This window comes from Lampetra fluviatilis, chromosome 6 (assembly GCF_964198595.1).
Source record: "Lampetra fluviatilis chromosome 6, kcLamFluv1.1, whole genome shotgun sequence".
In the NCBI taxonomy this organism is placed as follows: Eukaryota; Metazoa; Chordata; class Hyperoartia; order Petromyzontiformes; family Petromyzontidae; genus Lampetra; species Lampetra fluviatilis.
Window position 1 is genome coordinate 1,763,263 of NC_136280.1, and position 65,629 is coordinate 1,828,891.

A 65,629-nucleotide genomic window follows, 5' to 3' on the forward strand; every position below is an offset into this window, starting at 1 on the left:
CGTCGGACATCGTTGCCGAGCGACGTTAAATCGCCATGGAACAGCAAGAAAGGCAAACTCGCTACTCGGCTATTCTTGACGCGTGCGATGTATTTAATCACAACATTATCTGCGTACACGTAACCGAGATGCGCTTGCGTTCACCGTAGTTACAAAAGGTGTACCTAGCCTGGCACAAGCGCCGTGGTGACGTCGCCGCCACTTAGTTGTTGTTGTTGTTGTTGGTGGTGGTAACAATGCGAAGACGGAGGAGGGCAGAGGGCATGGGACGGCTTGCTGAACGGGTCGCATAGACAGAGGGACGAGGTAATGCGCGCGCGTGCGTGTGCGTGCGCGTGCGTGTGTGTAAGTAATATCCACAGTAATAAAGCAGCGCTGTACACGTACAGCCCTTTTGTCAATGCACTGCTGGACGAGGGCTCACTTCACACCACCTTAACGAATTGTTTCAATGCGTGTACAATCATCTTGAGATGGGGGTCATAGTTTACGAATTACAATCTCAGACGTCTGCAACTAACACCGTCATTTTTCAACGAGGGGCTTCGATTTGTGTTTTTAATTAATTCAATAAATGCCGACCGCTATTTCAGCCGGAGCTGCCTGGGGCTGACCTCCGGAGCGTGGCCACGTGTCCGATGGGGCCCCGCGCGTGCCAGCTTATCGACTGTTGTTGCTCAGGGATGGCGCGTGCCACAGCAAACACCAGTCTGATAAGCTAACGCGCACGACACACTGACACCAACTCCACTCTATAGTCAACTCGAAGCACATTATCAGTATTGATCATCGTATTCATCATCATCATTTGTCATCAGGTCATGATGCCGATCGTGACGATGACGATCATCATCATCAGCAGCATGATGATCATCAGCAGATGTATCGTAGTTGTCTTCATCATCATCATCCGCGACTGGACCTTCGTTCTGTCTCCGCCCGACTGCACTCCTGTGTGGGTCACGCGCACAAGACATTGGCACACATTTAGAGTTCTCTTATATAGCCTCGAGGGTGGTTGCGTGAGTGGGTGGAGCGGTGGCCCAGCGGTTAGCGCACTGCGCTATGAACCGGGACCTCCGGCCTGAAATCCCAATATCCCAACTGGTCCCGTCCCGGGCCAACCAAAACCGGTCCCGCCTTCGGCAAGCCGCACTGACCAGAGCGGTGAAGTATGGTCAAATCAACATCGCGGTCAAACAATGCGCTGCCGAAGTGTGATTAAAGTCAGAGGCACGCTCCTTTAAAATGAACGTCAGTTTCATCGACATTTCACCACCGATGCCACCGATTTAGCACGTTTTTCGTATTATTGTTTATTGTAGGGTAACATCTAAACATTCAGTTTTTTTTAACCCACGACCCCTCCCTCCCTTTTTTTTTACTGGGCATCTGTGAAAAACAGAGCTTCATAGCTCATCAGATTCCTCCTGCACTCTGAGAAATGTTCCGATCGTGAAACGTCGGACTCTCCGATCGATCGCACGAGCGATCAAACGCACGGCGATTCGACGAATGGTCGCGACTGCGAGGCGCCCTTCGCCGCAATCGAACAATCGATCCATCGATCCATTTGCCGTGCCCCGTGACGCCGCCTCGCGTCGCCGTTACCACCCCGTTACCGAATCGACGGGAACGCCAAGCGGTGATCGAGGCCCGGACACGAGCTTGGATCGACCGGCATAAAAGGCGGCGTGAGCCCCCTCCCCCCTCTCCCCTTCATCACCTCCCGGTACCTTCAGAAACCCGCGCTGACCGGCGTGGTGAAGTATGGTCAAAATCATCCCAACGGATGATGGAGGCCCTCATCCAGCAGTGGATTGACCAACGGCCTCCCACCGTGAGCCCTTAGGGAGCAAAGGTCACCGCCTCCTTGCTATTGTTCTCTCGTCTCACGTGCACACGTCGACGGCTAATTTGCATAAATTTGCGTATAATTTCATCCAATGAAACAGCGTTGCTTGTCACGCAAGCTGCTCACGATGCATTTGACGTGAGCGTTAACAATCAATAATAATAATAATCGATTATCGAGATGCCCGGTTACACAGCCCGGTTCTAACGAACTCGTCCCACGTGCATCGATCGGCGTGACGGACACACGTGGCGTGCTGCTCACTGTATTCCGCTAGTCCGGTGCTCTTACACACGGACTCGTCTTCTTCCGGGGGCTGAGCTCCGGAAAATATCCCCCCCCCCGAAACCCAAGCCGGTAAGGGGAGCCCTAAGAATATTCCATTCTGCGCTGACACACAAATGAACAGACAGCCCCCCCCCACTCCAAACCTGTATAGCCCTAGAGACCATACTTCACCACGCTGGTCAATGCTGGTTGTTGGTGGAGGAGAGTGCCCAGGAACGATTCTGATGTCACGCAATCGGCTCGATGTTCACAATCGGAATCTGTATTGATACTGGAGCAGGAATCCGATGAGCTGTAAAGCTCTTTCCCACAGATGTCCACTCGGGGCACCGGGTAAGAACGCGAGACCGTTCGCCGTGACCTGCGATCTAACTCAGGTTACCGGTTTCGGAGCGCAGCGCGCCCACCGCAGAGCCCCCATGCCGCACCACGCGATATTCGCCTCCGTCCCCTACACAGGAGGTGAACTTCGCCTGCAGGGCCTGGCGCCGACCTTGACCCCGGAGTCAAGGTCGGCCTAGAGCCAGTGGTTAAAATTCCACATTCTCATGGCGGGGGCGAACATCACCATCGGACAACCGCTCTGGACTTCCGACAAAGTGGTACTCTCGTTTTATCGACCCGTTTCTACCCCCCCCCCAAACCCTCACCGCCGCCCCACCCACACCGACACACGTGGACTCGTCACCATCGAGAATGTAAGTTGGACGCTCCCACCACGTGACCACCCGGACTGGTTCCTTCGTAAAACAATCATTCAAACACACACACACATTAAATGTGCGTGCGTGTGTATGTGTGTGTGTGTACCTGTATGGTTATGTGTAGTCTATGTTTGTGTACCTGTATGGTTATGTGTAGTCTGTGTGTGTGTGTACCTGTATGGTTATGTGTAGTCTGTGTGTGTGTACCTGTATGGTTATGTGTAGTCTGTGTGTGTGTGTACCTGTATGGTTATGTGTAGTCTGTGTGTGTGTACCTGTATGGTTATGTGTAGTCTGTGTGTGTGTACCTGTATGGTTATGTGTGGTCTGTGTGTGTGTGTACCTGTATGGTTATGTGTGGTCTGTGTGTTGCAACCCTGCGGCCCAAGTTCAATTCCCGGCCACGGCCAACATCAGTGGCGCGCTCCTGGGTGGATTCATCCTGAAGCTCGTCCATGTGGCACGCGGCGTGGTCTGGCGTGGCGGTGTTGGCCACACAATTGAGCCTCAACAGGTGCTCGCTAACTAACAAGCGGGCTCCAAACAGCCTTTGAAGGGCTATCGATTGTGGGTGGTGTGGGTGGTGAGTGGGGTGAGTGGTTGCGCGAGTTGCAGATTGCTGTGAAATACCGAAACGATGTGAAGTCTTTGCATCACGAGTGGAACCACGGCCGTGGACTCGCATCGCCGCACACTCGCGCGCCCCCACACACACACACCTGTGTCTGTGGGCACACCTGTGCGTGTGTGTGGGCGAAGATCCAGCTGCATCGCCTTTTTAAACCCAAGACCCCCATCATCATCCTCCCACCTTGCTCCCTCCCACCCTATCCCCATCGGCCCTCTCTCACCTCGTCTCTTTTTTTCCCCTTCGCGCCCGGGACCAACCGGATTTAACCGGCCCAGGAATGTCACGACAACCCAGGTTACGATTGGATCTATAGACCGACTCGGTCTCTCCCCCCCCTCTCTCTCTCTCTCTCTGTCGTCCGCCCGTGACTCCGTCTCGCTTCACCTGCACGCACCTGGACTCGCACAACCGCTCTGGCACGCACTGTACGCTTGTACCGGTTCTGGTGCCTCCCCTAGGTCGACTCGGCCTCGAAGCAGTACCTGCTGCCTTCATAGGCGCTCGCCAACAGCCCTTGCCCCCGACAGTTACATGCTATACAGTGGAGCTTTGGCTTTGTATGTTATGTGTATGAGGAAACGATTGTGTTTGTGCATGTGTGCACCTAGCCTGGCACAAATGCCTCGGTGGGATCACCGCCAAGTAGTGGCTAAGGTCCGCCAATAATCGTTGTTGTTATTGTTGAATTGCAGCTGATGTGCCTGCAATTAGGAGAGAGGCATTAACCACGGGAATCATCCAGGGCACAAGGCAGGAGGAGGCAATGACATGCACTATTTTTTTTTATTTTTTTTGACCAGGTCTAAGACCCCCACTGAGCTACGTAGCTCGGTTTCAGACGCAACTTGGCTATCGCAAATGATAGCTCAACGAAGTGGCTTATCACGTGGGAATTTATAACAGCCAAATACTCGAAACGCACGATCCTAAATGTGGAGGTGGAAAACCGGAGGACCCGGAGAAAAATCCACGCGACCACAGGGAGAGAGAGATACGGAAACTCCAAATATACAGCAGCCGGCGTCATGGTAGGGATCGGACTCACGACCTCCTGTATACCAGGCGAGGTAGTTAACATCTCCTAGCCACCGCGGCATCTCTTGTGTCTACAATGAACATGGCTACAATGTAGCTAGTGATTACTAACATGGGTGAAACTGGTACACGGTACGGCTGTTTTATTGTCTCCTGCTGCTACTGCTGTGCGAAATAGTGGCTAGGAGATGTTAACTACCTCGCCTGGTATACGGGAGGTAGTGGCTTCATTCCTGACCCTGATGCCTGCTGCTGTATATTTGGAGTATGCGTGCCTCTCTCCCCGTGGTCGCGTGGATTTTTTTCTCCGGATCCTCCGGGTTTTCCTTCCACGTTTAGAATCAACGTGCGTTTCGAATATTTGGCTGCGATAAAGTTGCACATGATAATAAGCCACCTTGGTTGAGCTATCGATTGTGGCCAGGTAACTTCTGAAAAAGAGCTACATAAACTAATTAAAAATAAAGTGTATAGTTTAGTAATGGCACAGGGTAAGGTGGTGTCACGTGATGTGTAGGGCATTGTGGCATGACCGATCCTGGGGTCACAATTGCGACTACTGCTGTCTAGAAATCAGAATTTTCTCTTTTATTCTTTTTCTTGGAGGTGTAGATTTATGTTTCTGGCCACGATTGTCAGTGGCATGGCACTTCCCAGTAAGCATTGGCCCTGCGTGCAATGATAAATTGTTATACATGGTATTTAAACAGCTCTATTTAACCCATTACAGTACAACAAAGGTTGAGAATGCAAGCTTTTTACTTTTAACATCTGCACTGCACATCGAATTTAGTAACTACATCCAAATGCCATTGCACACTTCCCATGCATATTGATTTTCGCGATCATTTGCCAACGTTTACCCAACGTTACACACCTCCTATTAGCACGGTTGGCTCTACGTACGGTGCGAAAGAGGTTCAACGTTACACTTTTATGACTGGTGTGGCATCTACTAAATTCGACTTTACGAGTGTCCAGCGCGTATTTATGTTTGCTCGCGATGTTAATGCTTTTTTTTCGAGGGAGCGCGTGGAGCAGGAGGTTCGAGTTTATGTTTTGACTCGGCTCATAATCTCGGGTGGTGGGTGAGTTGGGAACTGGGGGAGGCATGGGGTGGCTGTTCCTATCTGATACCAACATCGAATTTAAACAAAGGCGACCACGTCTTTCCCAGCCGTGTTTGTTTGGTGGCTCCGCGCCGCCAGACTTAACCGGTGCCCGCCAAACAGAGCCGAGCAGCACCCCCGGTAGGCCCCATCGCAGCAGCCACGAGTCCACGCCGCTGACCACACCGAGTCGAGACTTTTAGCGCCGCTTGTTTTTGCTGCGACGCGTCTGGGATTCTTACCTCCTGGCCAGTCGTGTAACTCGCGGGGGTGGGGGGGGGGCAGGCGGGGGGGTGCCTTGCTCCCACCCCCCAACCACCCACCCGCCCCCCTACCACCCACCCGCCCCCCCATCACCCACCCACCCCTGGTGGCCAAAGCTACGAGTTGGGCCCCCCTTAACAACCACCACGAGGAACGTTTTCAACAACAGTGTCAAAAAAGTTAATTTATTTTCAACGCGATTAAATTTATTATTCATGAAAAAAAAACTTTCATTCACGGTTCCGAGTTCCTTGTTTTAATGTAACAAGAGCGAAAACGTTTGGCCACCGTGCGAGACGAAATCAAAATATCGGGGGCCCCAACCTGACCCATGGCCGCAGCCACCCGCCCTGAGCTGATGATGCCGTTACCAGGCCACAGGCTGCAGGCGGTGATATTTGCTGTGCCTCTCCTGAGCTCGTACCCCGCCCACCCTCACTCCTGCAACCTTGAATGAGTACGGTGCAGCGCTCTGTGAACATCGACGCTGGGGAGGCGAAGGCGGTCGGGGTGCGGGCGGTTGGTTCTGACCACGAACGCTTCCATACTCGCGTCCTTCCAGTCACAGCGGCCGCTGGCTGTCAGCACGAAGTGAGAATGAACTCAACTAAAACTAAACTTTTGATTTAAAGCTTTCGTTACTGCAGGGATTCATCTTCTTGGTTATTTCGGTAAAGTCACGTAGAAGGGAAATGATAAAATAATAAAAATATTAAACAATCAAATTCTCACGACGTTTCGACTGCAACACAAGCAATCATCATCAGGTGTGAAATCCACAGCAAGATAATTTGTAAAAATAAAATAAAATAAATTTCCTGCTGTGGATTTCACACCTGATGATGATTGCTTGTGTTGCAGTCGAAACGTCGTGAGAATTTTATTGTTTAATATTTTTATTACTTTATTATTTCCCTTCTACGTGACTTTACCGAAAGAACCAAGAATATAAAACTAAACTATTTCTTTAAAAGCTACACTGAACTATTTTTTTTTTATTTTAGAGCTATATAATTTTTTTTTTTCGGAAGCGACCTGGCTGTCACACATTATTATTATCAACGAAGTGGCTTATGACCGTGTGGAAATGTACAGCAGCCCCAAATACTGTGAACGCGTGATGTTGATTCAGGGAAAAGCCGGAGGACCCGGAGATAAATCGACGCGACCACGGCGGACACGCCAACTCCAAATATACAGCAGGCGTCGTCAGGGTTGGGCTCGAACCCACGACCTCCTGTGTACCAGGCGAGGTAGTCAACATCTGGGACTGTCGTGGACCTCAACTGTGGGAAAGTTGACAAACATTTACGAGTAAGGCTATGGACACGGCACTGGGGATCTTTGTCTTTGGTGCACCGAACCTGGTACGGCCGTTGTTCGTGTGTTCCTGGACCCTGTTCACCGAATTTGTAATGGGCCTCCCTCCCCTAGGTCGGCTCATCCTTGACCTAGGGACGTCGCGATGTGTCAAAGAGGTGGGCTGAGCACGTGACCACCGTGTGCTCGAGTCGCGTGTTGTTTGGCGAATTTTGCCTCTTCTTGTCAGATGTTTGGCCAAATATTTCCCCAAATCGCCATCACCCAACAGTGGGACAAGTCGCCAATTCTCGAATTGTTGTTGTTTGCAATCACCGGGTCAATCTTTTTTTAAAATACTGTTTCAAGTTTTTGGAATGCAAAATTACCTTTATAGACAATTCCCTGCCTTAGTTACACCATAGCCACACCTGAGTCTTACATGAGTTCTTATCTGAATCTCAGTCTCACCTGAAACTTACCTGAGTCTGAGCCCTACCTGAGTTCTTATCTGAATCTCAGTCTCACCTGAGACCTGAGTCTGAGTCCTACCTGAGTTTTCTCTGAATCTCAATCTTCTCAGTTTCACCGGTGCTGAACCCGAGTCTTTCTCACCTGAGACCAAGTCTCACCTGAGCCTCACCTGAGCCTCACCTGAGCCTCACCTGAATCTCACCTGAGCCTCACCTGAGGAGTCTCGCCTTAGCACGACACTGTACGCGCGGGTGAACCTCGTGGGGGGGGGGGGGGGGTAGGCGGTCGGCGGCGGCGGGGGGGCTACAAAAATGTGGAATAAAAATAATAAAATAACACAAACGTTAAACAAAAGTAGCTGAGACATGAGGGCAGGAACGCGGTGTTCCTCTCAAACGGCGCATGTCAAAGCACGGGGGTCGGTTCGGGATAAGGGTCGATCGAGGGGGAGGGGATCCCACCTACCTGGACCCTTGCTTTCTATCCCCTCTCACCCCCTACCCTCGTAGCTTGGCGGTTGGGGTGGTGGAGGGGGGTCATCTCTGAGTGTGGTGCTTTTCTTCAAAGTAATACAAATGCATAACAGACACAAGCAGATCGTATCGCGACGTGTTCAAACCACCTCCAAGATCTCCAGCAGCAGCGCCGCACTGCAGGTCACAACAATACACTCACTCACCCACCCACTCACCCACTCACTCACCCACTCGCTCACCCGCTCATTTATTCACTCATTTACTCACCCACTAACTCACCCACTCACTCACTCACCCGCTCACTCACCTATTCACCTACCTACACAAACAAGCACTTACCTACCCACTCACTCACCCACCTATTCACTCACCCACTCACACACTCGCCCACACACTCACTCGCCCACTCACACACTCGCCCACACACTCACTCGCCCACTCACTCACCCACCCGCCCACTCGCTCACCCGCCCACTCGCTCACCCGCCCACTCGCTCACCGTTCACCCGCTCACCCGCTCACTCACCTATTCACTCACCTCCGCAAACAATCACTTCCCTACCCAATCACTCACCCACCTATTCACTCGCCCACTCACACACTCGCCCACTCACTCACCCACCCACCCACTCCCCTATTCACCCTCTCACGCACTCACCCACTCAGTGGGGGGTCACCAGCCGTGAAGAGCCCCTCCCGCTCAGACCGGCATGGGACGGCTGTCACGTCCGTCAGTGTCGCTGAGCCAGTGGTGGAAATTCCACATTCCTATGGTGGGGGGGGGGGAATTTCCTCTTCCATAGAACAGCCATTGTGTGTCTGTGTATATCTATACAGTACTCTGTATGGGGAGCAGTACACGACAGCCACTATGTGCGCGCAGGGGGGAGCGGTGGCGCAGTGGTTAACGCACTGCGCTGTGAACTTTGCGACCCGAGGTTTGGTTGGAGCGGTGGCGCAGTGGTTAGCGCACTGCGCTGTGAACTTTGTGACCCGAGGTTGGGTTGGAGCGGTGGCGCAGTGATTAGCGTACTGCGCTGTGAACTTTGTGACCCGAGGTTGGGTTGGAGCGGTGGCGCAGTGGTTAGCGTACTGCGCTGTGGACTTGGCGACCCCAATTCGGCTTGGAGCGGTGACGCAGTGGTTAGCACACTGCGCTGTGAACTTGGTGACCCGAGGTCGGCTTGGAGCGGTGGCTCACGGCCAATATGTGTGACGATAAAAATGAACGAGCCATGGCCCTCCCCTGGGTCTACGCAGCCTCGAGGGAATACGTGCCTGTCTGGTGCGATGTGTAAACAAGAGCACTGGGGAGACTAAGGCGGCCGGGCGTGGTTCCTGTCACACCACCCGTTTGTGGCGCGCCGTGGGAACCTTAATAGGTGCTCTACGAACGGCACTTGGCCCAACAGTTTGTACGGCTATACGGGTGATCTTTGCCTCTGTACATGTTTACACAAAAAAAACAAAGACAAAGATCCCCCGTGTAGCCTTAACAGACTGTCGGGGCAAGTACTGTTAGCGAGCACCTATGAAGGCCGGAAAGGTACACGAGGGGGTGGGTGGCCAACACCACGCCCGACCGCCTTTGTCTCCCCAGTAGCGATGTTTACACACCGCACCAGGTCCTCATTTGAGACTGAGTCGAGCTAGGGGAGGCCCAGGACCGTTTCAAATAATCGCCACCGGTGTTGACCGTGAGCAGGAATCGAACCCGGGTCGCCAGGTTCGTAGCGCAGCGCGCTAACCGCTCCACTACCGCTCCCCACCATGTTTACACACACACACATACACACACACACATACACACACACACATACACACACACACATACACACACACATACACACACACACATACACACACACACATACACACACACACATACACACACACATACAAACACACATACACACACACACATACACACACACACATACACACACACACATACAAACACACATACACACACACATACACACATACACACACACATACACTCACACGCACACACGCACACAAACACACGCGTGTGTGAATGCAGAGTGCAAGCACGCATGCGTAGGATGAAGTAAGAAGTTTCGTTATCCAAGCGGGTTTCGTTCCGACTTCCCAATTCTCTGCCCCCGGGATTTCGTCCGCTTTCCACTCAGCAGTTCGATGCGTCTGTTAGTTGAGTTGTCAACTTCCTCCAATCGGATCGGAACTTCGCACCGTAAATCAGCGGCTTTCACTCATTCTAAAGAGGGAGGGTGGGGGGAGGGGGGCCACTTTGACCGAGAAGACATCGTCGGTGTGAGGGCCGCCACACATTTGAAACATCATTGGGGATTTGACAGCAGCGCGATGATGATGATGATGGGGGGGTGAATCTCACTCTTTGTGTTTTGTCGGGGGCTGCCACGTCAGGGGCCGCACTAAAGGCCACCAGAACACCGCTGTGAAATGTAAAGTGTCATCTCGAACTCGTCACTCGCAACTGATCTTCAGCCCTTCTGCTAATCCATGCAGGCCGCCGCACGAAGGGTATTGATTGTTCCCGGATGGTGGATGGTTAACGCGTTCCGCATTGCCACGTGGCCGCGAATCGAACCCGGGTGGCCGGGTTCATGGCGAAGCTCCTCCCCATCCACTACAAAAGGCAGTCATCTACCTCCCTGCGTCTCGCCCTCTCTATGCTCAAAAGAAGGGTTATCGCCCGAAACGTCGGCCTTGTGTCCGTGCAATTCTGTTGTAAGGCAGTGTTAATGACATGCGTGGTGAGATTGCACTTATCAGTTCAATCATTCCCTGATATCATACCATGTGAGAACAAAAAGTGTCGCTGGCTGTCTGGCTGGTTGGAGGGAGGTGAGGGAGGGAGGTGAGGGAGGGAGGGTGGTGAGGGAGGTGAGGGAGGGAAGCGAGGGAGGGAGGGAGGTGAGGGAGGTGAGGGAGGGAGGGAGGGAGGCGAGGGAGGTGAGGGAGGTGAGGGAGGGAGGGAGGTGAGGGAGGGAGGTGAGGGAGGGTGGTGAGGGAGGTGAGGGAAGGAGGTGAGGGAGGGAGGGAGGTGAGGGAGGTGAGGGAGGGAGGTGAGGGAGGGAGGTGAGGGAGAGAGGGAGGTGAGGGAGGTGAGGGAGGGAGGTGAGGGAGGGAGGTGAGGGAGAGAGGGAGGTGAGGGAAGGAGGGAGGGAGGTGAGGGAGGGAGGGAGGCGAGGGAGGTGAGGGAGGGAGGTGAGGGAGGGAGGGCGGTGAGGGAGGTGAGGGAGGGAGGGAAGGAGGCGAGGGAGGTGAGGGAGGGAGGTTACTTCCAAAAGACGTGCGGGCTAGTGGTACTATACTAAGAACAAGTTTTGCTGGCTGGCTTCCTGGCTGGCTTTCTGGCTGGCTGGCTGGAGGGAGTGAAGGGCGGTCACGTCCAAGTGGATCTGTGGACCGCTATACAGGGTGCTTCAAAAACATGTGAACACTTCCGAGAATTTGCAACAATGCCACAAGAAATTTGCCTCTGGGCTCTGGAGACCACCTGGAAAAGATTCCAGGCACGCGTTGACAATGATGGCGAACAAGTGGAGACCCTTTGACTTTTTGAAGCGATTAACATTATATTTGTTATCATGTTACAGTGTATTTTTTCGTTCTTTTCCCATTAAAAACGATAGTCCCATATTAGTGTTAACATTTTTTTGAAGCACCCTGTACTAATTCTTGGTTCTTTCGGTAAATTTCGATTTAAAGCTTTCGTGACTGCAGGGATTCATCTTCTTGGTTCTTTCGGTAAAGTCACGTATTCTTCGCCTGAGGACGGCTGCTTGCGTTGTGGCCGAAACGTCGTGAGAATTGTTTTATTATGTTTTATTTTTATTATTTTATTACTTCCCTTCTACGTGACTTTACCGAAAGAACCAAGAAGATCTTTCGGTAAAGTCACGTAGAAGGGAAATAATAATAAAATAATAAAAATATAAAAGAATAAAAATGTTCACGACGTTTCGACTGCAACGCAAGCAATCATCATCAGGTGTGAAATGTTCTTGCTGTGGATTTCACACCTGGTGATGATTGCTTGTTTTGCAGTTGAAACGTCGTGAGAATTTTTATTGTTTTATATATTTTTATTATTTTATTATTTCCCTTCTACGTGACTTTACCGAAAGAACCAAGAATATGAATCCCTGCAGTCACGAAAGCTTTAAATCACCCTGGACTTGCAATTTCATCGCTTTCTCACTTGTCCCGCACGCGTGATGTCTGCCTTCGAGCTCCACAGAGCGTGACAACTCCACACCTTCACCAACCCGGGCTCCATCAGCGTGGTGAAGTATGGTCAATTACCCCCACCCCCCCCACCTCCGGCTGCTCCCCCACGACCTGCATCGGCGTGGTGAGAACCTCACACAGCGGCAACTGCGTAGTGGCTTTAAGATGTTTTCTTGTTCATGTTTTTGTTTGTTGCGGTTGCACTCGATTCAAGAGCCGAACGGCTCACAGGGCTATACCTAATCAATTAAACTGAGCTGGGCCTGTGTGTGTGTTGACACAAAGCGCACGTGGATCGCTTTGCGTGGTGGAATTCGAGACGGCCGGGACAAGTGAATTAGCTTCGTGCGATGACCTCTTAATGCGATTACGATATCGGTTACTCGTTTCTTGTTACGCACAAGAAAAGTGAGATCGATAGCGGTGGATAAAAATAAAATACTAATCATGATTTACAGCCCTTTTATCAACTCACTGCTGGACGAAGCCCTCTCTCACTTTGCGTGTCGATTACGGGGTATTATTTGACCATACTTCCCCACGATGGTTGCTGGTGGAAGAGTGAGGGGGGTTGTTGGGGGGGGGTGCACAGGATCGATTCAGATGTGACTCCCCCGCTCACTTTATCTCTGGCCGAGAATCGAATCCACGCTCGTCACGTATGTGTGTCTGCCTGTATGTTGAACTTCCTTCGCACCGTACGCAGCCGTCGGAGGGTACGGGGAACGGACGGCAACCACGACAGGTTACTGACCGTGAATGGTGCATACTGATGTGGTGAGCGTGTTCTGCCTGATACTCCATCTCCCCTTCCTCAACCTCCTGCTTATCTTTTTCTTATCTCTCCCGTCGTCTCCCCCTCCCCCCATGTCTGCGTCTCGTTCTTCCACATCCCCCTCCTCCCCCCAGCCCTGCGCCCCACCGCCCCCACCTCCAGGGTCTATCTCTGCTCCATCTCCTCCCCGCCCCCGACTCCCTCCCTCTCTCTCTGGCCTCCCCTGGCCTCGCCGATAGCCCCCCACACGCCCACCCCGACCACCACCACCACCACCAACAACAACCACCACCAAAAATAAAAAGACAAAGATCCCCCGAATAGCCTGAACAGACTGTTGGGGCAAGTGCTGTTAGCGAGTCCCACCTCTGAAGGCCGGCAACTGCACCCGAGGGGTATGGGTGACCAGCACACACGCCCGTCCGCCTTTGTCTCCTCCAGCGGCGATGTTTACACACCGCACCAGGTACTGGCCAAGTCGACCTCGTAGGGAGGATCAGGGCCGGTTCAGATAATCGTCACTGGTGTTGGTCCGTGAGCGGGAATCGAACGCAGACGATCGCCACCGCCAATACCAATACCAACACAGTCGCCATTCGCCACGAAGTGACGGTGGTGTCACCACGGTGCCTGTGCCAGGCCAGGTGCACTTTGAGGTCACGTGAAGTGTCGAAGGCTCGCTGCTGACAGGAGGAGATCTCGGGACAGACCCAGCAGGTGCCATGGTTCGGCTGACTGAGATGACCGGTAGATGCATCAGCTGTACCCCTTACTGTGCCAACTCGCTGCATTTTATCTGCCCGGAGCTCCGCTCGTTTTTGTGAGCGTCGCTGACCGCCGCCATCACAATCACCATCTCCCCCCCCCCCTCCACCGCATTACCACCGCCCTGTCCAACATCGCTCTGGTTTTTTGACCCACGTGGAATTCCAAGGACGGCGGATGCGCGCAAGGCAGACCCGGGGTGAACAAAACTCGTTGTAGTCAATCCACTGCTGGATGAGGGCCACCCCCACACCGCGCGGATTCGTAGAAGTCGCTTGACTATACTTCACCGCGCCACGGTCGGTGCCGGTTCGGGGATAGGTTTCTAGATGTGCTGCACCTGCGTGCGTGCGTGTTTTTTTGTTTTTGCGTGATCACTTTTGTTCGCACGTGGCTGTCACCCATGCAAGGAATGCACAGGCTCGAACCTGCTTAGCTTCAGAGACGTGGCGAGATGGGCCACAGTGGACGTCCTCTCGGGTCCTCATTGACTCATCTGGAGCGCGTGCGTCGTGGTAACTCCCTCGTGTGGAATGCAGGAGGTTCGTGGGTTCGATCCCCGACTCTCTGACGCCTGCTGAATATTTGGAGTTTGCATGTTTCTCTCCCCGTGGTCGCGTGGAGTTTTCTCCGGATTTTCATTCCACGTTTAGAAAACTCATTTCTTTGACGCTGCTTTTTGAGTGTTAGTTTGTTGTATTTCCCCCGCACCGCCGATTCGCATGGTTGGTTACGTACGGTGCGAAAGAAGTTCAACAACTCATTTGTGGACAGGACGCTTCTGAAAAAAAGCTATGTAGCTGAGTGGGCCTTCCCTGGTAAAATAATCTAGTTTTTTGTTTGTTGTAATACTATACAAGTAATAGCCCCCTTATTACATAGCGCATACAATCACATAATTTAATCTGCTATGATTTAGTTTTACACTGATTTTGTGCATTTGCAAACATCATGTTTACGTGCATTGCCCGAAACGTTCCCTGTTCTATATATATTCGTTCATGGCCAGAGTCTTACACACACGGTGCAATGTCCATCTCCCTCCCCGTCACAGGTGAGCCGCAACCTCCAACCTGCAGGACCTCGAGACAATCTTGACTCTTCTGATCCAGTGGTGGAAATTCCACATTCCTATGGCGGGGACAACCGCAGTTTACTCGGCCGGCTACGACAACAATGCCCTTTATCCAGCAAAAGCCTCAGTGAGTCTCAGAACTCATTTTTTTTACGAGAGGGATAGCAACTCAAAAGCTCCGCACAGATTGACTCAAGAATCCCACTCCTGGGCACCTCGCATCCCACCGAAGTTTTGTAGTTTCGCTCAACCTCCACGTGATCCACCCCCCGCCCCCCCCCCCATTGCCTCCGAAGTTCTGCATCGCAGACCAGTCGCGATCAGTTGCGACCGGTCGGGTATTGGACTCCAACGCAGACCTGAAATCCGCGGCGATGTGGGATGATGGCGGGGGTGTGGGGGGGGTGTGGGCGACTTCCACGGATTTCCATTGCACTGTACCCGCAGTAACCGGAGCGTGCAGGGGAATGCGCTCTGGCCGTCAGAGACCACAAGCTTCCCATGACCGCTTCTCAGAAAGTACTTTACGTCTCTCGCTTCCATTTTTTATTATATTTGTCTCCCCCCCTCTCTCTCTCTCTTTTTAACCGCTCCTTGTTTGGCATTTCTTGCTGACCTCCCACCGCCCACGTGTACTCACTCACCTGTCTGCTCTGTCCAACCGCGGGGCGCCACGGTGCCGAGATGTTAACTACCTCGCCTGGTGTGCAGGAAGTCGTGGGTTCGATCTCGATCCTGACGCCTGCTGCTGTATATTCGGAGTTTGCGTGTCTCTCTCTCTCTCTCCGTGGATTTTTCTCCGGGTCCTCCGGTTTTTCCCTCCATATTGAGAAACGACATTGCGCGTTTAGAGTGTTTGGCTGCTGTGAATTTCCAACACGGTGAAGCCACTTTCGTTGAGCTGTCATTTGTGGCCAGGTCGCTTCTGAATTTTTTTTTATACTTCAGTGGGGCTGTTACCTGGTAAAAGAAAAAATAGTTGAGCTTTTCGGATTGTCGGCCATGAACCTTGCGGCTTTCTCCATCATCTTCGTCGTCTTTGCTGCTGTCATTGTATCGGTCATCATTGCTGCTGAAGTCATCATCGCCATCATCATCATCATCAACCACCGCTAACACTCTTAATTATTACCAGCACGTACCCCTTTGCCGTCACCCTTCATCATCCATGATCATCCACCCCGCCACTCGCATCCATAATGTATACATCAACCCACAGCTGCACGACGCATCATCGTCATCCACCTCCTTCACCATTATTTGTTTTGATCAGCATCAGCATCATCATCAGCAGCAGCAGCATCACATCTATCACGACCCGTCACAATCACCATCATCATCAACCACCATCATAATTTCCATCATCAACCACCGCCATAATAACCATCATCATCATTATCCTCCTATCCACCACAACCAGCACCACCACCACTCATCAATCATCTCGTCACAAATATATCCACCCATGTCCATCATCATCATCATCATCATCCCCACCCATCGCCACCATCGCTCCCTCATCCACTTCCTCGTTTGGACCCTCGCGTGCAAACACAAAACGCACGCGATTGCAAAGAGGAGGAACGCGATCGCTGGGGACGTTGACAAAGTCACGAACCCCGACTCAGGTGGAAAGCACCACCCCAGTCGCCTTTGTCACCCCAGTGGCGACACTTACACGTCCCGCCAGGTACTCATTTCAGGCTTTAGTCGACCTAGGGGAAGCCCAGGACCGGCTCAGATGTCGTCACTGGTGTTGGCCGCGAGCGGGAATCCAACATCGGGTGGCCGGGTTCGTAGCGCAGTGCGCTCACCGCTACGCCACCGCTGCCCACATCATCACCAACATCACCACGAACATCGCCACCAACATCACCACGATCATCGCCTCCACTGTCCTCGCGTTGTGCCATCGGCGGCAGCGCAGTCCCTGGGTGGTGGTGGTGGCGATGTTTGTGTTCTCCTAGCCACGCCGGGGTTTGTCGTCACTGGCTGATTTGGTTACAATCTGCGATTGTAAAATGCGTAGTTGTGATTTTGAGATTTGTTTTCGTCTGGGTTTTGTAGCGATGATGGTACGAGCAAACGGAAAACAACACAAAATGAAAATGCGACGAGCCAGCATTTCATTGTGACTGGAGGTCAAACGTGAATGGCATTTTGCTCCCACCTTTATTTATCCAACCACGGGGTTGGCTTTCTTTTTCAGTCGAGATACGTCCATTCAAGCCGGCGAGAACCAGTCGGAGATAACGAGACAGGCATTTATCGCACGTTCGTAGCGACAATGGAAACGCGGCCTAATGGCGACTCAGAACTTGAATCATCCCCGCCGTGAATTATTCTACTTTGATGAAACTCACCGGTCCATGAATTCTCTCCCTTTCTCTCTGCCCCGCTCTCAACGCCATCTCAACCCAGGTAGGTCTCTGCTACTCACCTCTGTAATCTCTCACAGAGGCCTTGCGTTCTCTCTTCCACTCCCTATCGTTAGTCGAACCAAACCCATTAAGCAGTCAACCATCAACTCCACCACGAGCGCAGCTGACGTCTGCACGCGACGTGAGGGTGTCCGACGAGGATTGTTGCTGTGAATTATTTAGATGAATGTAAATATACCAGCTATTAAAGCTAATCCTGGAAGGAAAAATCGAAGGGAAAAAAACGACCAGGACGGCCAAAAACGACATGGCTCAGTAACATCAAAACATGGCTACAATTAACAACAGCACAAACTCTACACGCCGTGCTAGACCGGGACCAATATCATCGTGAAGTCGCACACGCCGTTAGGCAGCACTAAAGAAGAAGAAATATACAGAAACTCCTCTACTTACGAACATTTGAATTTTCAGAGATACGAACAAACCTGGTCCTTATGTCCAGTTGCCTGTTCGGACCCGAGAGTCGTAAGTTCAACCGCCGCGCAATAGATGGCGGTGGTGACATATACATCTGCAGAACGTGAAAAACCAGTGGCATCTACATCTACAGGAGATTATACAACTTGTAACGCCATGCCCGTGTTGAGTGTACATACCATATATCATGTTTGGAATCGACAGGAGTAAAGTTGGACTTACGAACAAATCAACTTACGAACAGACCTCTAGAACCTAGGTCGTTCGTAAGTAGAAGAGTCTCTGTAGGTGCAGTTTTTTGTTGTTTTATTTCATTCAAGAAGTGCCCCTTGCTCGTTACGTAAGCGTAACTAAAACAACACAATTGCGAAAGTTAAACGCGCACCATTCTGGGCCAGGTGACAGAACCCGTCACTGGAGGGGGGCATTGATGGCTCAGAGGCAGCCACGGGAGGGAACGCGCTCGAGACTGCAGGCGCTGCGTGGAGATGGAGCGCGTGAAATCAGCTCGTGTGCCGGTGCTGGCTGGACGATGTTTGTTATATGTGGAACTTCTTTCGCACCGTGCGTAGCCAACCGCGCTAGTCGGAGGTGCTGGGGGAGGAAAACAAACTGAACGGTAGAAAGCTGTTTAAAAAATTGTTTTTTTTTTATCAATGAGAGATCAGTTCACGTGCAGCAGTGAGATGGATCGTTCCATCGCGGTGTGGGGTGGTCTCTATCCAGCAGTGGATAGAACATGGCTGATGATGATTCATAATATTTCTTCAGATTTTTCGTACGGCTGCTGCCGTAGATGGAGAGCAACAGCTACAATGTCACACGCACGTTGCCAAGCCCAGGCAGGTACGCAGCGGAGTCGTTCATCATCGCGGTGATGTCTCATTCGTAGCTGTGGATCGGGCATTGCGTCGTTTACACGTCGTATGGTGTCTGTTCTGGATGAGCGCACACGACTAGTGTAGAGTTTTTACGTCTCTACGAGCGAGTCAGATATCCGCATCTGCTGCCATGGCTCGTGCAGTGGATGCGATTCAGTGTGGACCACGTGCTTCTTGGAAGATCATGATGTTGATGGATTGTCATGAAGATTGGTTTAACACGTAATGCTTTCGCGACGAGTATTATTCATAATAAAGGTTTTTGGGTGAGATCGCGTTATTTATAAATGTGTCGCTACCCTCCACCACCCGACACGGCCAATCAGTAAAAAAATGTGTCACGTTAACAAAACGCCAATTAGTTACTTAGCGCAGCCTGGAAGCGTATTATTAAGTAATACAAAAAAAAATATTATAATTCCTTATAGAGGAATCACATACTGATTAACTGATTGCTTATCGATTATATAATTACAATACCCCCCATCTCTGCCTCTGCTCTCGAAACCTGATGGGGTTCAATGGTGACGTCATCCTGCTGCACTATTTAAGACCGGAAGCAGGTGGATGGCTTCACTGTTCTGGCAAATCGCCCGAAGATGCTGGATGCAATTACCAGCGAAACGTCGGACTACTCAAATTCTAAATGTTGTGGATTCACTCTTCAAACACACCGGTGGGCTGAAGAAGTAACTAATTGGCGTTTTGTTAACGTGACACATTTATTACTGATTGGCCGATTGGCCGTGTCGGGTGGTGAAGGGTTGCGACGCATTTATACTTACGCGATCTAACCCAAAAACCTTTATTACGTGATGAAAATAATTTATCGATTACAAATTATTGATAATGAAGGTGACGATTATATTTGATGATGATGATCCAGTTTTTGGCTTGCTCAATAAAAATGACATACAGCTTCTTCGCTCGGAAAGCTGGAATTTGTCAACAGTCTCAGAGCTCAAATAGCTTCAAGTTCCCTTCGCACTTCACGATTTGGCGTCGCTCAGACCACAACGTTGCACAATGGGGGTTGTGAGATCTGTGGGTTGGTTAGCGAAGGGGTGTTACATCTGATACGATGATGTCGAAACGCGAGCCCCCACCCCCCCAAGTGCGGGGCCCGGGGCGGTCACCCCCGATTCGCCGTGCACCCTACGGACGGCTCTGAACACACCCCTCACCCTTTATCTTCCTCCCCCCTTCCATCTTAAACACCCCCCCCCCCCTCCCGTGTGACCCCCCACGAGTTTAAATATAAGTAAGTCCGACCTTGTAAATTCCCAATAATAGATTCCAATGTCAACACAACTCATGATAAAATAGATTTTTATTTTTATTTCACGAGGCAAGGCCCCACTGAGTGAGCTACGTAGCTCTTATTCAGCAGCGAACTGGCCACAAATGATCGCTCAAACGAAGTTGGTTTATCGCGTGGAAATTTATAGCAGCCAAATACCCTAAAGGCGCGATGTTGACTCTCAATGTGGAGGGAAAAACCGGAGGACCCGGAGGAAAATCGACGCGACCACGGGGGGAGAGAGACGCACGCAAATTTCACAAACACGGGCAAATAACGATAACTATTGTTGTAAATGGACCATATTTTTGGAGAAAGAAAGTAATCAAGGAGATTTGCTAACAACAACAACAACAACAAAAACTACACGGTACAACCGTGAAAACCTACACAGTAGTAAAATAATAATAATCACTTTTTATAACAAAATAATTTTCAACCCAGGTGGAGGATTTGCTGAACTAACCGTTCCGTGGGGGGGGGGACCCCCTAAGTTCGGTGGCATAGAATTTGCAGCTGTTTCGTTACTGCCACCGCTCTCTGCGCTGAGTCACGTCACCAGCTGGAGCACCGCACGGACACGGCGGCCAGTGATGACGGTGACGATGAGTCACCGTGGCAGATTTGACAATGCCAACATCAACACGAGAAGCGACGGCTTGGGCAGAGTATTGGGACGAGGCTATATGGGTTGGATAGGAGACGCGAAGAAGAAGACCATAGTAGCAGCAGCAGCAGCACCAGTCCCGTAGTAGCGCTTTCAATATTTAGCCCAAGTCAACGTCGCCTCGCCTTCCTGGCCCAAACGAGTCTCGTCTGGCGGTGGCACTTCCACATTGCTATGGCGGGGTCAGTACACACACACACGTATGTACGCTGAACTCTTTTCGTGCCGTGCGTAGCCGACCGCGCTAATCGCAGGCGCAATTGGACCCGCCTGTATCGTCCCTTTGGTGGCAGCAAACGCTCTCGTAAATTTTGAATTCACGATCGCTGTCACCCGTCACGTGCGCTCCGCAGACTCCATGAGGTTCGAATTCATCTCAGACCTCTTGGCAGGCATCCAATCGGGTATCGACGTTTAGCCCCATTAAGGCGCGATGCTTATTGCGATGTCCATCGCTTCTTAGGCTCTCTCAGCACAGAGCGATTCTCTTGCTCTCTCGCCTGTACTTTGCGTTTTCCAGAAATCGCGGGAGTTTGCCCAACACTTTTGGTTACATATTGATCGGAAAATGTGCGCACTTATTGGGGATGATATCCACGCTGCTATTTAACAAACAAACAAACAAACCCGTGCCTCGAGTTTTTTGGCTGGCTATCGGCTGCGCCACCTCTCCACCCCAACGATGACCTCTGTTGTTGTGAGTTGCTGCTGCGGGCCCTTGTCGCAGAAACTAGCTGGGTAACTGGCTGCACGGGATTCCCCGTGTAACAAATAAACATTGCGCCGACTTCAAACGGTGCAAGGGGCTCGGGAGTAGATGGACAATGACGAGAGTTGTGCGGACAACGAAGACAGAAGACCGGCCGCGGTGCATTTTAAATCCTCCTCAGTAACAGGGAAGGGGAGTTCTCCCAGATCTGGAGCCCCCTCGTGAACGCCACCCCAGAGACCCTGAGTTTACTTGACTGAACTTGAAATTAGACTGACTCCCCCTCTCTGTCCCACCCTTCCTTCCCCGAAGAAAATGGACCTGATGCACCACGCACCACAGAACGCTACGATCCTACACGTCCTCGTTGGTTGCCTGTCCGAGCCGCGTAACCCGCTATGCACCACTCGCCTATCGCGGAAGTTGGACAACCCCCCCCCCCCCGTGGAATGGATCAATAAAAAATATTTACAAAATTTACAAAATATTCTTGAAATCCGAAAGAAATATTGACGTTGTTATTAAACCCACATCACAATACATATTATCTTCACATTTTATTATTACATTTACAAAGCTGATTACTGTACCATGTGTGTATGTATGTAGAACTTCTTTCGCACCGTACATTGCCAAGCGTACTTGTCGGAGGTGCGGGGACAGCACCCTGGGTACAGGGGGGTTGTGGGAAGAGCCACGAGAAATGACAGCCGTCTCTCATCACGAGTTCTCTCCTCGCCCCAATATTACGAATGATCCCAGGGTTACCTCTTCATTATATTCTACAGGATAGGCCTCCTATACTCATCTGTGAGCATCCGCCTGCAACGTCTGTCGCCTAGGCTCGTAGTTTGCCCATTTTTGGTGACCCAGGTAAGGTCACGTATAAAGAGAAAATAATAATTTAAATACTAGCATACGACGTTTCGATCGCAACACAAGCAATCATCATCAGGTATAAATGAAATAGAAACACAAATCTAGTATACTTAGAAATATAACGTAATACAACAGATAGTCGGATAACATAACAGTCAACATTACATTACATTTCTAAGTATACTAGATTTGTGTTTCTATTTCATTTATACTTGATGATGATTGCTTGTGTTGCAATCGAAACGTCGTATGCTAGTATTTAATTTATTATTTTCTCTTCATACGTGACTTTACCGATAGAACCAAAGAGTAATTCCTGCAGTCACGAAAGCTCCAAATTAAGTATGACCCAGGTAAGCCTTGTACATTCAAACCATCCCAGCATCTTCACGTTCTCATCCAGTTGCGCAAAACAGGACCCTGCGGGGTGGGCTGGTAGGAACGAATAACCAAAGAATATTAACATAATGTATTATTACACTTGTTAAGCCAGGAAAGCCCCACTGAGTCAAAAGGTTTTTGTAGGGTCCTGCCAAGTGTTTGCAGTAGGGGGCGATGTTGATACACGGACGGACGGACGGACGATATAATCTATTGGTGGTCTGGTCCACTTCGTTCCTACCAGTATAACCTCGACTTGTATGGATCGTTAGAGGCATCGAGAGGATCTACCGCAAACGGTCCCCCGCTATCACGTGCTACTTTCACTTTGCTTCGTACGTACGGTACGAATGTTGACCCTTTTTATTCGCGCCGCGCTAATCCGAGGTGCTCTCTGCCGTGAGCACGATTCCGCGTTGTGTCGCGTGTGTCGTGCGTGCGTGTGTGTCGTGGGTGCGTGTGTGAGTGTGTGTGCGTGCGTGTGTGCGTGTGTGCGTGCGTGTCATGCGTACGTGTGTGCGTGCGTGTGTGTCGTGCGTGCGTGTGTGAGTGCGTGCGTGTGTGTCGTGCGTGCGTGTGTGCATGTGTGTCGTGTGTGAGTGCGTGCGTGTGTGTCGTGTGTGCGTGTGTGTCGTGCGTACGTGTGTGTCGTGCGTGCGTGTGTGCGTGTGTGTCGTGCGCGCGTGTGTGCGTGCGTGTGTGCGTGCGTGTGTGTCGTGCGTGCGTGTGTGCGTGCGTGTGTGCGTGTGTGTCGTGCGCGCGTGTGTGCGTGCGTGTGTGCGTGCGTGTGTGTCGTGCGTGCGTGTGTGCGTGCGTGTGTGCGTGTGTGTCGTGTGTGCGTGTGTGAGTGCGTGTGTGCGTGCGTGTGTGAGTGCGTGCGTGCGTGTGTGTCGTGCGTGCGTGTGTGAGTGCGCGTGTGCGTGCGTGTGTGAGTGCGTGCGTGTGTGCGTGTGTGTCGTGCGTGCGTGTGTGAGTGCGTGCGTGTGTGCGTGTGTGCGTGCGTGTGTGAGTGCGTGCGTGTGTGCGTGTGTGTCGTGTGTGCGTGTGTGAGTGCGTGCGTATTCGCGTTGTCGCCCGGCGGCCACTGGTCGCAAAGGCAACGCACACAATCCGTATTCGCGAGATACCACGTGAAATGCGTGGGGGGGGGGAAACAATCGTCGCTGTTTCAACCTACCCAGGACCACGTGGAACGTCGAGACAACGTTGGTACAACGGTTCCAACCACATGCCAACGTTGTCATGTTTTCCCCAACCCCTTGCATATTTCAGTGGTATATAGTCTCTTTGGGTACCCTTTGTTTATGGAACACCGCAGTGTCTTTTGGGTACACTGTGGTTTTTGATTACCCCAACCCTTTCCTTTTTCCTATGTGACAACAACGCCCCCCTGAGGTGGAACAACGTTGGCTAAGGACGTTGGCTAACGACGTTGGCTAACGACGTGTTTAACGACGTTGGCTAACGACGTGTTTAACGACGTGGTTAACGACGTTGGTTAACGACGTTGGCTAACGACGTTGGTTAACGACGTGGTTAACGACGTGGCTAACGACGTTGGTTAACGACGTTGGCTAAGGACGTTGGCTAAGGACGTTGGCTAAGGACGTTGGCTAAGGACGTTGGCTAAGGACGTTGGTTAACGACGTGGTTAACGACGTTGGTTAACGACGTTGGTTAAGGACGTTGGTTAAGGACGTTGGCTAAGGACGTTGGCTAACGACGTGGTTAACGACGTTGGTTAAGGACGTCGGTTAAGGACGTTGGTTAAGGACGTTGGCTAAGGACGTTGGCTAACGACGTGGTTAACGACGTTGGTTAACGACGTTGGTTAAGGACGTTGGCTAAGGACGTTGGCTAACGACGTGGTTAACGACGTTGGTTAACGACGTTGGTTAAGGACGTTGGTTAAGGACGTTGGTTAACGACGTGGTTAACGACGTGGCTAACGACGTTGGTTAACGACGTTGGTTAACGACGTTGGCTAGCGACGTAGTTAACGACGTTGGTTAAAGACGTTGGCTAACGACGTTGGCTAACGACGTTGGTTAACGACGTGGTTAATGACGTTGGCTAACGACGTGGTTAACCACGTTGGTTAACGACGTTGGTTAACCACGTTGGTTAACGACGTTGGTTAACGACGTTGGCTAACATCCTCTCTGCTCGCATCTCCCGGGTCTTCACGGCACCCAGGCCTGGTCTCCGCTTCTCCCTTTGGCAATAACACCGATTATAACCCTAAAGTTGACCCTGTTCTTTCCAGTAAACATGAAAAGTGGTCCAATGTTGCTCCAATGTTGTTGCAACTTCGGTGGAACATTGCTGCAACATTGGTCCAACGTATCCAACCACCGCAACGTGTCCATGTAAACCGGCTTACTACAGGGACTCCTCTACTTACGAACGAGTTAATTCCCAGAGGTACTGTTCGTATGAGTTGATTTGTCACGAGAAAAACTTTACTCCTGTCGATTGCAAACGTGGTGCACGGCGTGCACACAAAACACGGAAAATGGCTTTAAAAGTTGTATATTCTCCTGTAGATGTAGATGCCACTGGTTCTTCACCTTCTGCAGATGTAGATGCCATTGGTTCTTCACGTTCTGCAGATGTAGATGCCATTGGTTCTTCACGTTCTGCAGGTGGAGATGCAGCTGGTTCTTCATATTCTGCAAAAAATAGATGTAGATGCTGCCGGTTCTTCATGTTCTGCAGATGTAGATTCCACTGGTTCTTCATGTTCTGCATATGTAGATGCCGCTGGTTATTCATGTTCTGCAGATGTAGATGTCACTGGTTCTTCACGTTCTGCAGATGTAGATGCCGCTGGTTATTCATGTTCTGTCGATGTAGATGCCACTGGTTCTTCACGTTCTGCAGGTGTTGATGCCGCTGGCTCTTCACGTTCTACCGATGTAGATGGCGATGGCTCTTCATGTTCTGCAGATGTAGATGTTCCTCACGTTTTACACATATAGATGTCGCTGGTTCTTTATGTTCTGCAGATGTAGATGCCACTGGTTCTTCACGTTCTACAGATGTAGATGCCACCACCGCCATCTATTGCGCGGCAGTTGAACTTACGACTCTCGGTCCTCACAGGCAACTGGACATTTGGACCAGGTTTGTTCATATCTCTAAAAATTCGTAAGTCGAATGTTCGTAAGTAGAAGAGTTTCTCGATACCTCAAACCATAACCCTAAACCGTAACTTTGTTTTTTAACATCACCACCATCATGGCCGCCACCACCACCTCAATAATCCTCAATCATGGTGTGTGCCATCATCATTGTCACTATCACCACTACCACCGTCATCATCATTATCACGACCATCGTCATTTTTATCAACGTCACTATCACCATGACCACCGTAATCATCATCATCACTACCATCATCATCAATCATCATCACCACTAATTGCAGCAGCAATCCTTCATATCATTCAGTAGAAGCGAGCTTGTCAAACAAACAACACCCAGGGGTGTCGATTTGATATGAAAACAAATGGAATTTTCGTGGCGCAGATCCCTCAAGGTGGCCACCCCTAAACCCGTTCCTCCTGCACCAAGGCAACCCGCGTCCCGTCAACGCGGCCGCCCTCCGCATTACCATTGGAGTCACTGCTGATGTTGGTGCTGATCACGTCGGTGCTGACGATGGCGATGTCGGCGAGGTCCCGCGACTGCGCCGTGTGTCCGCTCCTGCTGTCCTGCCCCGAATCCAACGGCTCGTGGTCTCGGAACGCGTTCTCGATGGCGGCGACGAGCGAGCGCCTGAACCGGGCTTTGAGATCCGAGCCGCTGAACACGTAGAGGATCGGGTTGATGCAGCTGTTGATGAACGCGAATCCCCAGATCACGGGGTCTGCCCATTCTGCCGCCGCCAACAAGCTGTCGTCGTCCTGAACGTAGGAGGCGGCCTCCAGCAGTCCGATGGCGTGGTACGGCGCCCAGCAGACGGAGAACGCCACGACCACGGCCACGATGATTCTGAGCGAGTTGCCGCGACGCGCCTTGTCTACGCGCCGCAGCCTCGCCCCGATGCGACAGTAGCAGAAGATCATGACGGCGTACGGAACGGCGAAGCTCGCCACGAAGGAAATCCCGATGGCGGTCAGCATGTGCCGTGTGTGCTCGTGGACATCGTCGCTGTAGCCGCTGTAGCAGTAGACGAGGCCTTCGTCCGACGCGTCCAGGTTGGAGAAGATGAGAGGCGGCAGGCTCAGCAGCAGGGCGAGGAGCCACACGGCTAGGCAGAGCCACCGGGCCACGCGCAGGCGACGCAGGGGCAGCGAGGACACGGGGTGCAGCAGAGCGGCGTAGCGGTCGAGGCTGATGAGCGTCAAGAAGTAGACGCTGGCGTTCTTGTTCACGGCAAGGGTGAACCACACGAGTTTGCACGCGGCCGCCCCAAGCACCCACTGCGCTTCCATGTAGACGGTGACAATGACCAGGGGGATCTGCAGCACCAAGATGAAGTCGGCGATGGACAGGTGCAGGAAGAAGAGGGTCACCACCGTGCGCTTCATCTTGAAGCCCAGGATCCAGATGACCAAGAAGTTGCCGACGCTGCCCAGGACGAAGACGATGGTCAAGATGGTTATGGCCGCGTACTTTAAGGTGGCAGTGCTGGTGGAGGTTTCCGGCGTCTTGTCCGTGCTTTTGGAGAGCCAGGTCACGATGGTTTGGGAGGTGTTCCAGGCGACGTAGTTCCAGACAGTGGTCGTGTTGAACTGCAGTGTCCGGGAGAAAGAGGGGCTCGGGAGATGGGTGGTTGTGGCCATCCTGATGGGATGAGCGATTGTGCGGTGCTCTGCAGGAAAACATTAACAACATCATCATGAATAATAGCAATCACCAGACAGATGTAGCACTTTGAGTCAGAGCATTCTCATCATTAGTATCTTCTTCATCTCAATGTACCCGTACAGCCCTTTTGTCAAACCACGGCTGAATGCGGGGACCTGTCCATGTGCTTGCTGGTCGTGGCAGCTCTTGCCACCATACTTCACCAAGCTGGCCAATGTGGGTTGGTGACTACGGTGAGCATAGATGTGGAAGCTTAGAAATGGAGCACTGTGTACAAACTATGGACTGGGCTACGTTGCATTGCCCTCCGTTGCCCGCCGGATGATATTTTTTTTTAACTGCGGTGCGCGTAACCTCGCGGGGTACGCGAGCTCTCGTCGCGGTGATACAGCGAGGAAAAAAAATCGTGTAATGGTGGAACAAAAATATATTTGTTATTGTGCTTTGTGCCTTTTAAAGTTCACATACTACGATCATTGGGTCTGCTCCGCCATTTTGTTCAAACACCAAGACGAGCTCTTAATGTGTACTTTTGCAACTTGAATGTATGTACTTTATCTTTATTTAACGGGCGCCACTATGGAATGATGTTATCTTGGCAAGATGCCTGGTATGCAGAAGGTCGTCGGTTTGATCCTGACGATGACGCCTGGTGTACATTTGGAGTTTGCATGTTCTCTTTTTCCCCGTGGTTGCGTGGATTTTTTTCTCTCCGGGCCCTCCAATTTCTCCCTCCACGTTTAGAATGAACATGGGTTCAGATTATTTGGCTGCTATAAATTTCCACATAAGGTAGCTACTGAAAAAGAGCGATATAGCTCAGTGGGGCTCACGTCGTAAAATCAAAACGTACAAATAAACTCAGGTTGCTGATAGGTTATATAGCACGATGTGCTAACCGCTGCACCACCGCTCCCACCTCCCATGGTATTCTCACGCGTATTCCCGTAAAATAGTGCACATATGATGGCAAACTAATAGCTACAGGGTGCTTAAAAATGTGTTAACACTTATATGGGACTATCATTTATAATGGGAAAAGAACGGATAATACACTGTAACATGATAACAAATGTAATGTTAATAGCTTCAAAAAGTCAAAAAGTCTCCAATTGTTCGCCATCATTGTCAACAGATGCCTGGAATTTTCTCCAGGTGGTCTCCAGAGCCCAGAGGCACATTACTTGCGGTATTGTTGCAAATTCTCAGAAGTGTTGACATTCTTTTTAAGCACACTGTATTATGAGTCAAGAATAAGATGCATCCTTGAATAGACCACAGTAGATTCCTACGGTCACGATACGTGCATTGCAGAGAAATGTTTGCGCACTGCGCCACCAATCAAGCCGCCTGTGTTGTATTCCGGGCCACGGCTGCAATACGTGGCATCTGAACCTGTCCTGGCCTCCAACACCCCCCCCCCCCTTAATTTTCACTAAGCCACACTGACCAGTGCGGTGAAGTATAGGTCAACCAATCTCTGTGACCGACAAGGCATGTCAAGACCACCATCTACAGCAGTGGATTGACAGAACATGTGTTAATGATTACTGATGTTGTTATTATGATGATGCTGCATGTGTATATGCTACTCGACTGAAACTTACCAGTCCGTGAATCCTCTCGCTTCTTCTCTCTCTGTCTCTGTCGGGCACTCACTCCGTCTCGACCCAGATCGCTCCCACTTCTTCTCTTCTCCGTCACGAGGTTCCCCCTTTCCTCTCTTCCACTTCCCGTGTTTCCGTCACCAAACCCCAACATCACAGTCACCCCCATCCACCCACCCCCGCCTCTGCCTCTGTTACCGCAACGGATGCCTGCAACCACTCGGCTGGTTTGACAAATCCTCAGATGATGTTACAATTGTAGTCGTGCGTATGATTATGACGGGATAAGCAATGTGTTCACAAGCTAATTGCCAATGTTGAGGTCTGCCAGTCACGACGAGAGAGACAGTGCAGTTAGAAATCAATTAGATAATAAAAGCACGCTTTTCAATGCACACCCTTTTATTTGCACTCAAAAGTAGAAAACTATTTTTTTTGGCCAGAATTAATCAAATTTGATGTGCTGAATAAAAGTGGGTGGCTTGCATAAAGAAAAGTCACGTAGTTATAAAATAAAATAAATCACGACGTTTCGATCGAAACGTCGTGATTTGTTTGATTTTATACCTATGTAACTTTACCCAAAAAAAACCAAGCAGTATAGATTTCTGCAGTCCCGAAAGCTTCAAATCAAGATTTATATCGAGAGGAAACACCTCCTTTTATTCAGCACATTACATTTGTACCAATTCTGGGGTGAAAATAAAAGTCTGTGTATGTACATTTTGATCCTAAGGCGGAGGACAGGGCAGCATGGAGGAGGTTGGCAAGGACAGTGGACCCCCCGTGAGTGGGACAGACGCGTGGAAGAAGAAGATCTCAATCCAGACAAGAACAATAGTTCACTATTGTCTGGATAATTATAATATATTTTAAATAGTGCAATAAAAAAAATTAAGTAAAAAACACGAAAAGGCCCAGGACTGGCAGGACATGGACCAGTTCTTTAAATGAAATCTTGAATTGGCACGCGAGACGATGAGTCTGTGTACAACATTTCAGCTCGTTAGGCACCGCAGATCCGAAGATATTAAGCGTCAATGCTTTGAAAGAATATAAACAGACCACAGGGGAAGTTAAATAAAAGTGTGTATATAATAATAACAACATTGCTCCTGTTTACGACATGAGAAATAAGGGCGATGTTTTTGAAGTTGCAAAGTAAAGTTAGATGCACCTAAAAATGTTTTAAAGGATCGCAGCGGGAAACGAGTTATTACCGTCAGATAAGTATCATATCATTAAGTTAATTACTCAACTGCACTACATATACTGACGATCGTTAAAGTAAATAGCCTTGCGCAGGGCACGCCGTGGATAGAAGGGATAGAGGCCGATGGTCGAGCGACGGAGTGGTGGAACAAAGAGAGAGAGGCTGAGCGATGAGCCCCAAGTTCTCCAACTCCACGTGTCAAGCTCTGTCTTCCTGTTCTTCATCCTTGTGTCACAGCAGTGATTATTCGGGCATTAATATATAGAGAGTCTCTTCGATAACGAGGAAGTTGCGTTCCTGAAGAACACCGCTTTATGGGAAAAATCGCGCTAACACATTCTTGCGGAGGGAGCTGGTAGGAACGTTGGGTTGCTCGGTCAATGGCCAGGGTCAACGGCGGCGTGGTGTATTCCGCAAATATGCCCGACTGTGAGGGCAGGCACAAGCCGGCGTGAGTAGGTTAAACGTTGAGTTTATAAGGGCACCACCAAGGCAAACAAACGAGACGGAACAATACAAAGGAGACAGACAATACGAACAAGTTGGACAATACACACGAGGGATAACAATATAAACGAGGAAGAACAATACAAAGGAGACAGAACAATACAAATGAGACAGAACAATACAAATGAGACAGACACTACAAATGAGGCGGAACAATACGAACAAGTTAGACAATACAGACGAGACAGAACAATATAAACGAGACAGAACAATACAAACGAGGCAGAACAATACGAACAAGTTAGACAATACAAACTATTCATTGAAAAATGTTGGACGGGTTAGATTGCCTAAATATAAATGTGTCGTGAACCCACCGCCACCCGTCACGTGAACTAAACGTGCCAATCAGCTATTACGTCAGCACCTCGGTGTGATGGCGATGGGAACGTGAGAGAGGTCATAATGGGCAGCTTCGCACGCACAAAAGCTGGAACTTGTCAACAAACTCTGATTCAAATCCGCCAACTTCCCTTTTGTGATTTCCACTCCGTGCCGCTCGGGAAACACAAGACTGTAGTTTCGCAATTAGTATCTTGAATGTGTTTTTTTGGGGGGGGGGCAGGGTGGATTTTGGTAAATAAATTACGCGGCTTTCAGAGCGATGCCAATTCCGCAACGAGTTGGAGATCCCGCGTTGGTGCACTGCGTGGAATGCTTAATAACAGTGGGAGAAGAAGAACATCTTCATATTATCATACACGGGCTCATAGTGATTCGTTTGTTATATCTCGGATCGCGTGAAGGCGTTTAGGTCATATCGAGATCTGCGGAGCCTCCACCGCCCGTGTTGGAGTGGGAATTGCCGATGGAATTATTTTTTTTCAGCAAAACCGGTTATATCGCGTTAACACGTCGTAGGCTTTCGCGACCAGTATCATCCGTAATACAGTTTTTTTTTGGGTTAGATCGCGTAAATATAAATGTGTTGTTAAACTCGCCACCACCCGACACAGCCAATAAGTAAGATTGCAAATGTTGTGGATTTGCGCTCCAACACGCCGGTGTGCTGCACTAGTAACGAATTGGCACGTTCTGTTTACGTGACAACCCTTACTCTGTCTTGGAAATACTATATCGCTAGTGGGTACACTATGAATGTTGGGTAACTTGTCATGATGTATGTATGTTGAACTTATTTAGCACCGTAGGATATTATGCATTATTCCATGGCTGTCGAGTACACTTATTTTTGAGCGGCCTGTGATGTTTTGGTACGCCCTATGCATCCAGGGTACCCTGCTTGTGAAACACCCTGTCTCCCGGGGTACGTTGTGATTTCTGGGTACCCTGTGTATCTAGCGAACTCTTGTTTATAAAATACGACGTGTTTTTAAATAACGATGGGTTTTTTTGTACACGATAGGTGTTTTGTGTACACTATGTTTTTTGGGTACATGGTGGTTTTTTGAATACACGATGGGGTTTTTAGGGTACACGATTGGATTTTTTTGGGTACACGATGGGTTTTTTGGGGTACACGATGGATTTATTTGGGTACACGATGGGTTTTTTGGGGTACACGATTGGATTTTTTTGGGTACACGATGGGTTTTTTGGGGTACACGATTGGATTTTTTTGGGTACACGATGGGTTTTTTGGGGTACACGATGGATTTATTTGGGTACACGATGGGTTTTTTGGGGTACACGATGGATTTATTTGGGTACACGATGGGTTTTTTGGGGTACACGATTGGATTTTTTTGGGTACACGATGGGTTTTTTGGGGTACACGATGGATTTATTTGGGTACACGATGGGTTTTTTGGGGTACACGATGGATTTATTTGGGTACACGATTGGATTTTTTTGGGTACACGATGGGTTTTTTGGGGTACACGATTGGATTTTTTTGGGTACACGATGGGTTTTTTGGGGTACACGATGGATTTATTTGGGTACACGATGGGTTTTTTGGGGTACACGATTGGATTTTTTTGGGTACACGATGGGTTTTTTAGGGTACACGATGGGTTTTTTTGGGGGTACACGATTGTTTTTTTGGGGTACACGATGTGGTTTTTTAGGGTACACGATTGTTTTTTTGGGGTACACGATGTGGTTTTTTGGGGTACACGATTGTTTTTTGGGTACACGATGGGTTTTTTTGGGGTACACGATTGTTTTTTTGGGGTACACGATGGTTTTTTTGGGGTACACGATGTGGTTTTTTGGGGTACACGATTGTTTTTTGGGTACACGATGTGGTTTTTTGGGGTACACGATTGTTTTTTTGGGGTACACGACGGGTTTTTTTGGGGTACACGATGGTTTTTTTGGGGTACACGATGGGGTTTTTGGGGGGTACATGATTGTTTTTTTGGGGGTAAACGATAGTTTTTTTGGGTACACGATTGTTTTTTTGGGGTAAACGTTGTTTTTTGGGGTACACGATGGGTTTTGTAGGGTAATGATGAGTTGTTTTTGGGGTACACGATGCCTCTCCCCGCGTTACCACTACGCCCCCGCGAGGTAGCCGCCTGCGTCGACTCGCCTCCTTGCCGCGCCTCCACGGGGGAGAGCTTCCCGGCACCCAGACCTCAACAATCCCCTTCTCCCTGCGCCGTCTTTGTCTCCCCTGCCTCCAGGGACACCGCAGAGGTGAGACCCTCCCCCTGCCGAGCCCCACAGACCCCGGTTGAACCCCTGAGCCGGGACCCCCGTGACGGTGACACCTTGAGAGGTCAAACGGAGGCCTGCGGCCTAGCTAGGCGGAGTCGTTGGCGCGCCTTTATAAGAGGCAATTTTCAACGGTACATTAATACACTTACCTACACCTGTAGTTATTGTTAACGACGTACGTGTTTTATATGTTTTAATCGTAGAATGGAGTTTATTTTTTAAACTAAAGTACGTTGAGGCGAATGTTCGGGCCTAGCTTTAAGGCTCGCTCTAGTGCCCTTTTAAACGCCGATATTAAACCACTGTTACGCCTGGTCACGTACGTCAAAGGGGGTTGTTTCGTGCCGGGAATGTTGTGCTTATCTATTGTGGGCGTTTATAAATGACCATCAAGTAGGAGTGTAAACATCAAGTGAGTACAGCTCTGAGGGGAATTCTCCCCCCTTATGTTGCGTTACACAACACGGGTTTTAAGCTTAATTAGACGCAACATCGTCTAAAAGGTCGTCGAATGTTCATGGCAGCGATTGGTTGTGGCGTTTTAAAATGCCAGTGAGCTTTTTAAAACGTGTAGATGTGCTTTATTGGCCTTTGCACCTGCTTCAACAATGAATTGCCTGTAAAAATGCTGACGTCTCGCGGGTTACATAAGGGATATAACTTAAATCACTTCCAGAGTGTAAAGGGTTCCTGAATCATAGTTATCTTCCATTCCCGAGGCACGTTTCAATCATCATTGTTAATTATATCTTGTTTGATGGGCAAGAGTTGTGGAGCCCAAACAGTGATTCTCTGGTAACCACTTAATGCATTTCCCGTCCATGAGCTGTTTTTTTTGCACAAACGTGTTATTGAAACAGCAGTCAAAGGTCGCTTTGCAATAAGATTTAGATTTTTAAAAGTCATTTTCCCATGTGTTAAACTTAAGGGAAACATTGGGTCATCAGCAGTGCTGACCATCAACATTGCAGATCATCAACATTGCAGCTTAGTGGTGATGATGTTAAGAACCTCCCATGCAAGTGTCTCTCTCCATCTTAAATGTTGTTTTTTAATACAACTGCTGTCTCCACAGATGAGAAGTTGGGAAAGAGACCCAGGTCCCTCTTGCAAATGAGACTCACCTAGTCTCTTGAGAGAGTGTGTGTGTGTGCAGACGTGTCCGCAAGTCAGGGGGGAGCGGTAGCATAAGGGTTAGCGCGAACCTGGCGACCCGAGTTCGATTCCCGCTCATGGCCAACACCAATGACGGATTATCTGAATCGGCCCTGGGCCTCCCCTGGGTCGGCTCAGCCTCAAGGGAGTACCTGCTGCGACGTGTAAACATCGCCACTAGGGAGACTAAGGCGGCCGTGCGTGGTGCTGGCAACCCACCCCCTCGTGTTCCGTGCCGGCCTTCATAGGTGCTACTCGCTAACAGCAACTTGCGCCCAACAATCTGTTATGGCTACACGGTCGGGGGAACTTCGTCTTTGTCCGCTAGTCAGCGTCCATTGGAAGGCTTGTTCATGTGCAGCACACCTCGTGCCGGTGGGGAGGGAGCCTTAATAGGTGCTCGCTAACAGTGTGTACGACCTACAGCGGGATGTTCATTATCTCGTCTTGTTTGCTTGCAACAGAAGCCATGTGGACACTCCGCCCAGTGCTGAACCTGGGCATCAGGTCGGGTCCCGCGAGCCTGAGTCCAGTGTGCGTCGCACGCCTCAGCGCTGCCGCAGCCCCTGAACAGGTGAGACCCCCCCCCCACGCACCCCCCCCCTCCACCTCTTGATTGTTGCTATTGGCACCTGTCGCCAAATTACCTGGAACCAGCCCCATCTCATTAGATCTCAGCAGCTAGGTTTGAGCCCGGACAGCGCTTGGAAGGGTCGACCGCCGTGCATAACAGGGTTGTTGCACGGTAGGCAAGAGCGGAGCAGTACGGTCAAAATCCATTCTTGTACTCTACTTATATGCTGCCGCATCTATGCTGCTGCACCACCACCCCACGTTCGCACCTCCGATTAGCACGCTTGACTACGCACGGTGCGAAAGAACTTCAACAAACATGTACGTCAGAGTTGAAGTGCGGTCAAATAACCCCCCACGGCCCGCGCTTCTTGATGAGGTCCTCATCCAGCGGTGGAGTAACAAAAGCGCTGTGCGATGTCAACAGTAACGGCGTGCGTGATGTAATGTATGTGATGTTATGTCCAATAACGGCGTGCGTGATGTAATGTATGCGATGTTGTGTCCTGCCCCGCTCACTAAATAAAAACCCTCTGTGTGTTTGTTCGATAGCAAAAGCCGAAGAAAACCAAGTTTGGCCCTCTGAAGGATGAAGACCGCATTTTTACGAACCTCTACGGCCGCCATGACTGGAGGTACTGTCACTGTGGCCTCGATGAAGCGCAGGATACAGCCTCAGCATCCACAACTCAACGCATCCGTCCAGAGCACGGTCTCAAAATAAAACACGATACAGTAAAAACCTTGGATTGCGAGTAACTTGGTCTGCGAGTGTTTTGCAAGACGAGCAAAAAATTTAAATAAATATTAATTTGATAAACGAGCGAGGTCTTGCAATACGTGTAGTACGTATATGCTTTGTCTGCCGAGCGTCACGTGATCACAACTGATATACGAGTGCTTTGGATTACAAACACGTTTCCGGAACGAATTATGCTCGCAATCCAAGGTTTTACTGTATAGCGCATGATTGGCTATGTGCTGTGAAGAAGGGTCATTCCTGGAAACGTCGCCTATTATATTTTGGTATCAAGTCACAGTGTTGTTGACATGTGTTGATTTATGTTTATTGTTTATTGTGCTCGTGCACCACCTGCCAACGCAACAGAATCTCCAAATTGTTAGAATGCTCTATGCAGTGTGGCGTCTGTAACTGCAATAATAACTATACATAGTGAGCCATAGAATTCCCTCAGTTAATGCTGTGCAGAAACTTTTAAAAGGAATTTTGAAAAAATGTCCTTGATCTTCGGCCGCTCCGAGTCCAAGTCCGGCAGGTGGCGCTAGAATGGCACGGACGGTGACCGGCAACCTACGACTCTTCAAGATCTGCTTCGTGACATTAATCATTAAGGACCATCGTCCTGTATTCACATGCATTGCGGCTCTCGATCAATTGAGTTGTTTACCGAATTCGAAAAAAATGGACGCTCTTGTTATTTTGGTTGCCGATCCCGTGAGAGCAAACGCGCGACCATGCTGTGATTTGTCTCGCGTGCGTGCGTGTGACTGCCGCCAGGCTGAAGGGCGCCATGGCACGGGGAGACTGGTACAAAACGAAGGAGATCCTGCTCAAGGGGCATGAGTGGATCCTCAACGAGGTGAAGGTGTCGGGGCTGCGAGGACGCGGCGGCGCCGGCTTCCCCACCGGCATGAAGTGGGGCTTCATGAACAAGCCCTCCGATGGACGGTAACCAGTGGCATATACGCACGAGACAAAGATGCTGCCCCCGTATCATCATCATCACGATAGCCCATAGATGTCCACTGCACATTTTGTCCTTTCTTTCCACTTTTCTCCGTCTTGTGCCAATTTGCCCAGGTAGTGCACATCTTTCTGGTGCGATACACACCGCACCAGGTGATAATTTGAGGCTGAGTAGACCTAGAGGAGGCCCAGGACCAGTTCAGATAATCCGTCACTGGTGGTGGCCGTGAGCGGGAATTGAACTCGGGTCGCTGGGTTTGTAGCACAACGCGCTAACCGCTAGACTACCGCTCCCCATGGGATATACACACGAGCACACGTGCACGCGTGTGTCAGGCGGGCGCATCTGCATGCACCCAGACAGGCTAGCTCTCATTGTAAACGGAATCCTGGGTGAACATTAGTTTCCCACCCCTGAGAGGCCGTCCTCTAGTAATAACCCTTCTGCTCGTTGTCATTGGTTACCCACCACGTGACTCGTGTGTTCGTGCATCGGGCCATCAACGTGCACGCGCGCACCTGCGACTGCGCATCTGGGTAAGAAAATAAAAATTCGTGCAACATTTCAGGCCCAAGTACCTGGTGGTGAACGCAGACGAGGGCGAGCCCGGCACATGCAAGGATCGAGAGATCATGCGTCACGACCCGCACAAGCTGATCGAGGGCTGCCTGGTGGCGGGACGCGCCATGGGGGCGCGCGCCGCCTATATTTACATCCGCGGCGAGTTCTACAACGAGGCGTCCAACTTACAGGTTTGTGCGTCCCAGCCAACGTATTTACGCCATGGCGGTGTGCGCCACAAACTCCTGCCGGATGGCGGTGGCGTACACCTGCACGCCTCAAATGAACCTCTAACTGTTGCAGGCTATGAACATAATTTTTCCGTATACTTTTTTTCGTGGTCGGTTCTTACTCTGAAATAACGATAGAATTGTTATCGTACTGTGAAGGTATTTAAGTTGTGCCGTGTTTCTTTAGGATTATCCTTTGCCACAGCTTCGTGCCACGGTCGTGTACCGCAATCGCGTGCTGCATCAAGCCTCTTAGCACAAAGCTATATTGTGGTCTCACTAGCAAGCACTGGCGGTTCCTGTGTATGTACAGTTTCCGAGTCTGTTCAATAATTCATTTATGTAAGCTCAATGCCAAATTTAAAATATAGTTTTTAAGACTCCTTAATTTTTTTGTAATGTTTAACAGATCAGAAACACAGACACTGATAAAGAACAAGAGACAGAGCGGTGCGTCGATGGATGATTTTGCAAATCGGTGAATGTTAAGCAAAGTGGGTTTTGGGCATGACACATCACTCGGTGAGATTACGGGTGATTGATGAGACCCGTGATGGTGTGGCAGCCGATGGAAAGGACACTCTTTCGAGGAGAACCCCACCACATGATGGAGCTACGAGATCAGTTGATGTGCAGAAGTGAGGACCGTGACAGATGACGATGTTGCTGGGTGCATTTTGGGGCTCCGCGGTGGGGAGATGTTATCTCCCTCGTCTGGTATGAAGGAGGTCGTGGGTTCGATCACGACCTTGACATCTGTATATTCAGAGTTTGCGTGTTCTCCCCGTGGTCGCGTGGATTTTTCTCCGGGTCATCCGGTTATTTTTCCTCCACATTTTAAATCAACTTAACACGTTTAGATGATTTGGCTGTTATACATTTCCACACGAAAACTCACTTCGTGGAACTATAGTTTGTGGCCAGGTCTCTTCTGAAAAAGTGGGCCTTACCTGGTAAAATAAAAATTGTTTAGTGTGTCATTTCCCTGGAATAAATTCCGATTTCAAATGTAACCAAAACTGAATGAAACATATAATTTATTCTCTTCACTGAAGTCTTAACATATCTCTTTTGCACAAGGGATAATCAAAGTTAGTGAAAGCTCACCTGCTTAAAACAGTGCTGCATTCATATTTTACTGGTGGTCATTTGTGTGGTAACACACACATAAGCCTGCGGGCATTGATAATGCGAACACGTGTTTTGAGTGCACACAATGCGCGTGGGTGATTGCGTGTTCACACACGGGCAAAACTAATCTCGGTTTTAATTCCCCGCTATGGGGAATCAAACCTAGATTACCAGCGGCAGGTAGAATCTGAACCTCCTCTGGGCCTTTCCTAGGTTGCACACCTTAAATGAGTACTTGGTGTGTGTGTGTGTAAACATCAGCATAGGGGAGTCAAATGCGGTCTGGTATTGTTATGTCCACACCACCCCTTCGTGCACCATGCCAGCCTCAGTAGTCGCTCGCCAAAAGCGGCTGCCCCCGACAGTCTAAATTGGCATATTATTTTTCCCAGTCATGCTATCAGTGTCATGAGACACACATCTATTATTCGGATCTCTCACAGAGCAGTGCTCCCCTGTGTTTGTTAGAGAACGTCCCCCTGAAGCGGATCTCGCAGAGCTGCCTCTGAGGTCCTTTTGAAGTGAACTCTGGTCCACACCAGGATGGGGCAGCGCTTTCTCACCCGCCCTGACACAGAGTGTAATGTTCTTCGCATGACACGCAAAGTGATAGTTTTAAGTCTTGGAGGTGGGAGTTTATCCAAATTAAGTGCAGTAATTAAGTGTGATGGTGACGGCGGGGGGTGGGTGGGTTTTGTGTAGTCATCATAAACCCGCTACCCTAAAGAACCCCTGTCTAATTAAAGAATCGCAGCAGTGCCAGCAGTTGAGTGATCTGACCTCGACGTATTTCCGTGTGTACCCCCGTCTCGCCGCGTACGCGTGCAGCTCGCGATCAAGGAAGCGTACGAGAAGGGGCTGTTGGGGCACAACGCGTGCGGCTCGGGCTTCGACTTCGACGTGTTCGTGCACCGCGGGGCCGGCGCGTACATTTGCGGCGAGGAGACGGCACTGATCGAGAGCCTGGAGGGCAAGCAGGGCAAGCCGCGTCTCAAGCCTCCCTTCCCCGCCGACGTCGGTGAGCGTTTTAGAGAGTTTATTTGGCCGCTGCTATATAATTGTCCACGTGGTGATAAGCCACTTTGTTGAGCTGCTATTATTTGTACGCCAGGTGGCTTCTGAAAAGTGGGCTTAATCTGGGAAGAGAAAAAATTGTTTAGTTTATTTGTGTTATTTTTAAGTGATTTGTTTACCTTTCCTCTACCTTGCACTTCTATCGTGGTTTTTGTGTTGTTGTTGTAACGTTCTGACCCCGTGCCCCTACGGGACGTCTGTGAAAATGAGCTTTATAGCTCATTGGATTCCTCCACTATAAATAAGTATTCTGATTATGATTGAGCTCCCGTCAAGCCCATGTGCGAGCCCCTGGCTGGGCCGTGCAGGAGAGCGGGAGGCGTGGGCGACGCTGCGCGACGTTCAGCGTGGATTTATGTAACGCCCCACCACAGCCGCATCTTGAGACGGACGCTGCGCGGAAAAAGCTGTTTGACACGTGCACCGGCACGCGGCTGCGGTTCTGCCCGTCAGGCGTGTTCGGCTGTCCCACGACGGTCGCTAACGTGGAGACGGTCGCCGTGGCGCCCACCATCTGCCGTCGCGGCGGGGAGTGGTTCGCCGGGTTCGGCCGCGAGCGAAACTCCGGGACGAAGCTGTTCAACATCTCGGGCCACGTCAACCACCCGTGCACGGTGGAGGAGGAGATGTCCATCCCGCTGAAGGAGCTCGTCGAGAGACATGCCGGTGCGTCTGCGTGTGTGGATGTGTGGGATGAGCAGGGAGTGGTGGTTGCAGTGGTTAGCGCCACTGCGCTACGAATCTAGCGACCTGAGTCCGATTCCCACTCGCGGCCAACACCGGTGACGATTATCTGAACTGGTCCTGGTGGGTCTCCCCTAAGTCGACTCTGCCTTAAAATGATTACCTAGTGCGGTGTGAAAACATTGCTACTCGAGAAACAAAGGCGGCCAGGCGTGGTGCTGTCCACCCACCCCCTCATGTGCTGTGGTGGCCTTTGTAGATGCTCGCTAACAGCACTTGCCACAAAAATATGTAAAGACTATACAGGGGATCTTTGTCTTTTTTTGGTGAGCTGTAGTGTATTGGTTAACGTACTACATTACAAATCTAAATTCTATCTCTGTTTACGGTCAACGTCTTGGGCTTACCCAACGTAGACTCAGCCTTAATTGAGTACCTGGTACGGTGTGTAAACATCTGCCCTGGGGGAGAAAATAAACATGGCCACATCGCCCAGCTGTGTGTGCCGTGTTGGGTTCTAATAGGCACCCGCTAACAACAAGTGCCCCAGCGGGGTCTGTCTGTAAGCCTGGCCTTGACACTGGACTCAACTTACGGCTGGGGGGGCGGGGGGTGGGCCCCAATGCTGGCCCTCGTTGGTTCTGGCCTTGAATCTAAGACTGCCCTGAATCAGGAAAATTTATGGGACTAGTGAGGGCGGAGAATCATTACACGCTCACAAAGCTACTCCCCCGCTCCATGCCTCCACAATGTAAAACACGGAATAGATTTCTAGATCAAATTGTGACCTTGAATCTTGGAAATTAATCAAATCATGTGGGGATTGGGCAGGGATGATGGGGAGATGGGGGGCTGTGGAATGTTTATTCCGCGGGGCACCGCGGTGACGAGACGTTAACTCCCTCGTCTGGTACGGAGAAGTCCATGGGTTCGATCCTGACCCTTAACGCGTGCTGTATATTTGGAACTTGAATGTTTTCTCCCTGCGGTCGCGTGGATCGGCATCACACGTTTAGATTATTTGGCTGCTATAAATTACCACACGATAAGCCACTTCGTGGAGATATCATTTGTGATAGCCAGATTGCTTCTGAAAAATATCTAAATATCTCAGTGAGCCTTACCTGGTAATTAAAAAAAAAGTTGTTTCGTTTTTGCTACTGGCTCAGGGCGAACAATGGATATGAGCAACCTCTACCCATGAATCGTTACACAACTGACAGCCCTCCCTCCCCGTTTCCCCCCCCCCCACTATCCTGTCTCTGTGGTGGTAGGCGGAGTGCGTGGCGGCTGGGACAACCTGTTGTGCATCATCCCGGGGGGCTCGTCCACGCCGCTCATCCCTCGTGCCGTGTGCGACGAGGTCCTCATGGACTTCGATGCTCTCGTCGCAGCGCAGACCGGCCTCGGCACGGCCGCTCTCATCGTCATGGACAAGTCGGTACGTCTGTGGTGGTGACGGTGGTGGTGGTGATGACGATGATGGTATTGATGGTGCTCGTGATGATTGTAATGACGGCAATGATGATGATGACAGTGATGATGAAATTGCTTGTTTACTGTGGGGTCTTCACCCACGATACATTGACCACTTCTGCATTTAATTTGGCTTAATTCCACCTTCAGAGAAGCAAAGCTGTCGAGGTTTGTGTGTCATCCGATGACTATTTCTGTCCTGTGGCAGGGTGGTTAGAGAGCACTTGCCCCCCTACTGTGCGGACCAGAAGTTAGTTGAAGGGATCTCGGGAGGGTGCTCTATGATACCCTCTTCCGTTCGCTAATCTCAAGAAAGGTTTCCTCGGTTCGGCTCGGCGAGCGATGCAAATTTATTTTTCTCGTCTCTCGACGCGAAGCCGTTGGCACAGTCCTCGGGACACGGCTGGGGTGGGTGGGGGGGGAAGGCGACGGAGCGCGAAGTTCTGTGGCTCAGGTGGTTGCGCGTTGTTGCTGGGTTCACAGACGGACGTCGTCAAGGCTATCGCTCGCCTCATGGAGTTCTACAAACACGAGAGCTGTGGGCAGTGCACACCTTGCCGGGAAGGCAAGTGCACGCGCGCCCGCACACGCACGTGCCTGCCCAACAACCGCCATTCGCCACTAAGTGCCGGTGATGTTGCCACGGCGCTTGTGCCAGGCTCTGTGCACTTTAAGGCCACATGAAGTGTCGAATGCCCGCTGGCAGGAGGTCACGGCACAGACCCAGGTGCCATGGGTCGACTGAATGAGATGACTGGTTGATGCGCCACCTGTGTCCCCTATTGTGCGAACTTGCTGTATTTTAGCCGCCCAACCGCATGCACGTTGCGCACACCCACATGGGCACACACGCAGAGGTACACTCGTACGCCAGAGCATGCACAACTTGGTCCGATTCTTAAGCCTGCTGGTGGGTACGATGAAGACCGTGGAATTGTTGAGGACGTTTACAGGAATGATGATGACGATGACGATGATGGTGGTGGTGGGCACCACACAGGCACGGGCTGGATGAACACGATGATGTGGCGCCTGGTGGATGGCAATGCGCGGGCCGAGGAGATTGACATGCTGTGGGAGATCAGCAAGCAGATCGAGGGACACACCATCTGCGCGCTGGGCGATGGAGCAGCCTGGCCTGTTCAGGTGATCTCTCGCTCCTTCGTTACATGCCTTTTTTAATCTTATTTCTCCCCACTACTTTTCATATTCCAAATGTGCTGTTTGCCTGCTCGGTGTTTCTGTCACTATATGAGTGACCACCTCCTCACACTCCCCCCCGCCCCCCCTACCGGCTGGCGTTGATTATGAGGTTCTGTCCGCAGCTGGCGCGTGACTCGTTCGCCTCTCCCCCTCTTCCCTCCCACGCCGCTCTTCCTCAGGGCCTCATCCGTCACTTCCGCCCGGTGCTTGAAACGCGCATCCAGCGCTACCAGGAGGCCGCCGTGCGGAAGGCAGCGTCATCGTCATAACCTCGTCACTGCCACCGCCCCGTTCCCCCTGCACCCCCCTTCTCCCCCCCCCACCTGGCATGGCCGTCCATCAGCCAGCGGTGGGAGGGGAGGGAGTGGAGAGTTGGGGAGAGGGAGGGAGGGTGATGGCACCCGCTTCCAAATTACGGAAGAAAAGCAGAACACCACGCACGCACGAACGCACACACGCATGCACACGTACGTTGACCCAAATATGCACGATTTCAGGCCCTGGTGGAGAACGTGACCGTCGTGTACAGTGGGAAGAGAGAGAGTGACGCCAACGCTTTAGGTTTGCTTTCGCGGATTCTCTCCCGTGCGTGTTTATCCTCTGCTCGTCGACAGTTGCCCCCGCGGTGTGTGTGCGTGTTGGCGAGATGTGTCGCGTAAGTAGAGCCGCTAGGGGCACCCTTAATTTCGTGTTCTTTTGGTTTGGGTTTGTTATTGCGGAACGCGCGCCCGGCACAGCTCGGCATGCACGTGCTCCCTGGACGGTAGCGATCGTCCGATTCCATTGGAGTGCCAAGCCGCGACGTAACCCCAACCCGGGTCCAGTCTGCGGTGCCGGGGGCGGTGTCAGCCCCAGGCTACTTTAACTCAGCTCCCTCCACTGCAGCCACTTCACGCCCTGCGGTCGTGTCTGATAAAGAAGTCGACAACCCAAAAAAACAAATGGTTTTTATCTTGTGGACAAAGAGGCCTTTCAGCTGTTGGCAAGCCGTCCGACACCCGAGTTTGAAAGGGGGGGGTTGTTTGGGGTGATTTGTGCCCCCCCAAATAGGGGGCCCTGTTCATCCCCTGAGTGATCGTGCAACCTGCTCCTCGGTGACGTGGGGGGGGGGGGGGTGCTTTGGCCGCACGTGGTGATGTTCATCCTTTGGTTATTGACAGCTCTGGACCCTGAGTGCAATAATAAAACGGCGCTTACACACCGGCCCCCTACGCGCGCTGCTCATCCTCTTGGTTTTAGGAAGTTGGTGACCTCGCTCGAAAAAAGAAGTCGTTTGTTCCTCGGCAACTTTCCGCTGTTTTGCTCGGAGCAGCTGATGTGTGATCCAGATGTGGGGGAGCGCTTGCCGTTTCAACCGGCGATTCGTCGAATCCTGCGAGTTATTTTTACCTTCTGAAATTGACGATCGGGCAGGTGGTAAGAGGGCTGCCCCACGCGGTTGCCTCGCTCTGCAAGGGATCCAAAGGGTTTTTCTTTTTTATCTCCTGGCGTGGCATCATCGGCATAACTTTCTGCTGTGACCAGCCATACGCCCGTTTGTCTCGTGCCGAAATCCAATGGAATCGTAGTTTACCCGCCCGCCGAATAGAGCGAACGGCAGGTCTTTAAAAACAATCACCTAAATTAGACTTCCCTGCAGTACTGTACGTCCAGTGTTTACGGCTGGGTGTCTGCTGTGGATCTGGCCGCTCGGAGCGCCCCCGACCATCGGGACTGCAGAACCTGAAATCGAGCACAGGTGGTCAAGTTCTTGGGTGCTTGGCCATTCTTTACTCTGGTCAGTCCATGTTGGTGAAGGGAGGAGCACATGTTGATGTCTCGCCTCGCTGGTACATTCATTTATAAAGCGTCCTGCACAGGGCGCTTTATGGATCCCCCTATCCCAGGGGACGGCAACCAAAATAACAAGAAGCGCAATTTTTATTCGATCTCGGTGTATGAATTTTAAAAAAATTCAATGCATGTGAATACGGGGGACGGTCCTTGATTAATCACGTGACAGAGCAATCGTTACGGAGCCGCACGCCGCCAACCCCCTGGCCTATCCATTATAACGCCTCGTGTATCTTCAAGGTGACGAAGCCTCCTGGCCAAATCCGAGGGGGCGGAGGCCCCTTTGAAGAAGCTGTCGCCACCTCCGCAGTCGTCGTCATCACAACACGGTCGCGCAAATCGGGATTCGGATCTGTACGAGAGCAACAGGAAAAAAAAGTGGAACAAACAAAAAACAAACGAATGTGGGAAGCTGGCCACGTTCAAGAGGCACGTCCATGCCGTGGCTGGGTGGCATGGATTCGTTTTTGTTCTCTGACCACCAAGTTTAAACGGCTCCATTGACCGCAGGCCTGTGGCTGAGATCCGATCGCCCAGCAGCACTGCCGGACGGAGAACATGTGCTATCACGGCGGTAGCAGCAACAGCAGTCACAGCAGCGATAGTCCGAGGTTATTGGTGGAGTTGTGGGGGTTGCGTGGGAGATGGGGGGGGCGGCATGGGGTTGAGGGAACAATGCTGTGGGGGGAGGGCGGGGTTGTGGTGGAGGGAGGCGGGGTGGTGAGAGTTGGTGTGGGGGGGTGGTCGGCGTTTGTGTAACTGCCCGCACGTGCTCGAGCGTGGTGCGTTGATTTTCCACGTGATTGCGCCTTGTGGCACATGCGCTCGAGTTGGCGTTTGAGACAATTCTGTGATGATTCCACCCTCCACGGTTGTTTGGGTGCCACGGTGGCGAGATGCGATCTTCCCCGACTGGTATACAGAATGCCGTGGGTTAGATCCCGACCCAGACGCCTGTATATTTGGAGTTTGCGTGTGGCTCTCCACGTGATCGCGTGGATTTTTCTCCGGGTCTTCCGCTTTTTTTCCCCTCCACATTTAAAATCAACATTACGGCGTTAGGAGTATTTGGCTGCTGTAAAATTCCACTTGATAAGCCGCTTCGTTGAGCTATCATTTGTGGCCAGGTCGCTTCTGAAAAACAGTTGTATAGCTCGGGGTTGACCTTACCTGGTAAAATCAAAATAAGTTTAGTTTTATGTAAACTGCCACTCGCCACTGTCGACACGGCCACTGTCACCGCCAGTAACAATCAATTTAACCTTCCTCACCACCACCACCACCACCTTTATGGTCAGTCATTACACCATAATTGCCACAACAATAACTTTCCATCACCACGAAAAAACGCGGTATCACGAATGATCGCGACTCTTGAGGATCGTCACCGCAATCACCGTCGTTGTTTTTCGCCACCAACGCTGCCCCTTTCGCTGCCGTGACAGTTGCCACCACGATCACCGGCACCACCACCACGGTCACTATACTCGGCGCCACCCCATCGCCAAGCGGCGGTGCCACGTTCGCCGCTTTTTGTCGCAGAGCTTCACGGTTCGATCCAAGCGGCCGCCCTGATTCAAAACTGCGGCCCATGAGGCATACGCGCCGTCTCCTCCACGGTACGTGAAGCGTGCCCGTGGCGTCACGGTACTTGAAGTATGCCTTGTGGCGTCATTCGCAAATGAGGGATGCCGTTGTGTGGCTGTGTCATTGTCCACATTTGAAAGATGAAACACCGGCAAATTATTCGATTGGAATCTACTTGGAAAACCACTGTTGTCCTTCCCCCGCACCTCCTATTAGCTACGTACGGTGTGAAAGAAGTTCAACAAACATTGCCGTCCCCTCCGCCTTTAGTGCGAAATATTGACAGGACCCTCCTGAAAAAGAGTCCTGAGGCTGCTGCTGTGTAACCAAGCGTGATACGAAATACACCAACCATCACGGCCACTCCGATCACGATTGGCACCACCACCACAGCCTTTCGTACCATAATCTCGACACCACAAACTACCGCCACCACCCAACCACAGTGTAGCTTTAACAGACTGTTGGGGCAAGTGCTGTTAGCGAGTGGCACCTAGGAAGGCCGAAACGGCACACGAGGGGGTGGGTGGCTAGCACCGCGCCCGACCGCCTTTGTCTCCCTAAGTGACGATGTTTACATATCTCACCAGGTTCCTATTCTAGGCCGAGTCTACCTAGGAGAAGATGCCCAGCACCGGTTCAGACAATCGTCACCACAGCCACCACCTCAATGACGAAGCATCGCGGTCTGCCACCACCACCACCGCCAACCTCGGCACCCTCCTCCTCCCATCGACCCGTCCCCAAGAGGCCCTAGCTCACGTAGGATGTTTGTTACATAAAAAATCGAGGGCACGTGCATCCTGGAAACAACATTTCCGCGAATTGTGGCGCGCGCACGCACACGCGCGCGCCCCCGCGCACAGAACACACGTGGCCGCGCGCCTGCGCCACGCACGACACGTGCACGCGCGCGCACGAAGCTCGCTCCCAGTCGAAGGTGGGGTTCTCGTTCAGATGAAGGCCAACCTCCACCCACCACCCAACTCGTCCGCTCCCCCCACTCATCCCCCCAACACCCCCGCCAACCACCTCGCTTCCACCCCCCAGCATCACAACCCCATTCTCGCCTATAGCGGAAACGCCGTCCTCGGGGTCATCATTCGTGTGATCTTCATCACGATCGTCATGGTTCGTGTTACTATTGGTCGGCGTCATCTGTGCCATCATCATAATCACCTTCGTCATTACTGTCCTAATGTGCCATTAGCATCAGTGGCAATGTGTCGTTATTCACAGCAGCTTCCGTGCCATCGCCATCCGTTTAATAATAATCAGCAGCATCACGGTATCATCGTTATCATCACGTGTCATTGCCATAATATTAATTATCCATTAACACGTCAGCACCATTATTACCATCATCGCCTGCACAATAATTACCATCACATTTGTCATATCACCTTCATCCCCTGACTCCACCGTAATCCGAACGGATGAGTCAAACCCATCACACTTCCCCCCCTCCCCATCACCATAATCATCATCAGCCACGATCAATCCACTGCCGGATGAAGGCCCTAGATGGCAGCAGTCCACCCCACGAGCTGATCTCTTCGCTTCATCTCCACACTCGACCACCGGCTACCATCCCTTCTCACAGACACACGCCTTCGTTGTGAAAGGTCCAACGCAAAAGATGCCTGGGGTTTGATCTCCCACGAAGTTGCTCACGGTCCACCCTAAACGGCATCCACTGCACAAAGCACGGCGGCAGTGACTGCGGATACCTGACGATGCCACAAATTGAAAATTATAAACTCTCCCAGTGGTGTCGTGGTGCGACTGTGCTCATCCAGAACAGAGGCCGTACGACGTGGAACGACGCAATGCCCCGATCCACAAATACGAAGGAGACATCGCAGCGATGATGATGATCCACTACGACCACTCCGCTTGCTCCTGACGCGGTGATATCTGAGCTTGACCACATCAATGTGACATCGCAGTTGTTGATGCTGTGCATCTACATCAGCATCAGACGTGCGATAGAAGAAGAAGATCCCTTCTATCGACGTGTCCTGCCCAAGTGCACCTTCCCTAACAGGTGAGAACGATGCCATTGACCTGAAACATGTTCTCAAACACACGTGTTCCTTTTTAACATGTAGGCTTTCGCGACCAATATTATCCATAATACATAATAGAGGGTTTTTTTGGGTTATATTGGTCTCGAAAGCCTACCTGTTAAATTATCCATAATACATGTTTTTTTGGAGGGGGGGGGGGTTATATCGCGTAAATATAAATGTGTCGTTAATCCCGGCGTGCTGCACTAGTAAGCAACTTGCATGAATTGTCTACGGGTGGTGGCGGGTTTAACGACACGTTTTTTTTAATTAAACCTCTTCTGCACACGTGTGCCCATTGCTGCGTCTCGGTTGTGACCCCAGACAGCGTGCAGTCGTCTCGCCTCCCGCTTGGCGCGTCTCTCATCTTCCGTCCCGACCATTGTTGGGTTAACGAGCGTGCCCCTGAAGCCATCTGTCGCGACAGCCAGCGCCGCACCGAAGGCGGACATTTTTTTGTACTGCGCGTTACTTTTCACCATCGATTTGAGATTTCCAAAAGCACTCAAAACCCCCGCTGTCATCGGCTTCGTTAGATCGTCGTTTTACAGTCCCGTCAGCTTTTCAACAGCTGTCCTCCTACAGGTACAAATAACTAAAACAGCAACAACAACAACACATTCGTCAATAGTACTGCCTCTACGTGCAGTAAAGAAGGGCCATTGCCCGAAACGTCACCTATAAAATTAGTTTTCCTTTTCGAGGGGCCACGGTGTTATTGACAAATATGTTTAAATTTCTGTTATTGGTGAACTCACAGGCAACGTGGTATCACCCAAATAATGTTTTCTTGGTGCAAAGACAAAGACCCTCCCGTATAGCCTTAATAGACTGTTGGGCCAAGTGCTGTTAGCGAGTAGCACCTATGAAGGCCGGAACGACACACTAGGGAGTGGGTGGCTAGCGCCACGCCCGGTCGCCTTTGTCTCCCCAGTGGCGATGTTTACACACCACTCCAGGTACTCATTTGAGGCTGAGTTGACCTAGGGGAGGCCCAGAACCGGTTCAGATCATCGTCATCGGTGTTGGCCGTGAGCGGGAATCGAACCCGGGTGGCCGCGTTCAAAGCGCAGCGCGCTAACCGCTACACGACCGCTCCCCACACACACACGGCACGGAGACACACACGCACGGACTCACGTGCACATTTTGCTGAACCGTATTACGCGAAACGAAACTCACGCGGAGTTCACTGCCGCCAAGCGGGCCGAGGTGCTCGCGCCACGGTGATTCACGGAATCGGCCAGACCCGTGGCGTCTGGCTTCACGATGTTGCGCACGTCTCGTTATTTATTTATTTTAATTGTTGTTATTGCTGCTGCCACGACGTTGCTATCAATGTGGAATGACGGTCGCCTTAATCATCGCTTGTTGTCGTTGTTCGCCCCACTATCTCACCGTGACGTGTGTGAGTGATTAACAACTCGGTGGAGTCAGAGCAGCAGCAGCAGGGGACACGTAGAGCAGTGCTCTGTGTGAGCCCCCCCCCAGCTCCTGCAGGAACACACGACTCATTCACTCGCGACCGCCACTCGTGAGCTCGACGATGAGCCTCCTCGCCACGCGGGCGCATGCCAACACGTGCCACCCTCCACCCCCCAACCACCTTTCTACTCACAAGGGGTGGACAGTCTCTAAGGGTCCGTTTGTCAATCCATTGCTGGATGAAGAATCCCTCCCCCCCCAATCTCCGTGTAGGTCATACGGAACGGATTCGGGGGGGGGGCATAATTAGAGTATGTCGCTGCTCTAAATGTCCACGTGATTCTAAGCCGCTTCGTTGGGGCTATCACTTGTGGCCAGGTCGCTTCTGAAATGGACCTTGAAAGAATAAAAAATACTTTTTATAAGAAAATAATTAATTACTTTGGTCATCTTAATGATTTTATGATGACGACGACGACTAGAGATTGGTGCCGATGAGCTGAATCGACCGCAGGCCGATATCGAACTCGTTGTGATTGGCAGCCGAGTGGCTCGGAGTTTTTCGTCGCACGTGGGTGCGGCGAGGCGAGTTACTCGGTCCACCCGTCATGGCTGCCCTGTATTTGCACCACGCGGTATCGCCGAATCAACAACAACAAAAAACCCCGCGCCGTCAATGTTGTTGATCAAAGACTGCGTTTGTTATTTTTGTTTTACCTTCAGGGTATTTCTCGGCATGAGCACGGAGTTCGCAACATTGTGTCCCGGCGTTCAGGTCTCGCTCAGCTTCCAGCAGCATCACTGGGATTTTACACCAGCGACTCACCCCCCCCCCCCCCTCGTGTGCCGTGCAGGCCTTCACAGGTGTTCGCTAACAGCACTTGCACCGAACGCTATGCTGAAGGCTATACGGGGAATCGGTGTGTGAGTAGTATGTACGTGTGTGTTTGATTTATGGGTTAGAATTCTATTTAAACTAAATGAAACAATTTTATTTTACCAGCTAAGACCCACTGAGCTATACAGCGTTCTCTCTTTTTTTTCAAAGCGACCTGGCCACAAATGATGGCTCATCGAAGCGCATTTTCTGCCTCTTGTTGTGTGTGTTGGGGAGATTAGCGGTGGGCCCGTGGTTAGCGAACTGGGGCAACCCGAGTTCAACTGCCCGCCGCGCAAAACGTCGATTGATATCCGATCAATAATCGATATCTGATCGATCGATATCTGATCGATATCTGATTCGAGTGACATCTGAACCGGGTCCTGCGTTCCCCATTCACCCACCTCGCACAGACCAGCGTGGTAAAGGACAGCTAATGAACGGCCTTGACCGACACGGCTTGGGAAGCCTTCATCCAGCAGTGGATTGACGCAGGGCTAAAACGCGTCGTGGTTGTCGTCGGTTATAGACGCAGCAATCAAACCGCAGCAGCTTCACTGACGGGGGGTGGGGGGGGAGACATTGTTTGTGGCACGGGGCGAGCGTCAGTTACCGTGGAATGGTGAGTGAGAGGGGGGTGAGTGAGTGCGTGCGTGAGTGCGTGCGTGCGTGCGTGGGTGAGTAAGTGGGTGATTAAGTAGTTGTGCGGGTGGATGGTTGGCTGAGAGGCGTGTGAGTAATGAGTGCGTGAATAAGTGAGTGAGTGAGTGGGAGGGTGGAGTAGTGGAAGGGTGGATTAGTCGGTGAGGCGAGTGGTTGAAATGGGGGAGGGGTGTATATGAAAGTGATCAGCTGGTGGGTCGGTGAGTGGGTGATTGAAGTTGGTGGTGAGCGGTTGATCGAGGGAGGTGGGTGAGCATATGAGCCGGAGAGGGAGTGAGGCCCCGAGTGAGTGCGTGGGTGAGCGAATTGCAGTCGCTAAACGCGGGTCCGTGGGTCGTGTCCGTGGGTCGTGTGCGTGGGTCTTTTATATGAACGCTGCATCCGCCAGTCATCTCAAGTCGGTCAACCCGTGGCACCCGCTGGGTCTGTTCCGTGACCTCCTACGCGGCGAGAACTTCGACACTACACGTGGCCCCCAAAATGCACCTAGCAAAGCACAAGCGCCGCGGTGACGTCACCGCCACTTTGTGGTTGTTCTTGTGGGCGGGTGAGTGACTGGGTGAATGTCTGAGTGAGTGACTGGGTGAGTGAGTGACTGGGTGTCTGGCTGAGTGAGTGAGTGAGTGACTGAGTGAGTGACTTGGTGTCTGGTTGAGTGAGTGACTGGTTGATTGACTGGATGAGTGAGTGTCTGGTTGAGTGAGTGACTGAGTGACTGGTTGAGTGAGTAGCTGGGTGACTGGTTGAGTGAGTGACTGGTTGAGTGAGTGACTGGGTGAGTGAGTGACTGGTTGAGTGACTGAGTGAGTGTCTGGTTGAGTGAGTGACTGGTTGAGTGAGTGTCTGGTTGAGTGACTGGATGGGTGATTATGAGTCCACTCATTCAATAAGCACCCTTAACTCTGGACTCCCCACCCCACTTCTCGTGCCCCCCCCCCCATCCACCGCTGCCCGCCCCCCGCCTCAGGCACCCACTCCTCGCCACCTCCTGCCGAGCGAAATTCGAGTCATGGGGCCCCCAGACCCCCGACTCCCCGTGCGTGCCCCCCCTCGCCTCATTACTCCCACGGGACCCCCGCGCCGAGGAAGGGGCGCGAGGAGGGGGGAGGGGGATATTTAATCGGATGAAAACAAAAAAAACAAACCTAACACGTGCACACACGTTTCACTAAATTCTGTAATCCATTAACACACAACGCTCACCCCCATCTCGACCCCCATCACGACCCCCATCACGACCCCCATCTCTACCCCCATCTCTACCCCTTTATACCCCCCTGTACCCTGAGCCTACCCCACGTGTGCCCCTTTGTATACCCCCCTCTTTTACAGCGTTTTGCCTTTCCACATATCCCTCTGCACCTTTGCATACCCGAAAAACTCCTTCTCAATCGCCTCTTCCCCCTTCGCCTCTCTCCTGTAATACGAGCGCAGCCATAGGCCCCCCGCCCTACCCCCCTCTGCCCCCCCTCTCAGTGCCCCCCTGACCCCACCAGCTTCTACCCCCCCACCTTCACCACCACCACAGCCCCCCCCCACCTTCACCACCACCACAGCCCCCCACCCTCACCCCGTGTTTCCTTTGGCTGCCTCCGCGTCTCTTAGACCCGCGGGGGATGAGACGTGACCGCCCCCCCCACTCCACCCCTCACCCTCACCCCTCACCCCCACCCCTCACCCCCCACCCCTCACAAAACCCCTCGGAGTCGACTCGATGGGGGGTCTTGGCTCGTCTGTGCCGAATCAACAACAACAACAACAGCAGCAGCAGTGCCCCCTATCTCTTCTCGCGCGCTCCGTCTCGTCGGGGTCACGTGGAAGGCGCTCGAGTCCAAGGTCAAGAGGTCACCACGGACGACGCCCCCTAATTCCACCACTGCACCTCGCCATCTCTCCCTTCCTTCTGACGGATCCATCGGCTGTGAATAGAAATCATCGCTTAGATGAGAGATATAGAGCAACTTTGTGAGTGTCGTTTTAGTTGTAAGTACGTCGCTTTGAGATACTTCATTATGAAAGGCGCTTCATAATAGAGATATTGTTATTATACATAATACAGGTTTTGTTGGGTTAGATCGCGTCAATATATGAATGTGTCGTTAAACCCGCTACCACCCGACACAGCCAACTAGTAAGGGTGGTCACGTGTACAGAACGTGGCCAATTCGTTACTAGTACAGCACGCCGGTAGTGTGTTGGAGAGCCAAGCCACAACATTTACAATCTCAGGACATTATTATTATTATTATAGTCGACACCTTGTGACCCCTAAGATCTGCTGGGTCAGTCTCACCCCCTCCTCACGGAGTCTGACACTCAGCGGGTAGGGGACGGGAGCCCCCTAAATAAGTCCCCCCTTCCACCTCTCTCTCCGTTCACTGGGACGTTTGTTAGGCATTGCGGTGATGCTGGTGATGATGCCTAAATGATGACGATGCTTCACTGGTAACAATGATGATAATGCCTAAATGATGACGAAGCTTTAATGGTAACAATGATGATGATGCCTAATTGATGACGATGCTTCACTGGTTACAATGACGATAATGATCCCCCCTCCTGCCTCCCTCGCCTCCCCATCTCGTCTCCCTGCATCTCCCCACCTGTTCCCCAACGACGACGCCGACGACGCCGCTGTTGTTCCGCTTGTTTTTCACGGAAATCGAGACCCAGAATTTCCCACGCCTACGCCGGACAAATTGATGTTTTTTTTATTTTTCCCGTGGACATTTTAAGAGCGACCCTGGCATTATTAGCGAGCTCCTATTGTTATCGCCCCCCCCCACCAGCCCCCCCTCCCCCCACGTCGTCTCTGTACAGGTGTCGACGGAAACCGACAGGACCGCTCTGACGTCATCAGGAAACCGTGGAGATGTCGGCAGAGTCCGGAGAGTGATGAGGGGGGGGGGGGACCGTCAAACCCCCCGCCCCCCTCCACCCCCTCGTCCCAACCAAGCTACCTGCTACCCATGGGGAGTGGGGGGGGTCGAGAGGTCGCCGGAGGGTCGAGGGAGCCATCATCTTTAGGAGCGCTCGGGTTTACGATGGTTTGGAAAGAGGATGGAGACGACCATTATGGGCCATTGTGTCTCGGGATCGTTCGCCGCGTCAACACTCGCAAGCTGTTGCCTCAATCCTTGCACCCCCCCCCGCGCCCCCCCCCCCCCCAACAAACAAAAGACAAAGGTCACCCGTATAGCCTACACATACTTCGGGGTGGGGGGCAAGTGCTGATAGCGAGCACCACCGATTTAAGGCCCAGAAACGGCCCACGACTCTTGATTGATCTGAATCACGAGCGGGTTGGTGTGGCCGTCACCCCGCCCGGGGCGGTGACGGCCACACACGGGCACCAGGCTGAGCCGCCCCAGGCGGGGGTGGGTCGGGGTTGTTGGTGCACCGGTTCATGTAATCGCCGCAGCTGACGCAAGCCGCCGCGGGAATGGAACTCTGGGCGCCGCGTTCGTCGCAGAGAATGCGCCAACCACAGCGCCACCGCTCCCCGCCAACTAACACCACCCCCACCCACCGGATCCCCTCGTTTCCCTCGTCTTACATCGCCCTCCTCGATCCAACAACTCGGCCTCCATAAGAGGTCACAGCTGTGAGAGTGCTCAGATTTCCCGAACGGGTGGGCAGGGAGGGGAGGGGAGTGCGAGGGGAGGGGAGGGGGGGGTGCGAGGTGCGAGGGGAGGGGGCGGGCAGAGCAATGGGGATGGAGTCGTGCTGGTGGACGTGGTAGTGGCTATTAACCTTTACGACTTGTAAAAGGGACTCAACCCACATTACTTGCAGGAACTAATACATTTTAGATATTACACCAAGCGCCTTAAGATCTTCTGATCTCCAACTGCTCAGCACCTTGCCACTTGAAATCAGGGCAATCCGAGTCGGTAGATATAATACTGGTAAGAACCTCCTGGTTACACCAGCCCACAGGGGATTATTGTGTCCGTCCGTCGTGCATCAAAAAATGGGAGGGGTGGGGCTGGGTGGAGAGGGGAGGGTGGGGAGGGGCTGGCTGGGTGTGGAGGGTGGGGAGGGGCTGGGTGGGGAGGGTGGGGAGGGGCTGGGTGGGGAGGGTGGGGAGGGGCTGGGTGGGGAGGGGAGGGTGGGGAGGGGCTGGGTGGGGAGGGTGGGGCTGGATGGGGGGTGGGAGGGGTGGGGCTGGGTGGGGAGGGGCTGGTCACCCCGTGGTGCCCTTATAAAACTCAACGTTTAACCTACTCACGCCGGCTTGTGCCCGCCCTCACAGTCGGGCATATTTGCGGAATAAACCACGCCGCCGTTGACCCTGGCCATTGACCGAGCAACCCAACGTTCCTACCAGCTCCCTCCGCAGGAATGTGTTTTAATTCCGCTTTGAGAACCCATCTCTTTAAAACTGTCTTCTCCAACTTTAGTTTGGTCGGTTGCCCCTGGTTCGGTTTTTGTTTCCTGCTTTTCATGCGTTGGCGCATTGGGATGCTAGGATGGAATGCGCATTATAAGTTTTAATTTTTTATTATTATTACCCGTCTATGATTCATCACACAGGCGGCTCCATGGATTGTTCATAATAAAGGTTGCTGGGTTAGATCGCGCAAGTATAAATGTGTCGTAACCCTCCACCACCCAGCATCATCGGGCGATTTTCCAGAATAGTGAAGCAATCCTCCTGCTTCCGGTCTTAAATCGAGCAAGATGACGTCAACACTGAACCCAATCGATGGATTGTCACAATTTCCCGATCGCGATTCGATTCAAGATTCGATTAATTGCGTTGCCTCGTCCGCGTTGTCTGCAGCGTTACGCCCTCTTTGTCTTATGGGTCGTTTGCATAATAATTTGCACATCCGTTCTAGCAATCGTTAGTTACATGCGTTCTCAGATACACCGATATGCCACATGCACGCAAGCAAGCATGCACTGTGACGTTGCAATCGATATTAATCGATCAATCCACGATTGATTATCTGTCTCGCGGTTATGAGTGTTGTGATAGTGGTGCAATGTGGTGATAGCGCAGGTGGTGACATTGGTTGTGGTAGTGATGGTTGAGTCGCGGTGGCTGTGATGGCAGTGGTGGTGATGATAGTGGTAATGGCTGCGATGGTAGTGGTGATGTGAATGATGGTAGTGGTGAAACGTGGACCCCTCTGATGGAACATCTGCGCCGGTTAGAAACATTCAGGCTGGCCTGCCTGGGTTAAACCAGGCGGGATTGTGTGAAGAGCTCACACATCATTGAAAGATCTAGACACATTCCCATCAGTGAGCTCTTCCGGCGGGCAAGGCTGCGTTGGCTTGGTCATTGTAGCCCGCATGTCCAGCCACCGCATCCCCAAACAGCTTCTCTTTGGCCGGATAGAGGGGGTTTAAACGGGCACGACACGGGCTGGAAAAGAGATGGACTGATACGGGACAGGAAGACGTGGAGCTGAGTGGATTTGCAGAAGACTGGCACCAGCGGTGTCAAGATCAGCTGCTATGGAGGATGATGCTCGTGAAAGACTCTACTGGTCAGTTGGAGGAAGTTGCCCTCCAATAACAACGGATGGCTGAGGAGCGACGCTCACAACAATGCACGATTCGCCGTGCGACTGAAATGTAGCAAGTTGGCACAGTAGGGGTCACAGGTGGTGCATGTGCCAGTCATCTCAGTCAGCCAACCCATGGCACCTTCGACACTTCACGTGGCCTCTAAGTGCACCTGGCCTGGCACAGGCCCCGTGGCGGCTGTTGCTGTTGATGGCGATGATGGTGGTGGTGGTAATAGTCGCGGTGGTGATGGAAGTGGTGATGGTGGTGATTGCCTCCAATCTGAATACGCTAGAATCTAGATGATGTGATTGGGAGTCGGGGAGAGGGAAGTGGGGGGAGGTGGGGGGAGGGGAACATCGGAGCACCCAGTACAATCAGCAGGCGGTGGAGGGGGTCATTCGGACAGATGGCGAGACCAGTTCCCGGGTCAATTAATGTCCATTTCCGAACGCGACGAGGGTGGAAATTGAATGACGGAGAGGGGGGAGGGAGGCGAGGTCAGGGTGGAGGAGTTGGTGGGGGGGGAGGGCTCTGGCACGGCACGGGTTCGGCTCGGATCGTTAACACTCAATTATGAATCGCTTATTGACCCATTCGATCGATGTCACCAGGCGATTCACGCGAACGCGCTAACTCCACGCTCATCCGAACCGGCGAATCGATGTGCTAATTGATTAACAACATACTCAATGCATCGATCAATATACACTGCGTGGCCTTAAAACGGACTGATGTATATGATGGGCACACGATGTGCTCTGAAGAAGGACTCAGTCACGAGGGAGACAAAGAGGGTCGGGCGTGGTGCTGGCCACCCACCCCTCGTGTACCGTGCCGGACTTCATTGGTGCTCGCGAACAGCACTTGCCCCAAACGTCTGTTGAGGCTATACGGGAAGCTTTGTCTCTGAAATAAGCGGTAGCGCGCTGCGCAGCTAACCCACCGACCCGAGTTCGATTCCCGCTCACGGCCAACACCGGTGACGATTATCTGAACCCGTCCTGGGCATCCCCTAGGTCGACTCAGCCTCAAATGAGCACCTGGTACGGTGTGTAAACATCGTCACTAACGAGACAAAGGCGGTCGGGAGTGGTGCTGGCTACCCACCCCCTCGTGTACCGTGCCGAACTTAATCGGCACTCGCTAACAGCACTTGCCCCAACAGTCTGTTAAGGCTACACGGGGGATCTTTGTTTTTTTTCTTGAGTGGAATGAGCCCGACAAGGGGACCAGACGATTTTCGTTTTAAGTGCGTGCAAGTTAATTAAAGCGTGCGCGCTAATTAGTCACCAGGTAGCCGGAAGCATTCACCGACTTCCTTAAGTTTACTCTGCGTTTAACCCCTCCCTGCAGGCTTTACAATCTCGGTTTATTCGGTGAGATGTATTTACGCGCGTAACATCCTGGTTCAATGTCCGCAGTGGATCCCGGGGTATATCTAACTGGTGCTTTATTTCTATACAGCGCCGCGGCTCACTGCACTCGACAACAAAGTTTAAAACGCGGTAACGCACGTGCGGCGATTTAGATGACAAGGAGCGTACGAGGGTTTAGGAATGGGTGACCGAAACATCGGGCACGCGGAGGTCACGGAAGGGCAAGGGGAGGGACGGGAAGGAGTGGAGGGGCGATGGGAGTGTTTGTAAGATCAGAGCCACCGCTCTCAGCAACTCCGACGCAGTGAAATACCCCCCACCCTGAGTGAAACTGACTGCGAACTCAGAGACCATGCCACTTAAGACGGAACGGTAGTATATGTGGTTGACCACTGATCCCGTAAATCACGAAGGGACACCAACTCGCCACGCGCTGCCGTGTAACATCGTAGATATTCGTGTCGGTGGAGTGGTAGGTGAATGAGTGTACGTTTGTATGTGGAACTTATTTCGCGCCGTACGTAGCCAACCGTGGATTGATCGCGTGGTTTGGATTGAGAGAGTGGGTGGGTGAAGTGGGTAGATGGGTGGGTGATTGGGTGAGCGGGTGGGTAGTGTGACGATTATCAAAACCGGTCATTGGGCCTCCACTAGGTCGACACAGCCTCAAATGAGTACCTGGTGTGGTGTGTAAACATCGCCACTGGGGAGACAAAGGCGGCCGGGCGTGGTGCTGGCTACCCACCCCCTCGTGTGCCGTGCCGGCCTTCGTATAGTCTGTTTAAAGGCTCTATGGGGGAGCTTTGTCTTTCGGATGGGTGAGTGAATGAGTGAATGAGTGGGTGAGTGAATGAGTGGGTGAGTGAATGAGCTGGTGAGTGAATGAGTGGGTGAGTTAATAGGCGGTTGAGTTGGTGAGTGAATGAGTGGGTGAGTGCGTAGTTGAGCGTGTGGATTAGTAAGTGGGTGGGTGGGTGAGTTAATAGGCGGTTGAGTTGGTGAATGAGTGAATGTTTGGGGTTTATGTGTTTTCTTGGGGCGGCGGAGGATAGAGGGGGGCCGTGTCATCTCGTACGGGGGGAGGCACACTTCCCACCCTCGTGAGGGGGGGGGGGTTGCGAGGGGTGAGGGGGGGGTTGCGAGGGGTGAGGGGGGGGGGTTGCGAGGGGTGGTGGTGCTCACTCACCCCCGTCTCTCTGCCCCGATGTTGCTCGTTTTGGCTTCATGGTTTAACATTGCGACTATTATTATTTTTGTCTTTTCGCGGCGGCGACAACAACAACAGCCAGATCGCGTGAAGCCGGAAATCCTCGGGGAACCTGGCACGGAGGTGCAGGTGGAGCGGGGGAGGAGCGGGGTAGGGGGGGGGCACGAGGTGGGTGGGGGGGTTAAGGGATGAGTTTAGCCAGCAGCGATTCTTCTTCTTAGCCTGTGGTGCACACAAAACCCTGGGGGTGCGAGATGCCCTTTGTGGGGGTGCGAGACATGGCCAGATCAAACCCGATGTCGTTATTAATGTTATACATTTGTTAACGATTTAGAAACAAAGGGGTGCAAGGCTGCAGTAAAAGGTTAAGAACCACCGAGTTAGTGAATAATGGAAATGGTCAGGATTAAAGGATAAGCTGAAGGGTAATGAGTTAAAGATGGCATTGGCTATCGGGTGCGTGTTGGGCGTCAGAGTCTGCAATGTGAGTCAGCGAGTGGGTGGGTTGAGTGGACGTATTGGTAATCCGACGAGTGATTGTGTGGGTATGGTGAGTGAATGAGTGTGTGGGTATGGTGAGTGAGTGAGTGGCTGAGTGGTTGATGGGTGTGGCGAGTGAGTTGACGATTTGAGATTTAGTGAGTGAATTAGGTGAGTGTGTAGATTGGTGATTTCGTTGAACAGGCGAGGTGAGTGAGTTGGTGAGTGAGTTGGTGAGTGAGTTGGTGAGTGAGTTGGTGAGTGAGTTGGTGAGTGAGTTGGTGAGTGAGTTGGTGAGTGAGTTGGTGAGTGAGTTGGTGAGTGAGCGGTCGGTACGGCGAGGTGAGTTGAGTGGATGCGGATTCTTGAAGGGTGAGTCAGTCCCTAGCCACGCAAGCCCCCACCCCCTCCCCTCCCCCCGCCTCCTCCCTCCCCCCGACTCCCCCTCACGCCCCCCTCCCGACTGCCACGAGATTTGTCTTGGAATCCAGAACAATGCCCCCACCACCACCATTCGCTGCCAGAGCGCGGAGACTCAATGCGAGCGAGCGAGCGCATAGAACGGAGCGGGCTGAGTGGGCGAGTGGGCAGAGGGGTTCAAGTGAATGGTGAATCGAGGAATCTGTCCGCGAGTTCGATCAACGCCGGTGGCGATTATCCGAACCGGTCCTGGAGCCTCCCCTAGGTCGACTCAGCCTAAAATAAGTTCCTGGTGCGGTGTGTAAACATCGCCACTAAGGCGGTCGAGCGTGGTGCTGGCCACCCACCCCCTCGTGTGCCGTGCCGGCCTTCATAGGTGCTACTCGCTAACAGCACTTGCCCTAACAGTATATTAAGGCTATACGGGGGAGCTTTGTCTTTGTAAATGAAGCTGTGAATGACAGTGGGGATACATTTGTGAATGACTTCGTGTGGGTAGATGAGTGAGCGGATGAATGATTTAATGCGTGCTGGGAATAAACTTATGAAAGAGTATAGGATGGATGAATGGGTGAATGGGTGAATGGGTATTTAAGTGAGCGAATTAATTATATTAATTAATTGGTTGATGAGTGGAGTGATAAAACGAGTGTATTCATTATTGAGTAAACTTGTCAATGGTTGCATCAATATGTGGATAAATTAATGGATGAATGAGTGGATTAATGAGTGACTTAATGAGTGGATTAATGAGTGAAATTGTGAGTGAATGGGTAGATGAGTGAGGGAATGGCTGGATGAATGAGCGAATGTGCGTATAAATAAATGGTGAAGGAATTAATGAAGGAGTAGAGTATGAGTGAGAGAATGAGTGGATGTGTGAGTGATGGTGTAAAGGAATGAGGGAATGGGTGAATGCATGAGCGAATGAGCGTATAAATGAATGCATGAATGAGTGAGTGGATGTTATGAGTAGATGAATGAGCGTGGGCCCGTGAACACGATCTCCCTCGCGGTTCCAGGAATCGACGGGGGTGCAGGTGAAACAGGAATCCAGTGTGTGTGTGTGCGTGCACGTACATATATGGGGAGCGGTGGTGCAGTGGTTAGCGCGTTGCGCTACGAACCTTGCGACCAGAGTTCGACTCCCGCTCACGGCCAACACCGGTGACGGTCATCTGAACCGATCCTGGGCCTCCCCTAGGTCGACTCAGCCTCAAATGAGTACCTGGTGCGGTGTGTAAACATCGCCACTGGGGAGACAAAGGCGGTCGGGCGTGGTGCTGGCCACCCACCTCCTCGTGTGGCGTGCCAGGTCTGGATAGGAGCTCGCTAACAGCACTTGCCCCAAACAATTTGTGAAATGCTATACAGGGGAAACGTTTTATTTGTATATACAGTGCTACACGTGCATATCGTTTTATATATATGGTTATTAAAATATGTATAGCGACAGGATGAAGATTCGATTTAAAATAATTAAACGGTTAGAGAGAGAGAGGCGGGTGAGAGAGGGAAGAGAGGTCGAGGGGAAATCGAGACTTTGGGAGGGGAGGGAGGGGAGGGGAGGGAGGGAATTAAATAATCAAGCGCCCACCTAAACCATCAGTCAGGAGTAGCTCGCTCGCAGCTGCACCTCACCTGTGCAAACATCTCGAAGGAGCGGAGTGGGAATGAGTAGGAGAAAGGGAGGGGGGGGGTAAGTGTGGGTAGTGGGGGAGGGTGAGAGGGAGGGGGTGCGATGTGAGCCCCCCCCTCCCCTAGCCCTGCTGGGTCAAGGTGACGGGGCCTGTGAGTGGACCTCGGCTCACCTCCCAAGCGGCTCCACGTGGACTCGTTGCCAGCCACTGGTCACGGTGGGACGATGCCACGATCCAGCCAGGAAAGTCTGAGTATCGACGCTTCGTCAGCCGGGCACTGAGTAAGTGGTTCATTGTTTTAATTTCCACCTCGCTCCGCATATTTGAATTATTATTATATATATGTACTTTATATGCAAAGACAAAGATCCCATGTTGTGGCCTTTTAGGGACCTTTGGGGCAAGTTTTGTTCGCGAGCACCTATGAAGGCTGGCCCGGCACACGATGGGGTGGGTGGGTAAAACCATCCCCGGCCGCCTTTGTCTCCCCAGTACTGATGTTTACACAACACTCCATTTAAGACTGAGTCGACCGAGGGAATGCCCCGGACTGGTGCAGGTATCCATCACTGGCGTTGGCCGTGAGCGGGAATGGAACTCGTTTGGCCCGGTTCAGAGCGCAATGCGCTAACCACTACACTACCGCTCCCCAATGACAATAGACGCACACTTGTGTGTATACACACGCTCCCTCACATGTGTACACACACGCGCACACACGTGTACACACACACACGAGCAGATGTGTGTACACACACGCTCCGACACATGTATGTGTGTGTGTGTACACTCTCCGAACGAGGCTGCGTGACTGATATGAACTTTCACAAGACCTATTACCCCCCCTCCCCCCTCCTGTACCCCCCCCGCGCCACGCACCCCCCACATCCCCCTACCCCGCCCCCGTGAAACTGATATTTAATTCCGAATTTCTGTTTTCATTCGAGGAAAGCGCTGATGATGTGATCCGCTTGAAGTCTTCTTGGCTGCAATAACATCGCCACCAGTACAATGCCCCTCATTTATCCGGGAATGCCTCGCCGAGTCTCAAGGCTTCGCTGCCGCGAGAGTCCTGCCCCGGCTCGCAGTTCAGAGGTCAACGCTTCCGTTCGATCTCCCGGCGCGGCAGACGACGGCTTAAACAATGGGGAGAGGCAAGTTTTGTTCAAAATCGCCCCGACCGCTCGCTGCGGGGTCAATGAGTGCGCGGCTACAAGTCGCTATCGGCAGGTACCGTGTGGTGGGGTGAAGTGTGGGGACTTTTACTCACCAACTCACTCGCCTCGCCTACCCGACCGCTCGCTCACCAACTCACTCGCCACTTGGAATACAAATGAGTGCGGCTGTGGTGCTGGCCACCCACCCCCTCGTGTGCCGTGTCGGCCCTCATAGGCTGCCACTCGCTAACAGCACTTGCTCCTCTAGTCTGCTAAGGCTGTACGGGAGACCTTTATCTTTGTCGTGATGATGGAGGAGACGTGGGCGCGACTTAGCCCAAAGGCACACGGAAAGGAGGAGGAGAAGCAGCATTAGCTCGGACCGCGTGGATCGAGCCCTGGGGGTAGGCGGGTGATGTTTGACTCCAGCACGTGGTGCTCGAGTCAAACGGAGTGGTGCCACGTGGTGCGTTCATGAGTGAGGGGGTGCCCGCGAAGTGGTGCCACGTGGTGCGTTCATGAGTGAGGGGGTGCCCGCGGAGTGGTGCCACGTGATGCGTTCATGAGTGAGGGGGTGCCCGCGAAGTGGTGCCACGTGGTGCGTTCATGAGTGAGGGGGTGCCCGCGGAGTGGTGCCACGTGGGGCTGGTAGGTGGGGAGATGGTGGGGGGAGAGGTGGGGGCAGAGGGGGCAGGGGGGCTGAGGGGGCAGTAGCAGCAACATCATCAGCAGCAGCATTAACAATAGGGATCATCATCACCACCATCTCCATAATAAAGTTGGAGTTAGGGCCATTGTTTAAACTAAGGTAATATAGGGTTAGGGTCCTAGTTGAAGCTGTCATGGTTTAAGTCAGGGGTGGAAACCCCAAGCCTGGGAGATGTTAACTCCTTCGCCTGGTCTACAGGAGGCCGTGGGCTCCAACCAGACCCTGACGCCTGCTGTATATTTGGAGTTTTCGTGTCTCTCTCCCCGTGATCGCGTGGATTTTGCTCCACGTTTAGAATCCACACGCGTTTAGACTATGTGGCCGCTATAAATGTCCAAATGATGGGCCACTTCGTCGAGCTGTCATTTGTGATTGCCAGGTCGCTCCTGAAAAAAAGAGCTGCATAGCTCAGTGGGCCTTACCTTGTAAAACAATAAAATAGTCGTAAAACAAATCTTGTATCATGTCGTTACACGCCCTTGCCAGTCGGAACGTGGCCGTGTACCGGCTGTTTGTGGATCGCTTTGATCGCGGGTGTGTGTTGCCGTATTAACCAGGTTGAGCACGTCCAATAATCACCCATTGGGTTGTTGTACCTGTGCCAACGAGAGAACACGAGCTGACGCACGGCACCTTGACTTCATTCAACACGTCCCTGCTCCACGTGAATCCTTGCTAAGGTCGTGGAGGCGACCCACAAACTGCTGCCAGCATCTTCGCCGCACTAATCGGGTCCTGCAGGGGGGAGGGGGGGGCATACGTCCACCCTGGGTAACGCCACGCACTGGAGGAGCCTCTGATGGTGATGAAGGTGTCGTTCGTGTGTCGGCTCATTCGTCGCCGGCAAAATTAGTCCGAAAGTTCTCTTCGGGCACCTTCGTTAAATGGAACGTTGCCACGCTGCTGTTTCGACGATGTGTCAGTGTTAGAACCATTTGTTAGAGCCAATGTTTCCCGCACCTCCGATTAGCACGGTTGGCTACGTACGGTGCGAAAGAAGTTCAACATACATGCAATGTTAGCGTTAGAATCACGGTTTTTAAGCAGTGGTTCTGGGGTGCGAGATGCCCTGTCTGGGGGTGCGAGACACGGCCAGACCTTGTTAGAAGGTAAATCATAGAAGCACAATTTAAGCACGGGCACGGATGTCACAACTACTACTTTGTTTCATCAAACCCTATGTTATTATTAACATTATACTTTTGTTTTACTTTTGAGAACTAAAGGGTTGCAAGGCTGCAGTAAAGGTTATAAGCACCATGGTTTAAGCAGTTAGGGGTCTTAGTTTAAGCTAATGTTGGTGTCCGGGTCACTGCATTCTATTGTTAGGGTTAAGGTTCATAGCGCTGTGATTATCATATTTAATGGCCTGCACGATGTTACAGTTACGCCTTAGAGAAAGAGACTCATTCATCAAGTTGACTCCATTC

General features: G+C 51.7%; 2 protein-coding genes across 3 annotated transcripts; one reads left to right on the forward strand and one right to left on the reverse strand.

Annotated features, from left to right (window-relative positions):
- Positions 1–26,218: 26,218 nt before the first annotated feature.
- Positions 26,219–29,170, reverse strand: LOC144933016 (formyl peptide receptor-related sequence 4-like). Its single transcript, XM_078857444.1, has 2 exons — positions 29,090–29,170; positions 26,219–27,486 (listed from the first exon to the last, which is right to left on the reverse strand). The coding sequence occupies exon 2, from the start codon at positions 27,455–27,457 to the stop codon at positions 26,219–26,221; it is 1,239 nt and encodes a 412-aa protein (XP_078713570.1). The 5' UTR covers positions 27,458–27,486; positions 29,090–29,170.
- Positions 29,171–33,254: 4,084 nt separating this feature from the next.
- NDUFV1 (NADH:ubiquinone oxidoreductase core subunit V1) lies at positions 33,255–44,835 on the forward strand. 2 transcript variants are annotated; one of them, XM_078857441.1, is made up of 11 exons: positions 33,255–33,413; positions 35,054–35,163; positions 35,715–35,797; positions 36,682–36,852; positions 37,440–37,623; positions 39,622–39,811; positions 40,321–40,533; positions 41,826–41,992; positions 42,511–42,592; positions 43,028–43,173; positions 43,410–44,835. In XM_078857441.1, exons 2-11 carry the CDS (start codon positions 35,059–35,061, stop codon positions 43,497–43,499), a joined length of 1,431 nt encoding a protein of 476 aa, XP_078713567.1. In that variant the 5' UTR covers positions 33,255–33,413; positions 35,054–35,058; the 3' UTR covers positions 43,500–44,835. The 2 variants fall into 2 exon arrangements, with proteins under 2 accessions (XP_078713567.1, XP_078713568.1); XM_078857442.1 differs by lacking the exon at positions 33,255–33,413 and adding an exon at positions 33,463–33,565.
- Positions 44,836–65,629: the final 20,794 nt, after the last annotated feature.

Coding starts and splice junctions, on each gene's coding strand:
- NDUFV1 (XM_078857441.1), top strand. CDS start 35,059: ATGTGGACACTCCGCCCAGTGCTGAACCTGGGCATCAGGTCGGGTCCC. Junction 35,798..36,681: donor TACGGCCGCCATGACTGGAG/GTACTGTCACTG, acceptor GACTGCCGCCAG/GCTGAAGGGCGCCATGGCAC. Junction 36,853..37,439: donor AACAAGCCCTCCGATGGACG/GTAACCAGTGGC, acceptor GCAACATTTCAG/GCCCAAGTACCTGGTGGTGA.
- LOC144933016 (XM_078857444.1), bottom strand. CDS start 27,457: ATGGCCACAACCACCCATCTCCCGAGCCCCTCTTTCTCCCGGACACTG.